A 72,089-nucleotide genomic window follows, 5' to 3' on the forward strand; every position below is an offset into this window, starting at 1 on the left:
GATATAAACTGAAAATAACTTACTCAATTGAATAGATATTAATGTTTATTTTATACCTATTAAGAGTTCCTTATCACACTTATAGCAGAGTAAGTTTCATGAACTACATACCTAGTAAGTGTTAAATAAATGCTAATGTGTCTTCTGTCAAAAACATGGGTAATCACTTAAGGGCCAGACTTCTGATCTTATTAATGCAATCTTATTAAATTTATTATAATCTGAGAGGATATAGCAATAAAACTCTATAACAGGTAAGTTCAAGAACCATTAGCATAATTCATATTTCCTAAAATTCCTAACCATGCTCATTTATACTGGGACAGGATGATATTAACCAGGAGGTTTCATTATACTTCCTTCTTGCTCTATGATTATTCTCAAACAAAAAGATAGAGCTCAAAACAAGTAGAATATGGGAATGTTCATCAACAAGGAAACTATTGAATAAAGCACAGTAGATAAGCAGCACTGAATACCATACAATAAAATAAAAATATAGCAACAGGAAACCTATAGATGAATCTGCAACTCATGCTTTTTCTGAAAACTACCCAAATACTGTGTTCAGTATGATATAATTTTTACTAAGCAGGAAAACAGGAGGGTATGGTAGGGGAGACACATGTAAATGAATTCTCATTACTAAAATGTTGTTGTACATTCATTATGCAGAGGTTCTAGGGATCTATTCTACCACTATAGCCCCCCAGGATATTAAATAGTCTTTTACATGTGTAAGTCTTTTCCTTTCTATCATCTGAAATGAATTCTGGTTTTTATATATATATATACTAATGAAAGAAAGAATACAAGTAGAAAAAGACACAGAGTTGATTCTTCAATAAATCATTCAAAACAATTTTTTATCAGAGAACTGATTTTGTAATAGACTTAATGTAATTAGAGTTTTAATGTAATTAGAGTTACTATGTAAGAGTGAACACCAGAATAGTGCTAATTATAGTGACCAGAGGATCACTATAAGTGGGTTCTCTGAGGTTCAGGAAGTTCTCTTGATTTATCTGGAGTGCTGTTTTAGTAACTCAGAGTTTCAAGGGGATAATGTATGTAAGACATTATGAATGCTACATCAGACTGATGGCCAGCACTGCATTGTAACAATCACTGAAAAACTCAGTGACTTAAAAAGAAACAATTAGTCATTTATTTTCAAGCTCACAGGTCTACTGGGAAAACTGCTTCAGCTGTAGGTCTCCAGGTTAGCTATATGAATTTACTGATCCATGTAAACTTTTTTCCAGGGGAATTGGGAAGGGAAGGGCCCAAGTTGAAGATGGAGAGTTATCTGATCGGTTTCTGTTGGTTGGTTGGTTGACTTTTTTTTGGCAACAGCAAAGGTATAAGAGGGCAACCAAAACTGTGCAGGATATTTTGTACTACATCTACTAATATTAGCAGAAGTGAATCACATGGCCAAGTACAAAGTCAGAGGAGGGAAGGTGAACTTGAATGTGGACTTACTTAACACTACTATAGAAAAGTTTAAAATGAGCATCAATAATTTAATCAACCACACAAATTTACCAAGGGGTTTAAATACCTTATATATTATGTTAGGTGTTTCCTCAGACCCGTGTTCATCTGGGATCTATTCTCTGCTCCCAGATTCTAAGGACTTTTTTATGTGCACTGGGTTCTTCTGCTTGTCTGCTGATCAACTTCCAGATGGTTCTGGCCAAAGTACTCCAATAGGAGACTGGAGGGCAGGGGAAATAAAGCTGGGGATAAGTCTTCCCTCCAAGGGTAATCAAATTCCTGAGCAGTAGCCTTATCTCTTGAGTGTAGTCCTCATCAACTGGCTGAGACTTCATTGTTGTATTACCTCTGGAGAGAGCAGTGGCTTCCCACTGTTGTCACTGAGTGTCTCTTTATTCTGGTTTATGTTCTTCATTCTAACAATTCACCTATTGTACATGGTCCTCTTACCAAATTCTTCCTCTCTACCATCTCAAGTGAATTTTGCTTTCTTCCATGACTCTTGCTCATATATATATATATATATATATATATATATATATATAATTTCAATATGTTTAGAATAGATATGTCCTTAGTGTCCTTATTATTGCAAATTCTATCTCAAAATGATTTCCTAAATTTTTCTAAAGACTAAGAGTCATATATGTTTGTTTTCTATTAATGCCATATTACGTCCTCTTTTATAACTTCTAGGATATAAGATAGGTAGTGGCTATTTGACTAAGACTCGGGTTCTATTCCAATTCTTCAATTAATACATGACATGCTTTTTTAAGTGAAGAAGGAAAGTTTTCTTCTTCAGCTACTTTTCATTCTGTGCATTAATTCTGCATTCAATTTCCTACATTCTAAATTGTCTTTTACTAGGAAACTAGCCACTGACTTTTTTTTTTAAATGCTGAATTTGTTCACCTGCCTTTATCTTTAAAAATTCAAAGTCTCTCATTTACCAAGTTAACCGCCATGTTTCCCAACATTTATAATTACAGCTGATGACAACTTCAATTTACCATATGACTAGTAACATTACAGGATTTACTTAGTGTCTTCTCTGCATTGTGTGAGTTGGTATAGACTTTACTCATCACTGAGATGTACAGCGTAATGCCCAGTCCCAGGTCAGAGTGACCGTGCCAGATTCATCTTTCATAGATCTTATTGTATTTTTAATTGTCCAGTATTACATGGCATCCTTGGGTCTCTTTTCTTGCCATGTTTCTGTTTGAAGGAAAAGTTTCCTAAAGGTACACTTACAAAATTTGCTTCTAAAAAAAAAATTTCTTATTTCCTATTTTAAACATCCATCTTTGCCACTTTTATGATTTAAAAGTAAAGGTTAGCTAGGTATATTCACCAAGGTTGAATGATAATCCTGGATATGTTGAAGGAAGCATGATGAAGATGGAAAACAAATTTTTAAAGATAATTAAATCAAGGCACAATTATATGGGATTCGAATGATGTGAAAATGGTCTGCAGTAAGCTATGGTGAGGAATAATTTCAAAGCCTTAGAAATAAAACAGCCTAATTTATGTAATAATGAGAATTGAGAAAAATATATTAGCACTAAACATATTTTGGAAGGTAGGGAGATTGAGAAAAATATATTAGCACTAAACATATTTTGGAAGGTAGGGAGAAATGAAAAGGGTAGTAGCATAAACTCTAATTACAAGGTGATCTTTATTTTCCTTGAAAGATTAAAAGTAAGTTGGAAAAGACTGTTCAATATTTAAACTTAATAAGGCTCAATTTGACTACTATTACACACATTCTATTCTGTGTACAATAGAATTAAGATCCAATATGTAATAAAAATGTTGCTTTCTTAGCTGGGCGCAGTGGCACATGCCTGTAATCCCAGTGGTTTAGGAGACTAAGGCTAGAGGATCTGGAGTTCAAAGCCAGCCTCAGCAACAGTGAAGCACTAAGAACTCAATGAGACCCTGTCTCTAAGTAAAAAAATAAAACAATACTCAAGTGCCCTGGAGTTCAATCCCAGTACCGTCCCCCACCAAAAAAAAAAAAAAATGTTGTTTTATTTGAAATGGTTGCCAACATGTATTGTAGTACAAGTAATATCACAGGCACCACAAAATAATCCAACAAAGCCACATTATTAATGTCCAGAACCACACTTATTAAAGAAATCCCCCAGAACATCTGCGTTCACAGTCACTGAAGAATAAATACTCCCTCATCTTTCATTTGGTGTTAGCAGAAGTTTACCCTCAGATATGTGGTTTTTGTTTTATAATTTGTTCTTTTTAGTTATACATGACAGTAGAATGTATTTGGGCAGAATATACATACATAGAGTATAACTTATTCTATTCAGGATGTCACTCTTGTGGTTGTACATGATGTGGAGTTACCCTGGTCATGTATCCAAATACGAGGATAGGAAAGTTATGACTGATTAATTCTACTGTCTTTCTTATTCTGCTCCCCCCTCCCTCCCTCCATTTCCCTTTGTCTAATCCAGTAGTTCTATTATTCCCCTCCCCAACCTCCCTTGTTTTGGGTTAGCATCCACAAATCAGAAACAACATTCAGCCATTGTTTTATTTTTTTTAACTTAGCATAATATTCTCCAGTTCTACCCATTTACCAGCAAATGTCATAATTTCGTTTTTCTTTACAGCTGAGTAATATTCCACTGTGAGAGAGAGAGTGTGTGTGTGTGTGTGTGTGTGTATAACATCACATTTTCTTAATTCATTCATTTGTTGAAGGACACCTAATTTGTTTCCATAGTTTGGTTATTGTGAGTTGAACTGCTATAAACATGGTTGTTGCTTTGTCACTGTAGTATGCTGTTTTTAAATCCTTTGGGAATAGACCTAGGAGAGGGCCAACTGGGTCAAATGGTGGTTCCATTCCAAGTGTTGGTTGGTCCGGTTCTTCCAGAGGATGTCTGAGAATCCTTTCCTTGCATTTTCCAGCTTCTAAAAGATTCCCATATCCCTTGGCTTGTGAGCGCCTTCCTGCAATGGCATCACGGTTGATCTGTGTTTCTGTGAGATTTCTTTCTCACATGTGTCAAGCACAATATGATTAATATCCCCTCTATACTCCACCACAATTCTCTTTACACATGCCATTATTTAAGCATGTCTTACACTGTATGGCGAATATTATTAAGTGTGTTTCTTCTGGAAAGAACTCTCAATTATCAGAGATGATGCTTAATTCCCTTCTGAAAAAGCTTAGCACAATGTCTAAGATGTAGTAGGTGATCTATAAATGTTTATTGGTTATATTAATTGAAGAACTAAAATTATGTTTCTGTACCAGAAATAAAAATATAGCTTTTTATAAAGGAAAGATAAATGCCATGATTGTTTCAAATTTTTAAAACTTGTCAAATGTTACACACAGATTTTGATACTTCTAGATGAATAAAATTTCTCCACAATCTAATGTATTTAAAATTAAATAAGTTGGCATCTTATTGCTGATGCCTACATTCATCTCACTTATAATTTTGATCTTAACCAAGAAAAATAGCATTTTAATATTCTTGTATTTCATTTTTAACCAAGATAGGAAAATTTTATTAGATCAGACATAAAGTTAATTACATTTATTCACCAGTGAAATATGATATGTTTCTGTGCAGTAGAGATTTAGACATTAATCTTTGATTGTTTTAGCCTAAGACTTTTTCTAAAAAACACATAAAGAAGATTAATTTATATGCACGTCATTGAGCATTTGTCTTAAAAATGTAACTTTTAATAGTATTTGAAAAAATAAAATATATCTGTGAATAAGTACTAGGATCTCCTGAAAATTAAAGAAATACATATAAATGGTTCTAGCAATCATTCTGGAACAATCCACCAAATGCAATACTTTCTTATTTTATTATAGTTGGGTAGTAGCATTTTCCTTTAGTTTACAGAATGTCTCCTTGGATCATTCATGTAAGGAAAACTAAGTTCCAAGTTGAATCCTCCTTGACATTTATTGTGAATTCTCAGCTCAAAGTTATAGACTGTGGGAGTTAGTGAAAGAAAAGAGCTTTGTCAAACTCTACTGCACTTTTATGAAGTCAGGAAAAAGTAGAAATTTACCTCCATCTTTTTGATCTTTTTCATATATTCATGTCAAAATGTCATACCTGCCAAACCAAGGAAACCTTGTCATTTCCTTGGAAATTCATTCAATTTGAAATTGAAGGAAAAAGCTTTGACATAATTTATTTTTTTTCAGTTCTGAAGTTCTCCTGGGGACAATTTTACCTAATCAAAATTAATCTTTATATTAGTTGGTCTCGGCAAGATTGATTGCCAATATGAAACAGATAGAAAACATCAAGACTCCTTTTTTTTGTCTGAATTAATCTTAATATGGGGCCACAATATGCAGCTGCCAGGAAAAATATTTTTTCAAATAAAAATACTTAAAATTTATACTATCATCTTGGTCAATTAAAAGAATCTTTTTTTTTATTGAAGTACTTTTTTTCCCATCTGAAAACACAGAGACCACCTATATTGTATAAACTCAGAAATACTTCCTACACCTCTTATTTATATGCCAAGAATTTCCTGAACCACAACATTAAAAAAAAAAGAACTAAAACCGAAAACTCATAAGCATCATAAAGCTGGCACATAGTTGATTTTCCAATTCAAACAAGGTATCATTTTCTTTCATTAAGCAAATCATCATCCATCGCCTACTCTGTCTTTAGCCCTATGCTTTATTTCAGAATTCAGAAAGTAGTAGATTCTTACTTTGTAGAACATGATATACTACTTTTAACAGTGATACCAAGTACAGTCTCCAAGTGAACCTGAATTTTTTTCAATGGACCCATAGTGGCCTACCTATAATTACCTTGAAAATGTGAAGACTAAAAATCAGTTTAATTGGTGAAATATATCTTGGGGAAGTAAATATTTACTTGCAAAGGATAACAAGAAAAAAAAGCAAATATAAGAACAGTTGAAGAAAAAGGTAAAGCTATGATTAGCACTAAATGTGGAAAGTATTATTTCTCCTTTTAAAATCCCCAGGAGTCTAGCAATTCTCAAGTAGCTAAAGGCATCCAGGTAATAGCATATTCACACTTAAATCAGCTCTCTCAGCATTCTTTCAAGTTGTGTGAGAGCAACTTGGAATAGAAATAGAACCAGAAACAGAGAAAAAGGATAAGAAGTACAGTTTATACCAGAGGAACTTATATTGGAAGAATACTGATAGAAAGATTAGAAAGTTTGCATTCTTGCTTAAATAATGGAACAGAGGGTCAAATATTAATTCATGACAAATAATTTTCATTCTGTGCAATTCATCAGGCACGATATTAGCCCCTGGAATTGTGACCATGAACAGAAATCAATACATCACTTTCTCATTCACCTCAGTGTTAGGAGAAGCTCGATCTTTGGTGGGGAAACAGTAAAAATAGAGAGATTTTAATTCACATGAATATATTCACCTTCCCATTAGCTGAGATCTGAAGAATAATTAGGAATGAACAAGGTAGGGGTGGGTTATGGGAAAGGGTAGTTACACTATGCAGAAAAGGAAGCTCATACACAGGTTCTGTGAATAAAGGTAACTTTAAAAAAGCTAAAGTAGGTATGAGCACAAAAAGTGGGTTAGAGAGTGATGTAGGATATAGCTCTCTGGCATCACTACCCAGGGGCTCCTAAGCCTTCAAAGGAAGACCTGTTCTATGTTCAAGAACAAAATTAAACTCATTCCTGTGTTTAATGAGGGGATAGGAAACAAGACCACATTTGCAATTTGAAAAGATCACTCAGACTCTAATAAGAGAGCTCAGAATGATTTTAGGGCACTCCACTAAGCAGCTAATTCATTACTATGGGAAAGAGACAGTGTAGCATAAAAGCAACCATGAAGAAAAAGAAAAGTGCAGATAATTCAAGGAATAATCACACAAGGAAAACTGGTAAAGCTTAGTGAGAAATAGGACAAGGTACATGAGCCACAGAGAAGAGTGTGACCAAATATACACATCAGTGCCATTGGCTGACACAGGAGACAATGAGAAAACAATAAGTCTGTGAACTCATGGTTGGACTTGATTTTTTCTTTGCAGTGCATTTGAGATATTCAAATAGAGATATCAAGTAGGCATCTGGATCAAAACAATACTTGTACCTAATAATATAGAAGAATTTAGGGTGAAAAGCCATTATTTCCAATTCCTTTTTTTGTTTTTTCCTTTTCCTAAGTATCCTCTTCTAAACATTTCAGGATTTTATTAATTCTGCTGTTTAATATATAATTCCAGATAATTAATATTTCTTTTTCTTGATTTATCTATTTTAGTTAATATCTAACTGCTATCATAATTAATATGAAAGACAACACCTCTCATCTCAGTGCTGATGTTTATATTTTTACTTTTACATACTCTTACTAAATACATATTGGCGATTAAGGAGGAACACTTTCATGGTTTAGTTATTTGTATTTATAACTCTGATGAAATTATTTGCTAAATTTAAGCTGTTACAATTAATTCTGTGTTTTTTGTCTAGTTTTCCTAAGTCACTCTTCTTACTGCCTTCTACAGTTTTCATATGAAAATAATGATTTTAGACAATCTAGAAAGATGGTGGAAGAGAGGAGTTTACTTTCCAAGCTGCGCCAATGGTGTGAGATCAGGAAAGCTGACAAACTGCTTCTCTTTGAGGTGGGTGAAAAGAGAAACCTTACTAGGACTTAATAACAGACTCTCAGAACAGCTTAGGGCCTCAGAAGTGTGGATAAAATTACAAAATTTAAAAAGGAAGAAAAAACTCACCACGGGTGCTGGCAGCCTCTGATGCAGATCCACAGCAGGCAAATCAAAGAGGAGGACTGAGAAAACCTGCATTTCAGGGGGCACCATGGAGTGTCTTAAAACAGAGACATCAGTTATGGAAGACATTGTTGAACTAATCCAGTGGGTAAGCTCACTATGTTCTCCTGTTGAAAAGCACTGCACATCTTCAAAGAGCCCACACAGAGCTAAGATAGCCATCTGCCATTACCTCCTGCAGAGCTACAATGGCCAGCAGGTGTAGGTATTGTAATTCAAGCTGGGTCTGATAACTTAACCTGGCAGAGGACCACCTCATGGCCTAGGGGGCGACTAAAAAAACAGGTGAAATTCAGGCATGCAGACTGTTGTACCCAGGAGAATTTGAAAGAAAAATGTTTATAATTTGAAACTAGAAGAGTTTATAGTTTGAGAGTTTTAAACACTCAGACCCAGGATATTTCTGGTATCTCCCACCCTTTTAGTCTAGCAGTTCACAGGACTAGCTGAGAAGGATCAGGAACTTAATGGGGGGGGGGGTGGAGGGAGTAAGGCAGTGAGTGAATGTGTGCTTCAGGACTGAGCCCAAGAAGTCTAGAAATACAGGAACCAAAGGTGGTGGTGGGGGGAATGACTGGCTCCTGGCCGCATGAGCAGAACCCAGGAGAGACTCCAGGGGTACAGACTCCCAGCATGGATTGGAAGCATCCAGGCTCTGCGTTGTGCTGATATGCGAAGTAAAAGATGATGTAAGTAGTGAAATCTGAGAGAAAAATCCAAGAAGTGAAAGATCACTTCAATAAGAAGATAGAAATCCTGAGGAAAAAACAATTGGAAATTCTCAAAATTAAGGAATCAGTAAATCAAATTCAAACTCAATGAACTCAAGTGGTCCAGTAGACTAGACTATTGGAGGATAAACTTTCAGGCAACAAAGACAAAACATATAAGCATGAAAATAAAGTTGATCACCATGGAGAAAAGATGTTAAGAGATCATGAACAGAACTTTCAAGAAATATGGGATAACATGAAAAGACCAAAGGTAAGATTTGTTAGGATAGATGAAGGTTCAGAAATACAAACCAAAGAAATACACAAATTTTTCAATGAAATAATATCAGAAAATTTCCCAAATCTTAATATTGAAATTGAAAATCAAAGAGAGAAGACTTACAAGACTCCAAATATACAAAATTACAACAGACCTACACCAAGGAATATTATTATGAAAATGCCCAACATGCAGAATAAAGATAAAATTTTAAAGGATTCTAGAGAAAAATTACCAGACACATTTAAAAGGAAACAAATCCAGATCTGAGCTGGTATTTCAACCCAGACCCTAAAAACTAGGAGGTCTTAGAATAATATGTACCAAGCTCTGAAAGAAAATGAATGCCAGGGGAATCCAACATGGCGGCCGGCAAGGAAGCAGCGATTCCAATGTCTCCACTTTAACGGGATCAGAAAGACCCATTCGATCAGCTGCAGCCTACCTACGGAGAAACTTCTAGCAAAATTCCCTTAAGAGGAGAGCTGCCGTGAACTGGTAGGTTTATTGGAAGTGACAGTTTGTCCCAGAGAAGTGGATCTTGGCCGGCCACGCGGGCACAGAGGTCTAGTCCCGCAGCCATCAGCCGCTCCTGCAAGCGGCTCTCCCGGGAGGCCCAGCTCTCGTTCTGCGAGGGGCCGCCCCACCCGCCCAGTTCTTAACCACGCAGCCACAGCTACCCGGCTCTACAAGCGATCCCGCGGCGGGTGCAGAAGTCAAGTCCTGCAGCCAGCAGCTGCTTTTGCAAGCGGCCGGCACCCGAGCTGCTTGGCCCGCCCCACCCGAACCGTCAGACGGCCCCGCCAACCGGGTTCTCACGGGAGGCCCGTGAGCAGCCGCCACACCCACCCTGCAAGCGGCTGCCACACCCGCCCGGCTATTAACCAAGCGGCCACAACTGCCCAGCTCTACAGGTGGCCCCCCTTGCGGGCGCAGAGGTCCAATCCCGCGGCCACCAACAGCTTCTGCAAGCGGCGTCAGCCCGGAGTGGAGTGGCTGCCCAAACCGGCAGACGCCCCTGCCATCCCAGCTCTCCCGGTTGGCCCTGCTCTCGCTCTGCGAACAGCCACACCACACGCCCGGATCTTAGCCACGCAGCCGCAGCTGCCCCGCTCTTCAGGCGGCCCCCGGCATGGCCATGCCCTCCGGGCTCTGCTAACAGCCCCGCCCACCTGGCGAACAATTGGGAAACTTCAAAATCTCTCCGTGGGCGTGACCATGAGGACCAAAGGACTCTCGACCCCCAACTCCCCCTACTGCCAGAGTCAGGCAGACCTGAGACCCACCAGCGGAACAGGCCTAGAGGCCTGCCAGCATGGGAGACACGTCACACCAACTGGAGTAGGAGCAGAGCAGAGCAGCCGCCAGCATCCGGATCAGGCCAAACGACCCGAGGGGGTGGTAGTCACGTTACCACAATTGGAGTGGGGGCAGAGCAGAGCCGCCACCCGCGCCCGCAGGGTGGGCAGACCTGTGAACGACTGGCAGAGCAGGCCTAGCGGCCCGCCAGCACGGTAGACAGATCACCCCAATTAGAGGAGGAGCACAGCCACTACCCACACTGCAAGGGAGATTTTTCAACTATACAAGAGCAATGTAAATAATTAGGGGGAAGATTTCAAAAACACAACAGTTTCACCAAGCAGAAAGAAACGCGAGCAGTATGAAAAGACAAGGAAAGAAAGGACCACAAGCAATGCAGGTCAACTCAACTTTAGAAGAGGTAATAGCTGCAACAGAGGGAATGTCAGAGAAAGAGTTAAGGATATACATGCTACAGATGATCTGGAGTCTCAAGGAAGACATGTGATAGCAAAATCAGACAATGAAAGATCAAATTGACAAGGAACTACATAAACAAATCCAGGAAGTAAAAGATCAATTTCACAGGGAGATAGAGGTAATAAAAAACAAACAAATAGAAATCCTAGAAATGCAGGAAGCAATAAACCAACTTAAAAACTCAATTGAGAATACTACCAGCAGAGTAGATCACTTAGAAGATAGAACATCAGACAATGAAGACAAAGTATTTCAACTTGAAAAGAACATAGACAACTCAGCAAGTCTGCTATGAAACCATGAACAGAACATCCAGGAATTATGGGATAACATTAAAAGACCAAACTTAAGAGTCATTGGGATACAGGAAGGCACAGAGCTCCAAACCAAAGGAATAAACAATCTATTCAGTGAAATAATACGAGAAAACTTCCCAGACTTGAAGAATGAGACAGAATCCCAAATCCTAGAAGCCTACAGGACGCCGAATGTGCGAAATCATAAGAGATCCACACCTAGACACATTATAATGAAGATGTCCAACATACATTATTAGGAGAGAATTTTGAAAGCTACAAGAGAAAGGAAGCAGATTACATTTAGGGGTAAACCAATCAGGATAACAGCTGATCTCTCAACACAGACTCTGAAAGCTAGAAGATCCTGGAATAACATATTTCAAACACTGAAAGAAAATGGGTTCCAACCAAGAATCGTGTATCCGGTGAAATTAAGCTTCAGGATGGAAGATGAAATTAAAACCTTCCACGATAAACAAAAGTTAAAAGAATTTGCAGCTAGAAAACCATCTCTTCAAAAAATCCTTGGCAAAACATTACAGGAAGAGGAAATGGAAAATAACATTGAAAACCAACAATGGGAGGTAGGACAGTAAAGGGGGGAAAGTAATCAAAGAGGAAAACAAACCAGGTTTAGTAACATTAATAAAAAAATATGGCTGGAAGAACAAACCATATCTCAATAATAACCCTAAATGTTAATGGCTTAAACTCACCAATTAAGAGACACGGGCTAGTAGAATGGATCACAAAACAAGACCCAACAATATGCTGCCTACAGGAGACGCATCTGATAGAAAAAGATATACATAGACTGAAAGTGAAAGGTTGGGAAAAATCATATCACTCATATGGACTGCGGAAACAAGCAGGAGTGTCCATACTCATATCTAATAAAATAGATTTCAAGCCAAAGTTAATCAAAAGGGATAAAGAAGGACACGTCATACTGCTCAAGGGAACCAACACCAACAAGACGTAACAATCATAAATATATATGCCCCAAATAACGGTGCAGCTATGTTCATCAAGCAAACTCTTCTCAAGTTCAAGAGTCTAATAGACCACCATACAATAATCATGGGAGACTTCAACACACCTCTCTCACCACTGGACAGATCTTCCAAACAAAAGTTAAATAAGGAAACTATAGAACTCAATAACACAATTAATAACCTAGACTTAATTGACATATAAAGACTATACCACCCAACATCAAGTAGTTACACTTTTTTCTCAGCAGCACATGGAACCTTCTCAAAAATAGACCATATATTATGTCACAGGGCAACTCTTAGACAATATAAAGGAGTAGAGATAATACCATGCATCTTATCTGATCATAATGGAATGAAACTGAAAATCAATGATAAAAGAAGGAAGGAAAAATCAAGCATCACTTGGAGAATGAACAATAGGTTACTGAATGATCAATGGGTTTTAGAAAACATCAAGGAGGAAATTAAAAACTTCTTAGAATTAAATGAAAACACAGACACAACATATCGGAATCTATGGGACACATTGAAAGCAGTTCTAAGAGGAAAATTCATTGCTTGGAGTTCATTCCTTAAAAAAAGAAAAAACCAACAAATAAACGATCTCATACTCCATCTCAAAATCCTAAGAAAAGAAGAGCAAAACAACAGCAAAAAAAGTAGAAGGCAAGAAATAATTAAAATCAGAGTTGAAATTAATGAAATCGAAACAAAAGAAACAATTGAAAAAATTGACAAAACTAAAAGTTGGTTCTTTGAAAAAATAAATAAAATCAACAGACCCTTAGCCATGCTAACGAAGAGAAGAAGAGAGAGAACCCAAATTACTAGCATACGGGATGAAAAAGGCAATATCACAACAGACACTTCAGAAATACAGAATATAATCAGAAATTATTTTGAATCCTTATACTCCAATAAAATAGAAGATAGTGAAGGCATAGATAAATTTCTTAAGTCTTATGATCTGCCCAGATTGAGTCAGGAGGATATAGACAACCTAAACAGACCAATAACAATAGAGGAAATAGAAGAAACCATCAAAAGACTACCAACTAAGAAAAGCCCAGGACTGGATGGGTATACAGCAGAGTTTTACAAAACCTTTAAAGAGGAACTAACACCAATACTTTTCAAACTATTTCAGGAAATAGAAAAAGAAGGAGAACTTCCAAATTCATTCTACGAGGCCAACATCACCCTGATGCCTAAATCAGACAAAGACACTTCAAAGAAAGAAAACTACAGACCAGTATCTCTAATGAACCTAGACGCAAAAATCCTCAATAAAATTCTGGCGAATCGGATTCAAAAACATATCAAAAAAATCATACACTATGATCAAGTAGGATTCATCCCTGGGATGCAAGGCTGGTTCAATATACGGAAATCAATAAATGTTATACACCACATCAATAGACTTAAAAATAAGAACCATATGATCATCTCGATAGATGCAGAAAAAGCATTCGACAAAGTACAGCATCCCTTTATGTTCAAAACTCTAGAAAAATTAGGGATAACAGGATCATACCTCAACATTGTAAAAGCAATCTACGATAAGCCACAGGCCAGCATCATTCTGAATGGAGAAAAATTGAAGGCATTCCCTCTAAGATCTGGTACAAGACAGGGATGCCCTCTCTCACCACTTCTGTTCAACATAGTCCTCAAAACACTGGCCAGAGCAATTAGACAGACGAAAGAAATTAAAGACATAAAATTAGGAAAAGAAGAACTTAAATTATCACTATTTGCAGATGACATAATTCTTTACCTAGCAGATCCAAAAGGGTCTACAAAGAAACTATTAGAGCTAATAAATGAATTCAGCAAAGTGGCAGGATATAAGATCAACACGCATAAATCAAATGCATTCCTGTATATCAGCGACAAATCCTCTGAAACGGAAATGAGGACAACTACTCCATTCACAATATCCCCCCAAAAAATAAAATACTTGGGAATCAACCTAACAAAAGAGGTGAAAGACTTATACAATGAAAACTACAGAACCCCAAAGAAAGATATAGAAGAAGACCTTAGAAGATGGAAAAATATACCCTGTTCATGGATAGGCCGAACTAACATCAAAATGGCGATATTACCAAAAGTTCTCTATAAGTTCAATGCAATGCCAATCAAAATCCCAACAGCATTTCTTGTAGAAATAGATAAAACAATCATGAAATTCATATGGAATAATAAAAGACCCAGAATAGCAAAAACAATGCTAAGCAGGAAGTGTGAATCAGGCGGTATAGCGATACCAGACTTCAAACTATACTACAGAGCAATAGTAACAAAAACAGCATGGTACTGGTACCAAAACAGGCGGGTGGACCAATGGTACAGAATAGAGGACACAGTAACCAATCCACAAAACTACAACTATCTTATATTCGATAAAGGGGCTAAAAGCATGCAATGGAGGAAGGATAGCATCTTCAACAAATGGTGCTGGGAAAACTGGAAATCCATTTGCATCAAAATGAATCTGAATCCCTATCTCTCGCCATGCACAAAAGTTAACTCAAAATGGATCAAGGAGCTTGATATCAAATCAGAGACACGGCGTCTGATAGAAGAAAAAGTTGGCTATGATCTACATACTGTGGGGTCGGGCTCCAAATTCCTCAATAGGATACCCATAGCGCAAGAGTTAACAACTAGAATTAACAAATGGGACTTACTCAAACTAAAAGTTTTTTCTCAGCAAAAGAAACAATAAGAGAGGTAAATAGGGAGCCTACGTCCTGGGAACAAATCTTTACTCCTCACACTTCAGATAGAGCCCTAATATCCAGAGTATACAAAGAACTCAAAAAATTAGACAAAAAGACAACAAATAACCCAATCAACAAATGGGCCAAGGACCTGAACAGACACTTCTCAGAGGAGGACATACAATCAATCAATAAGTACATGAAAAAATGCTCAACATCGCTAGCAATCAGAGAAATGCAAATCAAAACCACCCTAAGATACCATCTCACTCCAGTAAGATTGGCAGCCATTAGGAAGTCAAACAACAACAAGTGCTGGAGAGGATGTGGGGAAAAGGGTACACTGGTTCATTGTTGGTGGGACTGCAAATTGGTGCAGCCAATTTGGAAAGCAGTATGGAGATTTCTTGGAAAGCTGGGAATGGAACCACCATTTGACCCAGCTATTCCCCTTCTCGGTCTATTCCCTAAAGAGCTAATAAGAGCATGCTACAGGGACACTGCTACATCGATGTTCATAGCAGCACAATTCACGACAGCAAGATTGTGGAACCAACCTCGATGCCCTTCAATAGATGAATGGATTAAAAAAAATGTGGCATTTATACACAATGGAGTATTACTCTGCATTAAGAAACGACAAAATCATAGAATTTGGAGGGAAATGGATGGCATTAGAGCAGATTATGCTAAGTGAAGCTAGCCAATCCTTAAAAAACAAATGCCAAATGACTTCTTTGATATAAGGGGAGTAACTAAGGACAGAGTAGGGACGAAGAGCAGGAGAAGAAGATTAACATTAAATAGGGATGAGGGGGGAGGGAAAGGGAGAGAGAAGGGAAATTGCATGGAAAGGAAAGGTGATCCTCAGGGTTATACAAAATTACATACAAGAGGAAGTGATGGGTAAGGGAAGAATAATACAAGTGGAAGAAATGTTTTACAATAGAGGGGGTTGAGAGAGAAGAAGGGAGGGGAGGGAGGGGAGGGGGGATAGTAGAGGATAGGATAGAGAGCAGAATTCATCAGACACTAGAATGGCAATATGTAAATCAATGGAAATGTAATTGATGTAACTGATGTGATTCAGTAATCTGTATACGGGGTAAAAATGGGAGTTCATAACCCTTTTGAATCAAACTGTGAAATATGATATATCAAGAAAGATGTAATATTTTGAACAACCAACAATAAAAAAAAACACAAACGAAAATGAATGCCAACCATGAATACCATACCTGGAAAAATTAAGCTTCCAATTTGATGATGAAATAAAAGCCTTCCACAATAAACAAAAGTTAATGGAACTCATAACTAGAAGCATGCACTATAAAACATACTTAATAAATATTTCTTGAAGAAAAAATTGAAAACCAGCAAAAGTAGGAACTACACTAGAAGAATAGCCAATCAAAGGAGAAACTAATTCAAATTAAAAACCAGAAATAAATCCAAATAAAAGGGAATAAAAAATTCTCAGTAATAACATGAAATGTAAATGGCCTAAACTCATCAAGGAAAAGACATAGACTGGAGGATTGGATTAAAGAACAAGACCCAACAATATGTTGTCTCTAAGAAACTCACCTGGTAGGCAAAGATATCCACAGACTGAAGGTAAAAGGACAGGAAAAAAACCCATATCATTCACATGGATCATATAAACAAGCAGGAATTTCTATCCTCATACCAGATAAATTGGACTTTAAGCCAAAATTAATCAGAAGTGACAAAGAAGACATTACATATTGCTTAAAGGAATTGTACATCAACAAGACATAATAGACATAAATATTTAGGCCCCTAAAAATGGAGCATCTATGTACATCAGACAAATACTTTTCAATTTTGAGAATCAAACAGACCACAACACAATAACAGTGGGTGAGTTTAATGTGTCTCTTATCACTGTATAGATCATGCAAACAAAAATTAAACAAAGAAGGGATAGAACAAAAAATACAATTAAAGGTTTAGACTTAATGGAAATATACAGAATAATTCATTAATAACTGAGTATACTTTCTTCTCAGCAGCACATGGATCATTTTCTAAAATAGACCACAGCTTAGGTCACATTAAGTAGGAACTCCCAATTATTGGTGATTTAAACCAACAAAAATTCGTTTCTCCCTCTCTCACATTCATTGCTATTTGGTTGGGGCTGTCTTCCCATTGTTCTGACCCTTAGATCCAGGTTGATGGAGGAGACACCATCTGGAATGCTGGTTGTCTCCATAGCAGAGGGAAAGAGACTGTGGCAATTCACGTACAGCTCTTCAGGCTTTCAAATGGAAGTGTCACACATCATTTCTACTTATCTGCTACTAACCAAAGCAAAATACAAGTCCCACCTAACACAAAGGGAATTGGAAAGTATAATTCTAACATCAAACATGAAAGAGAACTGGAATCATTTGGTGGTCATCATTACGAAAAATGATGTCAGCTGGATCTTTATTACTTCCGTTTTGTAGATTAAAAACTTGAACTTGATATTTGAGAAATCTGGTAACTTTTTCAGTATCACAGGACATTCATGACGCAATGAACTGTGTTGCAAGACAGATTTTACAATGTATCTTACAGTAAATTTACATGGATAAAACTCAGTTGTCAAGGGAAAGCACAATGAAATTATTTTCACATGTGTTCTATTGTCTTCATTTCAAAAGGATTTTTTTTTCAGGAACCAGATAGTTTAACCTTGTATTGATATATCTCAAATAGTCTACCATCACATCTACAGGTCCTACTTATTGAATTGATTCAGTCTTTTTAAAGAAATGTAAGAATTTCCAGTGGAATAGGCTTTAAATTTGATATGTTTTTACTAGAGTTCTAAAAAAAACTATAAAACATGATATTGTTTGTCAAATATGACAGATACTTTTATAAATCTACATAAACATATTTACACATACTATCTTTTAATGTGTATTTATATATAAAACTGTTGAGTTCTATTCTAGCATCATGATTTTATGAAAGCATTTATTTTCAATTATTTTAGCATATAAGATAGCAATAAAACAAATAGAATTTGATGAAATTGAACAGCATTCAAAATATACTACCTACAGGTTAAATATAAATAACAGGAAATATCATAAATTAATCAGCAAATTTTTATATCCTCTGATTATTTATGTGTTCAATCTATTATCATTTTGCCAGAAGAGAAATCATTATAATAAAAAAACACATATCCAGGCAATCAGAATAAATAATAATCTAACCAAATATGGGTTAAATTTTAAAAATGTTAAATGCTTTGCCATTTTATTGTGAATGCAGAAAGAGAGAAAACATGTACAAAAAATGAAAATAATAGAAATAAGAATGAATATAAGAAAAATAAAAAACTTGTTTTTAAGAAGCTAAAATCTACACAGGGAGATACAATTAACTTGCATGAATGAACTAGATAATACTGAAGTGATAAATGTGTGGAAGGAATTTCAAAAGTCAAGAAGAGGAGTTCAGAGACTGAGGGGAGATGGATTGTGACAACCGTTTTTCTGTCTTGAGTCATAGCTGCCTGTATCATTTAGGACAAGTGGTTAAATCAGCACAGACTCTCAGTACAAAGAGTTTTATTACCTTCCTTTTGGTAGAAATAGAAAATCTTTACATTTCTAATTTAAGTGTCTTAGTCATTGTAAAATCACTTAAAATGAAAAATCTAAAAGCAAATGTTAGAAAAGATATAGTATATTTCAATATTAAAACTGCAAATGAAATATGTGATCAAAAACATGACTTCATGAACTGATTCTGAGAGTATAACCTGGTCCCCATGAACCTGAAATTCCTAGTGTGTGTAAATTCCCAAACAAAAGCTGAACATCTGACCCATGCAATGATAACAACTGATAACTGTGATACGAGGCATCAATTATTGAAATGGAAATTTTATGTCATTAATTATGAGCACAAATTTTGAAGAGATAATGTATTATACATAGACAATTGAGGATAATTATCCATCTGCTAGATCATAAAATCCCATCAAGCTTAATCTATGAACAGAGTATAATTTTGACTCAATAATAAGTTATTATAACCAATCATTCTACTCAATTTTAGAATTTTTTGTAGCACTTTATATAAGTGATCCAAATGGCATTAAAATTTCTAGTTACATGGAATTTGTTACCTTCAATGCACAACAAGAAAAATGTCTGAAACCAGAAATGGGATTTTTAAAAATACTCATAATCAGGAAATTCTATATTCCCACCAAGATAAGCATATATTGTTTCTTTTCTTATTATAAGGAATTTCAATAAAAATTAAGTAATATGCAAAATTAATGTATTGATATTAAAAAAAAACCTTCCCTGTAAAATTTGTTAACCCTTTTGTTTCTATTAGTGTTCCCCATACTCCATCATAAATTAATTCAATCTTACAACTTCAAACTTAAGCAATCAATTTCCCACCTAAAAGACTAAGTAGAAAACAATTCCTTATTTTTTTATCAGGAAACTCGAAGTTTCTTATAATTAATTTCAATCTTCAGAGGTTAATAGCCATGGATTTCTTTCCTTTCTTTATGATGCACTGATCCAGGATAGAATAGCACCTTTCTGTGTGGAAGCATGATGGGAAAAGGTCACAATCTCCAGTCAATGGCATCCCAGTGTTTCTTATATATTTGGCAATTACAGAGTTTAGTCTCAGCTTCCCTTTCCCCTTCAGAAGCTTTTCTTGACTAAGATCTCTCATTCTTCAGCTTTCATTTTGCTCAATATCTTTTGTACTTGTTTGTAATAGTATTAGTAAACATTGACAAAGCCTTTACAATGTGCTAGCAGAGTAATAACTGAATTACATGTGCTATTTCTCCTAAGTAGCTATGATTCCATTTTGCAGATAAAGGGAATGACAATAGAGGTTTAACAAATTTTTCCTACTTACCACTGTATTGAGCTTACAATTAAATGTGCTTGTGTATATGTGTCCCCACCTTATATGATTCACAAAAGATTGATTTTATTTGCATAAGGTATGAAAACTTACATGTCATTAAGTATTTTTATTTGCTCAAAACATAACAAGAATAAAGCCCTACTTCATTCAATGTTACCTTATATAGTTAAAATTATTAGAACCCATGAATTAATTATTTTTGTCATAATAGAGGAATCTAATATTTCCATTAAATCTAATCCATATGAGAATTTCATCTCTCTCTCTCTTATTTTTATTTTTTATTTTTTACTTTTGTAGCTGTCAACTTTGGTTTTTTTTAAGAACATTCCCTGGAGGAGGAGAGTGAATTTCATCTATGTGTCTAAAATAAATATTAGCAAACCCTGGGCTTCCCAGATCTGAGCCTAGTGTGCCCAAAGGAGCCAGCAGGCCCTATGGGCAGACTGAGAACAATTCAAGTTGTGTGGAGAGAAGGGTGGATCTGCCTATCACCATGGGTCTCTTTCATGTATTTTATATTTTGCGGGGATTTGGCTTTGTGAACAGGGAAGAAGGAGCTGAGTATAAAGGTCTAATTTTACTATGCACTCTTATAGAAGAATAATCATCAGGCCCAGGGTTGCAATTTATAAAAGAATAGAACATCCCATAATCTGAAAGTTTGTTCTCAAGAGACAGAGTCTTTTAAGAGAATCTGAGGAGCAACCAACAGATAATGACGAGGTTACAATTTGACAAGAAAGCAGGTTACCTCTGGGAAGCCAAGACTAAGGGCAGTCAGAGCTCCTCTAGGGAAAGGCTCCTAGGATCCACCCCTTATTCTGCAGAGGGAGAAAGGTGGTTCAATGACCCTGGTTTCAACCCTTCCCTGAAAAGATCTTGGTACTTAGTATCTGACAATTTCATAAGGTTCAAGACCACAATTAAATTATCTTTCAAAAAGCTAAGCAATAAAAGCTTTGTATCTTTTCAAGGAATTTTTTTTTTAAAATATAACTGTAGTCCTAGTGATAAAGAAAAATACAACAACAATAAAAATATACTTCCTCTTCCTTATCAGCAGTCAGGTCAAATTAACAACTAAATGATTTTATTATATCCACTGCCAGTCTTACATTGTTTTCACAGTTCACTTGGATGGAAAATGAACAATTAAAGTCTTTCCCAGAGTCATTTAAAGGAAAACCTGAAACACAATGTTAAACTAATTAGTCATATTTTAAGATGAGTATTTTAATGATGATCCTAAATGCCTTTGATTCTTTTTTGAGAGGTAAGTGGGTGTTAAATTATACTCAAAATTACTTCTCATAAAAGAAATATTTTATTAAAAATCTTTTAAAAGTTCAATATATTCTGATAATCAAATTCCATGAAAGAATAATCTGACAAAGAATGTTTTAACATTTCTAGTTGTGGAAAAAAAGAATTTTCAATTAAATGTTACCAGGCACAAAATCTAAACAAAATATTTGAGATATTTCTGGGGAGAATTTTTATTCATTTGAAAGAAAAATAATTTTCATATTTTATAAATTGAGTACAAAGGAAGATGGAGGGGAGTTTTTATATGAACTTTCAGGTGGCCAAAAGTAAATATGAAATTTTAAGACAAATCATCCCTGGTAACAGGATTTGGAGAAAAATAGAACATGTTTTCAAGCTAAATCTATTCACAATGATAATTATAAAACTTATATTGTAGTAGAATTCACAACTAATTGTTCTTTAATCATTTTTCTTCCTGAGCCTTTCTCTGTTGAACTAAAAAAAAATTAGCCTTAGTTTATAAGGACCACTTTCTGAAATAAATAGGTTTCTATTCAGTTAACAAAGTTCTCCTCTCCAGATTTTGCTTAGAAGTTTGGAGTTTAATGGAGCAAACACTGGCATTTCTCCAACAATAAATAAATGTGTCTTATAAAGTCCACTAGTAATGATCAGATTGTTACACCTTTTTTACCTCTTCCTCTAAAATTTATTTCTACTGAGCAGCAATATTTATTTTATGTTACAACTTGAGGTTTATGAGACAATTTAGACAGAATACCTCTTAATAAGTGGTTCACAGTATAGATGGGGGAAAATGTTTTAAAGAAAAAATGGATCTTTTCTCTGGTATTATTAACATGGAGACACAGAAGAGGAATATGCTATAGTGCCTTCACTATGTTACTGTTAGCTATTTGCACAAAAACTCTATAAGTAAATATTACATTTGATAATTAGATTTCACAATTGAGATTATTGATGATCTTAGAAGATTTAATTTAATCTGTTTAAAATTATAGTTTTAATTGAAAATTCTAACATGAACCAAGAAGATCCCATCTCAGTCATGAACCAGGCTATGTTTATCTTCCTTTGAAGACAAAAAGCATGAGATCAAATTCCTAAGCACTTGGCTTCCAAAGCAGAAGATAAGCATGCATCCCTCAGGGGCTCCAGTACAGAATTTTCCAAGACCTACTGATTATAATTTAACACCGTTGTTATTAAAATTCAGTGTAGGTTTAAATTATGGTGAGGTACTGTGATTGCAGTATACAAGGACTGTGACTTCAAGACACAGGACTTTGTAATCAGGCAAACTAGGGTTCAAAGATGAGTTTTTAATTCATTAATGATCTGGAGCAATTAACTTCCTTGTACATATTTCCTTGTTTGTATAACTGGAAAAATACTGACCATTCCACAGTGTCCTTTTTTGTGCTTGTTTAATGATATGTAAAACTCTTAGTACATGTTTGAATGATGTCTTAGTAAAGTTATTTTTGTTGTTATTATTGTTTTTGTTATAGCTACAAGTATTGTTGCTAAAACACTTTAATGCATGCAGTATTATTATATAGAGCAGTGTTGAATGTTAACCTGAATATAATCAAAAGTCAGTTCATTCTGCAAATTTGTGAAAGAGCAAAAGAGTTGAAGGAGTTGAGAATCCACTTCAGCATTAGAAAATTTTACTGTACTTTATTATATATTGTGATATATAATTCAAAAAGTGTTAACACAAAAGAAATCAGTTAAATTATAAGATTAAGTTAATTGCTTATGTTAGGCAAAATTAGGACTCAGAATGAAGTATGCTGGCAGAAGTCATAAGAAACCCAAAGAGTTGACTTAATTTATTAATCACTCTCTTATATATCTCTGATATATATACTATAAATGCCATAAACACACAGACTTGGGAAGCTTTAATGGTACTAGTACCTTTTGCTAAGATCACTATTTTCATTCTTTAAAAAAGCAGTCTCCTACATAATAGAAGTAGAAATAATTTCAGAAATACATTTATGTTTAGAAATACAAAAGCTGTGTACAATAATTTGATCCCTTTATTTGCACAAGAGTAAAAAGACCAGCAAGAGTTAGAAGAATTAGAGAGGAAATGGTTGGAAGTTGAATTCAATTAAATTTGACTCTGTATTTCATAATTCAATCCTTTTACCTCCATGATAGCTTTAGTAAGTTAAATGCTTTAGCCAAACTCTCATATACAGGAAAGACAAAAGTTTCCTCAAGTGCCTGGGTACAGATTCCAAAATAAGAAAGTAAAGGAGTCAATAAACAAATATGCAAGCTGGTGTACTGGAGTAAAAATAAGAATTAGATGCCATACTGTGAATAAAAACCATAGGAATGAAGAGACATCAAAGGTAACCAGATTGAAGATTCAAGTCAGAATTTGGAGGTTTTGGTCCTGGCAGAAGCTCCATTTTGTGTGTAATGCAGAGCCTGCATGTAAAATCATTGAGGTATGGAGGAAATAGAGATTCTTGGATTCCTCCTGGAACAACATGAAGTTAGAGCATCAAAGAGTTAATTAATACTGATATGGACAGTCTGTTGTTAGTGACAGAAAAGAAGGATGAAAGAAAATTCTGGACAAGGTACTCAGAACTGGTGAAACTGAAAGAATATATTAAATGTCAATGGATGGCCAAAATGTGAAAGGATAGTATTAAAAGTGAAAGACAGAGGAATAAAAAGAGAAGCCATTGGCCTGATGTAACACAATGATAATAATCAACAAGCAATACTCGAACTAAAGAGGTAGTTGACTTCCTTTTGCCCCACTGACAGAAGGAATGAGAAAAAAAATAGATGCTTCATAAGAGGGGCTAGGCTATGCAGGGAATATATTAAATTGAATAGTGTCCTCCAAAATTTCATGTCCACAAGGAACTTCTGGAAAATTAAAATGAAAGGAGGTTATTTTGGATTAGGGTAAGCCCCAAATCCAAAAACCGGTTTTATGAGAAAAGAAAAGGACACACAGAAACACAGAGAATGCCAAGTAAAGATGGAGGCAAAGACTGGAGTGAACATTGGCTAGAAAAGGAATGCTTAGGATTAGTTGGCCACAACTGATTTTCCTGTTCAGGCATTCCACTGATTTTTGTGACATATCAGTTGGAAAACACTGGTTTTTATTTTCAAAGATAGTGCTCTGATCGCAGAACATTAGAACATATTCTAGCCTACACCCTTTCTGAGGTGTGGCCAGCTCAGTGAAAATGTGCTGATGACATGAGAGAGTATGTTATTAATGACATATTCTTGGAACATTGCTGTATTTTAATCACATTTTGTCATTGCACAAGTGTGTTCATAAAAGTAACAATAGATTACTCATCATGGGAAATACTCAAAGCATAAACACTTGTGTATTATCTCTGATTTATATTGCTCCCAGATGTTCACACATAATAAAAGAAGGAGGGGAGAGGAATGACTCTCTGTTCAGAGTAAAATAAATAAAGCTTCTGATAGTGTTGGATAAATGAATGAGATCAGAATTATAATTTTAAAACTACATTCTTTGTTGATAAATAGTATCTCTAGATTAGATAGAACAAAAGGTATCTACACTGTATTTTCCAGTTTCCTTCTTAATATTTTGACTATATGAACAATTTTATGACATTTTTATGGAATGAATATTCACAAACATTGGACACTAAGTCAAGTTCATTCTTTATCTCTAAAACTAATATAACATGCTTTAATCCTTCCCTTCATTGTTCAAGAAGTAATTAGTGAGAAATTACCACATTCTGTGCACTGTTCTAAGCACAGAGGTTACCATTGCACACTAGCAAATGACATTATTGTCCTCAGAAATATGACATTAGGTGAAGTCAAGATGAAATGGGATGGCTAAGACAGAATGAAATTGAGTAAAAATTTATGTAATTATCAAATATACATACTACAGAACATCCCACAAAAGAGATTAAGAGTGCTCTTTTGGCAATGCCACAATGAGGAGGTGATACTGGAGATAAGATGTGAATTGTTTCAGAAATAAGAGAAATTATTTTAGAAAAATAAATGAGCTCTAAGAATGGTTTCCCAAACTAAGATTTAGGAAGCATGAACAAGACTTTGTGTCTTAGCTTGGGCTGCCATAATAAATTATGAAAGAATGGATGGCTTCATCAACAGAAATTCGTTTTCTCTCAGTTTGGGAGGCAGGAAATCTGAGATCTGGGTGCTGCCAGGATAGGGGTTTCATGAGGTCTCTTTCCTGGCTGGTAAACGCTGCTGCCTTCCTGTTCTGTGCTCACATAGCCTCTGCTCTCTCCTCCATTCTTGTAAGGTCACTAATCCTATCAGATCAGGACTCCACCCTTGTGGCCTCTTTTGACTCTATATCCAAAACACCCCATATCCATATACAGCTACATTGGTTATTAGGGTTTCACCAGATAAATGTGGGTGGAACACATGTCAATCCATAGCACCTGAGAAAAGAGTTCAATGTGTAGAGAGAGCATAAAGAAGGTCAAAATGGCAGAAATGAGAAGGTAAACATCAGGACAGAGGTAGGAGCCAAATAAAGTAGGGTCTCTAAGACAAAACTTAGGAGTGCAAATTTTATTTTAACAGGGAGTCGGAGAATAAAGAGTTTTAAGTAGGAGAGAATGCCTGACTCAATATATAGCTTAAAAGTGAGTTTGACTCAGGTTACAGATATAGCTCAGTGGTAGAGCACTCACCTAGCATGTGTGAGGCCCTGGAAAAAGAAAATTATTTTTAGTCTGCTGAGCATAAAGCAGAATGAAAATATAAGATCCTCTGTTCAAGAATTTCACAATGGTGACAACAAAGCACTAATTCAACTCGGGGGCCATTTTGTGTGAGACATCATGGTTATGAGAGTCTTAACCCTATTAGTGAATTAATCCCCTGATGGGGATTAACTGGGCTCTAACTGTAGACAGGGTGTGACTGGAGGAGGTGGGTCGCTGGGGGTGTGCCCTTGGAGTTTATATTTTGTCCTGGTGAGGAAAGCTCTCTCTCTGATTCCAGGTATGCTTCATGTCCTCAGCCACTTTCCTCCAACCCACACTTCGGCCATGATGTTCTGTCCCACACCTCAGGCCTCAAGGAATGGAATCAGCCATAGTCTCCCAAATGAACTTTTCCTCTACTGATTTTTCTCTTCAAACTAAAATAACCTTAGGAAAAAGGAGTACAATAAAACATTATGTCCCTGAAATGCTCCTCTCCATTCCCCAAAATCTAGATCAGTCAAGGGAACAATGAGAGCAAGTCTGGACTGGAATGCCTGGATAAATATTATCTCAAAGGACACTGGTTTTCTCTCATGTATGCTGGGAGTTAGGACAAGATAGTGTTATCTAGCACACCAAGAGCCTTGGGATGCTTGTCATACTAGAGGACGAAGCAAGCTAAACTAGGGATATCACTGCTTAGGTAGCCTCACTTATAAAATCCCTCTCCCTGAGGTAACTGGTGCCAAACTGAAGGTATCACGGGGAGAATAAGTGCCAGTCTTCCAACCAGCTACCAGGCAATCAGGCCTCATGAGGGATGGAAGTGATATTTTCTGACAAAGCACCATGAGTAAGGGATGAAGGAGCTATTTGTCAGCCTGTTGCCACTGGACTTTCTGAGGTAGCATCACAAAAGACAAAGCATTATGAGAAATAGAGATACTATATGTCCAGTCTGTCAGCACTGAGCCTTCCCCATAAGCATTTTTCAACAAACCTAATTTGATTCTGGGTACTGTCTTTGTTCTTTCATCAAACTGTCCTAATGGCCTAGCCCAGTTGAGCTATTGACAATACACATATCTATGAAGCCAGATCTGGAAATAGGAATACAGGCATAGAGACACACTTATCTGTCTCATTTTCCAAGGTGAAAAGTGATGGTGCCTTGGAATCGGTTGTGGCAGTGGGAGCTTGAGAAATGAAGAAATGCTTTAGGTGAGAGGAGTGGATATGGGAGACTGGGGAAAAGTAGGATCTTAGCTTAAGCAGCTGGATGAATGCCAGTGTCATGCTGTGAGCTGGAAAATTGAGAAACAGATTTGCTGAAGGTAAGGATCATGTGTTGTTATTTAGAATGCCAAGTTGGAAATCTCCACTGGATGCTTTAAAATATTAAAAGTATATACATTTTCCTGTCAGTTTTATAAATTTCTGTAACTTTGATTTGCAAACTGACTATTAAGTATATATGCAGTATATTTGCTCATACAACCTTCAAATAATCAATATAATTTCAAAATCATTGTGGACCAATATTTGTGTAAAATATAAAAACATTTAATTATCAGCAAAGCAAAATTTTGAAAAGTGGAAAAAGTCCCTTTTTAAATTCAAATTAGTTACACATGACAGTAGAATGCATTTTGATGCATCATACAAAAATGGGGTATAATTTCTCATTCTTCAGGTTATTTTTTACAATTATATAGAGTCAAAAATTATGTAATTGTTATGATAACCTTCTAGAAATATTTAAGTGACTGATTCCACTTTTGTACTTACCTCATTGCAAATTGAATCAGAGACTTCAAGAAGTACTATTTTTGACTACCTCCCATAGCTGTTCTTTCTATCTCCCCCTAATCCACAACTCTTGATGCTTTTCATTACTTTGTTCATACTAGAGGAGTGAGAATACTAGAGGATTGAGCATGCTCTAGGCCATACTAGAGCATCTGCGAGCTCTAGTATGACCTAGAAATTACTAGTAGCCTATGCGAGCCAAATGGCACTCTGGTAAGTGCCATCTGGCTCGCATAGGCTACTAGTAATTTTTAATTCAAGTTCAGTTATATTACTGATAAGAAGCAAGAATTAAACAATCAACCCTATGTGAGGAATAAGTAAAGAAGCTATCATGGCAGTTGAAGCTCAGCATTGATGATCTAGAAATAAAATAATAATAAACTATTTTCACATTGTCATCTGCAGTATTAATTGTACTAAAAGAGGATCTGCTAGGCACATTTGTGCACATCTGACATCCCAGCAACTTGGGAGGCTGAGCAGAGGCTGGCAAGTTATAGACCAGAGTGAGAAATTTAGTGAGGCCCTAAGTGACTTATTGAGCACCTGTGTCAAAAATAACTCACTTGAAACTAATGTTTGAAATATGATATGTCAAGAGCTTTGTAAGGTTTTGAACAACCAATAAAAAAAATTAAAAATAAAATAAAAAGGGCTGGAGAGGGAGCTCAATGTAAAATATCTCTGGATTCAAGCCCCAATACCAAACAATAAAAAAATAAAAAGTATCCACTTGGGGAGGGGGCAGAGCAAATTGAATCCTAACTGACCAATTTTGTAAGAAATATTTTTTCTGTGCAGTATTGAGAATCCTTGGAAAACTTAGAATGGAACCACCATTTGACCCAGCTATCGCACTCCTTGGTCTATATCCAAAGGACTTAAAAACAGCAATCTACAGGGACACAGTCACATTAATGTTCATAGCAGCACAATTCACAATAGCTAAACTATGGAACCAACCTAGATGCCCTTCAGTAGATGACTGGATAAAGAAAATGTGGTATATATAGACAATGGAATGTTATTCAGTATTAAAAGAGAATAAAATCATGGCATTTGCCGATGAATGGATGGAGTTGGAGAAGATAATGCTAAGTGAAGTTAGCCAATCCCCAAAAACCAAATGCTGAAAGATTTCTTTGATTTAAAGATGCTGATCCATAATATGCTGTGGTGGGGGGGGGGGATTAAGTGAACTCTATATAGGGCAAAGGTGGAAAGGGGAGGAAGGGGAAGGGAAGGGGAATAGGGATAGGGAAGACAGTGAAATGAGATGGTCATCATTACCCTGAGTACATGTACGAGGACATGAAGGATGTGACTTTACTTGTATACAACCAGAGATATAAAAAATTGTACTCTATATGTATGATATGAATTGTAATGCATTCTGTTATTATATATAACAAATTAAAATTAAAAATAATAATTTTTCTGTGATAAAATAGATATAAACATGAAAAACACCCATTATGAGGGAAATAGAGAGGAAAAAAATACTGACATTTAAAGAGTGCACATTTTTTAAGAGTTATGTTTATCTTATTCAAGCATTTGAGTTGCAAGGAATCAGAGTTTACTCAGCTAACAAAAAGGGATGCTTTTTTGAATACTTGGCAAGCAATGTTATACATATGAAGTGAGGTAAGGAATGATGAGACGTGGTTCTGGGAGTTGAAAAACAGAAACTAGGTCAGTGATTTGCTAATAAACATGCTTTGTAGCATTTTCTATAAATATTCCTGCCATAGCAGCCTTTAATTATCATCTCAATCATGGAGTTGGGACTGGAAACCCAGAAGCACACCATTACATTATATACCAGAAGTTCACCAATACATACAGTATTTCTACAATTTAGATACAATACACATAAATGATCTAAAGAATAGATAATTGTATAAAAGAGCAAAATAATTTGGGAATATGAGTTTGTAGTATATATTTGTTTCAATACAATGTATTTATATACTTTAATTTTTAGTAATGTGTGGTTTAATAGCCAACTTATAAAATAACTGAACATTTAATAATCAGCTCTTTTGAGTCAGTTCAAATGAGCTCTATTATACCACTAAACCAGGGTCCTTCTATTTCTTACTCCCTCCTCTTTTCTCTCCTCTTTCTCCATTTCTTTAGCATTACATTCCCTCTTCTCTTTTTCTCTCTCTCCTCCCACACCTTCCTTACCTACTGATGGTAATTAGTTTGCCATGGCTTTAAATTCAGATCAAACTCTACGTTAAGTTTCAACTTTAGAGTTCATAAGGCAAAAAATATAGCATAACCTAATGTTTTCTCCTAAAATTCCAAAGGAAAAATACAATTTATTCTTCACTCTGTAATCGATACTTGTATTCTAGATTGATCATTCCTGATCATAAGTGGGAGTATCATATAAATAAATAATGACCTGTCCTTTAATAAAGTTTTTCCCTTGGGGGGAAACTTGTACTGAAGTAAGATATGACTGTGGTAAAAGTTTCAAATATATCTGGACCTACCTTTGTTTTCCTGAGAAAAGTACAAATTTTCATGCAATAAAGCTAAGTAGATGACCACTCTCTTTAAAAAGTAAAAATTATTTATTTGAAATAAATAATTAATAATTTAACTTGAAGAAAACCACTGAAATATTTTTATTTCCATGACACATTGTCAAAAGAAAAAGGTTAATTATTTGTTTTAAAATTGTTTATACACAGTAGATAACACAAAGAAATTGATAATAACTAGCTGCTTGTTACCAAGAGAAAACTATTGCTGGTCAAATTGTAAATGTTTGTGTATCCTATAGGTGAATCATTATATCCTATTCACAGACCAGTGTTGAAGTATGAACTATGCATGTGAATAACAAAAAATATGTTGGCGATGGTCTTTTTCAGCCCTTGTACCACTGACATGACTTACTCCATGACTGAGAAACAGTAAAGACAATTGTTTCACATTTCAGCCTAAACTATCAACTAAAGGCAATGAATTTCACTTGGTCATAGTCTGATTCTCTAAGGCCAGACTGATCATGAAAAAATCCAAGTGGTTTTGAATATGAATTCACCACAGTAATATGACAGCAATTTCCTACGGAAGCATGTGGTCTTATGATTTTTTGATTATATAGTACTCTAGCAGATTTTAACTTTTTCAGCATAGAATGAAGAAAAACAATGAAGATGACCAAGATAATGAATTTTAAGTTATTTTTCTTATCTAATTGTGTGTTCAGTTTAACATGACAAATTTTCTATTCTTTAAGTTTAATATCTCTTCTAATCCGTAGGCTCTCTTTGTTAGAATCACAGGATGGTAGGCAGATGGGAGGAGGGCCTGATATGCATCCTGGGCTACCTTTGAAGGCCTACTTACTGAATCAGAATATTTATGGTTCCTTCTACCTCCCTCTCCTTCTCACTGTTGGAGAAGTGAATGTGATCTAAGCATGAATCACAGAAAGAAATAGTTTCTCCTCCCCAACCCTACCTCCTACCATCTAGTTCATGGTGTGTCTCCTGAACCCTGGTTTCTTTGAGAGTTTTCCTTTTCCAGAATGACTAGAAATGGAAATACTTATGCCCTTCAGTGGATATTCAAGACTGTGACATTAGGCTCTGGACTCATCACAACAATTATACTAGAACACAGTATACAACTGAATACATTCAGGTTACTCAGACTCACATTACCTTGAGATTTGGTCAGCGACCTCAACTCCAGATTGAGCTACCTAGAAAGTCAGGCCAAATGTATTGCATCTTTTGTCCATTTGGCATTTTGTAAGACCTCTCTGAAAGATCTCCATCACTATGTACAAATGAAAACAAACCACATTCTATAGGCACAGTGTTGTATTAATCCATTTAAAATCAAAGTTCTTTCTCAGTTTAACAAATGCAACAATGTCTGATGAGATTCATCTGAGACTCAACCACACGCAATTTACATAATCAAAAAGACAGAAAAATGGGGATTTTTCCATTTTCCCCATGAATAATAGACAGTACTTCCTTTACATTTCTGAAATTACAGAGACATTTTTAAAGTGATTTTTCTTCCTAAATAAAAGTCTATTTCAAAGGCAATTTACACCTCCACTTCTTGAGAGAAAACTTTGTATAACTTAGAAAGGAGAGTTTTTGCTGACTGCATTCCTCATTTAAAAAAAGAAACAAAGGTTAGTTACCATTTAAGAGCATGCACATATCTGTGCTATTTATAGAATTAAAGTATATATTCTTTAAATATATACTATTCATTCTTCTTATTTGTTTGTTTGACCAGCATTTTTTATGTAATTAAATGTTATTACTGAACTTTATTCTAACAATTACATAATTTGTTTTCATCATTCATTGTAGAAATATTTAATGAATTTTGACTATAATGGCTCATGATGCCCACTGCCTTCAGGGGAAATAATAAGAAAGGCATGTCCTCATCTTCAAAGATCGAGCAGTTGATATCTGTGCTCTTTGGGTAAGCTTTGATTTATAGAAAATAATGTAGGAGTAGCCCTTTAAGCCAATATTCAAAAAAACTAATTATAAATTTAATACAAAATTAGTGTTTTAGCTTTTAAATCATCCAACAAATACTTTCTTATCATTTATAAACCTAGTAAAAATGTTACAACTTCCAATATAAAATTAGAAATAAAAAATCAGTCACCAAATTAAAACTTTATATTGGGAACTCAAAACAAATCTGTTAGTGTCTCTATTGTGCAAATTTTTATTAAGCATTAATTATATTTAAAATATAAAATAAAATATACAGATTAAACCTACAAATAATATAAAATAACATTATTTCTAAGGATATGATTTAATTTACAATTTCCATATTTGTTATAAATATTGATTTCAAATATATGTAACACCATGTGAATAATTCTCATCCAAATTCATCAAAATTAGACTGTTTTCTGTTAGTGTGTAGATTTCATACAAATCATGAAAAATTCTCGACGCACCACAGGATTTATATTTTGTCTGACTCAATAGGAACAAGCAGAATCTAATGTTTGTTGGATAAATAAACCAAAAAACTGAAAAAAATTAAAAATGATCTTCATGTCCTAAGGTAAGCCATATCATCTAATATTTTTTGAGTCTTTATTCAAAAGTCTGAACTCCCACTAAAACTTTTACTGCTGCCCTTGACTTCTTCATTTGCATTTCTTTGGTTCTTTTTAACATTTGTGATTCTTATGTCTATAAAGATCCAGTATTGTACTTTTATAGAGTCCTTCATGTCATTTTTTTAAAATAATCTTTTGATTCTCTTTTCTCATTTGAGCATCTATAGTTTTGCTGTTTTTAATTTTTTCCCCCATATTTTCCCTGCTTGGTGGGATCACAACTTATATAGCTATTAAAATGATATCATGCTAAATTATTTTACTTCACATGACTTGGTTCTATAACATTTTTCTTGCTCATACCAGACAAGCAAGAAAACAGTCAATATCAGTAAAGGAAAATGTACTGTGATAAAGGAAGTTTGTCTTCTCCAAACAATATATATATTAGGAGCAGCTGCTCATCCTGACTTAATGGGGAAATACAGTGAGCTTAGTTTTATCTTAAGAGCAGGTATCATGTAGTCAGTAAACACACAGAATTACAATTCAAAAGTGAAAGTAGGGCTGTAGATAGTGGGAGCCAGCTGACTAGGGAATTAGAAAGGCTTTCCTGGAAGGATTGAAGTACCCTCTGGGGTAGGATACTGTGAATTTGAAGTGGCCTAGATAAATGCAAATGTCTCCAGCAGTATTTACCTTCCCTCATATTTCTATGGAGGTTGTGACCAGCTGAATTCATCCTTGGAAACATTATGCTATTCCATTACAATGACAGAACAGCCAGGTAACAGGTGAGATGCTGCTGTCAGGTACTGATGCATGAAATTAAGCTGATGAGGGAAAACAAAGAATACAGGATGTAACTATTGGGGGGAAACAAATCAAGGTTTTCTCATGGTTTTCATGAGATCAAAGAAAATTGTATGACAGAAGATAGGGGCAAATAGAAGGATAGGAGTTTGCTGCTAGAAACAAAGATGTCTGAACTCACTATAATAGGAATGGACTTCTGTGATGCCCGGTTTGACATTGATATATAGCTCTGGCAAAAGTAGATAACTAACATGGGTGCATATGGTTATTAGAGTAAGCCACATCAAATAACTGAGGGGCTAAGTTCGCCCAATATTGTTATACTAGATTTCAGTCATCCCAAATGACCATTAGCTACAAGCTCTTAATGGGTTTCCTATATTGTATTGATGTACAGATTTAGTATACTCAATATGAAAATGCAAATCCAAAATGCTCCAAAATATGATTGTTGACATGACTCCATAAGTAAAAAATTCCCCAATAGATTTTATTTCATGCACAAAATTATTAAATACATTGTATAAAATTACCTTCTGGGTAGTCATAAAAGTTGATTGTGAAGCATAAATGACTTGTTTTTAGACTGTGTCCCATTCCCAAAATATTTTATTATATATACACAAAATTTCTTTAGAAATAAGTGCTAGGTAAAAATGTAGTAACATTTTTAACATTCCAAATTTATCCAGTTTTTGAGTAGTAATTTTTGAGGACTCCTTCTTCATACATTGGGTTTTACAGTGTTAAATAATATTTGATAATACATTGGTAACTAAATACAACATTTTAATTTATACTTCTTTATTCATTAATAACATTTCCCATATCAAGTAGTTTGCTTGTTCAGGTTTTATACCTAATTGGTTTTTGAGGCTTAGTTTGTGATGGTGTGGGTGAGAAAGGGCATTCACAAAATACCATCAATACTTATTAATAATGCTTTACATATATTTTTGAAGTTGATTGGCCCTTACATTTTTATGATTTTAGCCTATAATTTTGATGGCACATGCACATAAGAGTACATAAACATACATGCATATATGTTTTTAATCTGGCATTAAGACATTTTCAGATCTCCTTTTTCTGAACTATTACATGATCATATGTACTACATTTTACTTCAATTCATTATAATGATTTTAATTAAAATGTTAAAATGTACAAATGTTATTATTTCTAATAAATGGTGGTTTTTATAGATTTTATTATGCTGCTTTTTAAAAAATATGACTAAAATCTCTGATTAATTCTGTATTGTGCTGATGCTCTTTGAGTAAATATCATTCTAGAAAAAATATTAGGATCACTTTCCTTAAGTGAAAAATATATGTATGTGTTAAATATTCACATATTGTTCTTATTTGAAATGGCATTAATTAATGGGGATTCAAGAGTATATGAGAATGCGATCTGTGGTCTTTTTTCTATTCTTGTTTTCCAGGAAGTCAATTGTTACAATAAGAAAAAGTAATCTTGAAGTTCTTTTCTCAATTGTTTGTAGAATCATCAGCCCGATTTTTGCAGTGACATTTACTTGATATTTTTTTCAATATTGTAATATTACCCAGATCTAAAAAACAACACCATACCTGAGTTGTTATATTTTTATTTTATTTTATTTTTTTCTGGTTTAAAATTGAAGACTTCCAGGGTGCTAAAACGATTCTTTACTTTTATGGAAGCACTCAATGAACAGGAAAATAGGTTCTTGGCAATGTATATAAATCCTGTTTATTGTTAATATCTTTTTCTAAATAAAAAAATTTAAGAAAGTAGTTATATAATCTCTAAAAACAGTAAAAGTGTATAGTCTGATAACTATGAACTAGCCTTTTTAAAATGGTTACTTATTTATTATTTTTATTTTTGCAATTCTGAGGATCAAATCCAGGGCTTCTCACATGCTACACAAGCCTATACTTCTAAGCTACACCCAACCTCTCAATTTACATGGTTAAAATGAAGTTAATCACATAGTTATTCAATTTTCATGAACAATCATTATGAAAGAAATGACTATTTTCTGCTCATATTTCAGTTAGCCTAGTTCACAAAAAAATGAGAGTAAACTTTCTAATACTTAGCATTTTATTTATAAGTAATTTGCTTAAAAATAATTTTTGCATATTTTACTTAATCTAAAATGTTTGATTCTTAGTAAAATAAGACTAAAAGTTTAAAAGTCTGAGTATTACTAAAATTATCATGAAGTTAATTGTTTCATATTAGTTAAATGAATTTCTATTACTAGGATTGTATGTTCTCTTCAAGGGCATGCTTAGGAATGATGTTATTTTTAGGACCAGTATATAGTTTAGATGAGGAAGATCATTTACTGGTTAACCTACAAATGAAGCATCAGTGCACATACCAGTAACATAGTTTATTCTGATTTAATCTATCCTAATCTACTTCATTAACTCTATTGTAATTTTCTTCCCAAAAGTATTTTTTCTTCAAAATTATGGATAACCTTAATACTTAATTTTTATTAAAAAAAAGTAAGGGTTTTTTTTTCTAAGAATTGTGTATCTCAAATGTAACTTTTCTCTGAAGTCTTCTAGGAAGGCTAAGTCTTATCATCCTTCATAACTCTTCTTATAATTGTCCTTCTGTTTCTGTGAAAGTTTACAAGACCCTCCTTAACCCTTCACTCTAGGACAGTATTTTATTTATTTTTATTGTGCCAATAACATTGTGAAGAAAAAATAATATTCTGTCAAATGAATGCATAGGTATGTGTATACACTTTTTCTTCCCTTTCTTCCTCTTCCATCTATTATTTTTAATATAAAATTTATTTCAATAGCATAAATGTTTTTACATCTTTATAGAAATAATATACTTTGTAAAATTATCTTCATGATCATCTTATATATTGACTTTCATACACTCCATTTCAAGACCTTATATACTCCCCTCAAACCCTCATCACCATATTCCCATACTCGTTTTCATCAAAACTGTCTATTTTAATTGAGAGAAAGAAGAAGAAGAAAAGCAACAGAAGAAAATTCCTGCCATTTCTGAGCAAAACAATTAAGAATCCTCTTTTATTTCAAAAGACATGATCATTCCAGGCTCCTGAGTAAGACCAACACCTTCACACATGCCGGAGATCCTATCCTTTGGACCTACTTGAGGATATAATTATAACAGTTCACTCCTCTCCAGAAACATCAGATTCTCTCTTTTTGGATTATTCTCATCATCACATGCACTGTTTAATTTCCTCCATCTTAAAAATATCCTTCTTTGGCCAGGTGCTGTGTAATTACAGGCACACCTATAATCCCAGTGGCTCAGGAGGTTGAGACTGGAGGATTAAGAAGATACACAGTCAATCAACAAATATATGAAAAAGTGTTCAACATCTCTAGCAATTAGAGAAATGTAAATCAAAACTACTCTAAGATTTCATTGCACTCCAGTCAGAATGGCAGTTGTTAAGAATATAAACAATAAGTGTTAGTGAGGATGTGGGGGAAAAGACACACTCATACCTTGCTAGTGAGACTGCAAATTGGTACAGCGAATATGGAAAGCACTATGTAGAATCCTTGGAAAACTTGGAATGGAACCACCATTTGACCCAACCATCCCACTCCTCGGTCTATACCCAGAGGACTTAAAAACAGCATTCCACAGGGACACAGTCACATCAATGTTTATAGCAGAACACTAGCTAAACTGTGGAATCAACCTAGATGTCCTTCAATAAGAATGGATTAAAAAAATGTGGTACATATTGACAATGGAATATTATTCAGCATTAAAAGAGAATAAAATTATGGCATTTTCAGGTAAATGGATGGAGTTGGAGAATACAATGCTAAGTGAAGTTAGCAAATCCCAAAAAAACAAATGCTGAATGTTTTCTCTGATTTAAGGATGCTGATTCATAATGTGGTTGGGGGGGCATGGGAAGATTAGATGAAATCTAGATAGGGCAAAGGGGAAGGAGGGGAAGAGAGAGGTTATGGGGGTAGGAAATATGGTGGAATGAGATGGACATCATTACCTTAAGTATCTGTATGAAGACATGAAGGATGTGACTCTACTTTGTGTACAATCAGAGATATGAAAAATTGTGCTATATATGTGTAATATGAATTGTAATGCATCTGCTGTTATATATAACAAGTTAAAATTTAAAAGAATTTAAAAAAAGAGTTCAGAGTCATCTTTAGCAACAGAGAGGAGCTAAAGAGACCCTGTCTATAAATAAAATACAAAATAGGGCTGGGGATGATCTGGCTCAGTGGTTCAGTGCCCCAGAATTAAATCCATTGTACCTAAACAAAAATATATGTATTCCTTTGACCCAGTTTATTTTACATTATCTTATTGTTCTATTCTTTTCATAGGCAAAATATTTCTCTCAAAAGGCAGCTATATTCCATGTATCCAAACTTTATATTGGTACGTACAGTTCTAACATGGCCCCAAGTTTCCCTGGCCCTCTGGCGTATACAACTTCCATAATCCCTGGAACTACAAATGGGATGGATTTGTTTCTATATTAATTAGGTTGTTATATGGCATAATTAATGTTAAAAATAGGTAGACAGTTCTGGTAAGCCAGAATACTTACATGAATTTTGTTTGTTTGTTTGTTTTTGGTACAAGAGATTGAACCCAGGGGCACTTAACCACTGAGCCACATCCCCACATCCCCAGCCTTCTTTATTTTTTATTTTGAGACAGATCTCTCTAAATTACTTAGGGACTTGCTAAATTGCTGAGGCTAGCTTTGAACTTGCAATCCTCCTGCCTCAGCCTCCTGAGCTGCTGGGATTATAGGCATGCACCACTACCCCAAACAAAAAGGAGATTCTTATCTTAACCTGCGGCTTTAAAGAAGGACAAGTCACATGGAAAGGAATGCAGGTAGCCTCAAGGAGTTAATCGAAGTTGTTAGCTGATAGCCAGCAAGGAAACAGGGACTTCAGCCCGAAACCATATGAAGTGAATCTTGCCACAACCCTGTGAGTTTAATAGAAGCTGCAGATTAAAACATGTACTGGCTGGTAGTCATGCCATGCCAGATATTTTATCTAGAGTACCATGAACTAATAAATAGATGTTGCTTTAATTCACTAAGTTTATGGTGATTTATTCCACAATAATAGAAAACCAATACCCTTCCCATTTTCCTTTGGACCATCCCAAATTATATTTAGAATCACCATTCCAACAAAAGATTATCAATGATCTTTCTATTGATCAATTCGATGCACAAATATTTAATACTATCTTTCTAGGACATCAGCAACATTTCTTCAAATTGACCCCTTCCTCCTTTTCCACTGAGATGGAAATACCATCCCATGGGATACCATCCACACAGCTTTCCTCTTACCTCATCTTGTCTCATTCTGGCTCCCTCACACTTTTCTAACTTTGTTTCTGAAACACCATTCCCTCTAGTCTTTCTTTGTCCTTGTTCTATTCTCTTCTACCCCCATAAGTGGTTAATTATCTGTTGGTATACTCCTTAGTAAATTACCTAAGAGGGTTGTGCTGAACTCATAACAGGGGTGGTTTGTTGATAAGGGAAGGTCCTGGCAACCTGGTCACAAGAGAGAGAGTAACATGATCTGGAACCAGCAGTTCCCTTAAGAGATTATAATTAACTGTGACTCAGGATGGTTCTGACATACCAGGCCCCATTTTCCTGAAGTTTTTCTGCTTGGATAATGTTCCATTGGTTATAAGTACTACCTCCCCCAAGAGATTATAATTATTTATGGGTTGGGGAAGGTTGGATATCCTAGTTCCCACTCTTTAGATGTTTGCTTGCCTGATAAATCTCTCTCTGGTCTGGTTTGTGACTCATAGATTTTTCTTTCTTTATTTTTTTTTTAAGAGAGTGAGAGAAAAAGAAGGAGAGAGAGAATTCTTTAATATTTATTTTTTAGTTTTCAGCAGACACAACATCTTTGTTTGTACGTGGTGCTGAGGATCGAACCCAGGCCGCACGCATGCCAGGCGAGCGCGCTACCGCTTGAGCCACATCCCCAGCCCCTCATGGATTTTTCTTAATGCATATGTCTATTATGTCTTCCCTGAAAGTTAGTGCCCTTTCTTGTCCTTCGCTCTACCCAACTGTTCATGGCTGACTAACCTACCTAACAAGAAAAGCTGAGATTCAAAGAGCTTTCTAAAGACTTCCTAAGACTAGGCAAAGGGAAAGGATATGTGGCTGTTGACCAAAACCATTTCCTTTTTTCCCACATTTCCCAAAAACCCCTGTGCTTCTCTATTCTCCTTTTGCTTTCTCAGAGAAGAGATGTCATGGGTGTTGCACAGAAGGCTCTGGAGAACACGTGATGTACATCTATTCCTGACTTCATCTTCAGCAGTAGCATGTTGGTAGCTCAAAATAGGCTATTATGGGAACATTCACATCATGAGACTAGGAACACGCTAAAAATCACTGTCCTTTGTGTGTGGAGAGCCAGCGGTCTGTGTTGCAAAGCATTTACAGAACACTCAACCCTACAAAATTCAACCCTCCAAATGCTTTCAATACTCTGCCAACCTCCAGTGTTATTCTTTGCTCCAAAGAATATTTTAATTCTTCTTCTTTTACCAGTCACTCTTTTATAGACTATTATCAGGTCTAGTGGCATAGCATATATTGTTTCTAATTCCATAATATTTGTTCAGCTGATAATTTTGCCATTTTACTATTTTTTTGGATTTCAATATGCATATTGAAAGATATGTTGCTTATCACACTTTCATGCCCTTCTTTATCCTGAAGTCCCTGCTGTGATTTCTGTTTGTGTATTAGAATCCTCTTTCAAATATTTGGTCAAAGGAATAGGACAGTTGAAAGAAGAATATACATGTATAATATATATCATATGTAAATAATTTTCTTTCCTATTAAAATCACACATAATGAAACAGATCCCCTTTGAAATTAAAAGCAACTTCCTGATAACTGCTTTCATTTCCTCACACTGGGGACAGACAAGAGAAAATTAAGGATGACGTATTCTCTCACACAGCCTAGCTAAATCTTCTTCCATTATTTCCTGCCTTTTGTTCCACTGTGCCTCCTCTTCTCTTATAAAAGGTTTAGGTGTCCCTGAGCCCCTGCAGATGCCAATTTGACACACACACAAAAGCTATTTTCTATATTCCTCAAACCTGGCTGTGAATGAACCTATTTTCTTGCCAACCTGACTCCCTAGTCTTTATGGACTGTTACAGGTGAGAAAGCCAAATGCCTCTGGTGTCCTTAAGATATAGCATGCCCATGGCTAATGATGATGATGACTAAATTAGTCAAAGGTTTACAATGTGTCAGGCATTGCTTATATCACTTTATATTAAAAGTTTAATTCTCATGATGAAATAGTTACTATCATTGTTTATTTTATTTTAAATAAACTGATACAGAGAGATGCTAAAGAATTTGTTCACGATGGTCCCTTGATACTTACCCCATGACAATAGAATTGAGAACTCTTTCTTGTTTATTTGGAATATTTTTAAGACATCTTTGTAGCAGACAAGACTATCACTTATTCTTTAATATTTCAATCCCTTTAGAAAAAAATATTACTTATATTCAGTTTCATGGCAAAAAAAAGACATAAATTGTGTTTCTTAGGTTGTCTAGTTAATGAGGTGACAAAAATGTTTACTATTCAATATGTGCTAAATGGTACTCTTGCTCCTCACTTAGTTATTTATTAAAGGAAATTAGCAATTTAAATACACTTAAAAATTAGTCTTTTCAAGTGTGTTACCTATAAGGTGTTTGATATAAAATTATTCTTATTAAACCCAACCTCACTCCATACAAAGATGGAAGGGTTAGCTCACATTTTATCATTAAACTCATCCTGTATTTTTTTCCCATTCAATTTTGGAACCATCTGAGGCATGGGGCTAATTATTAGAGACCAAAAGTACTTGATCCTGGCCACCCCGACCCATCCCCACACCACCCTGCCAGACTTGCCACCAAGAGCTGCACCTTAGTAAAAAACACAGAGATCAAAACTGAAATGGAGCATTCTCAACAAAGCAAAAGCATACTACCTAGGGATGTTCAAGACTTGCCTTGCTAAGCTTTGTAGAGATCTCAGTATTCCAAAAGGTGGTGGTAGTGGTAGTCCAGGAGAAGGCTGTGACATGGCCAAGACTGGTGATGCTGGAAATTTGGGGGGTTTGTGGGTTTCCCATATGTGGGGAAGTCAACACTATTGAGTAACCTAGCTGGGGTATATTCTGAAGTGGCAACCTATGAGTTCACTACTCTGACTACTGTACCTTATGTCATCAGATACAAAGGTGCCAAAATACAGCTTCTGTAACTCCCAGGTATCACTGAAGGTGCCAGGGAGGGAAAAGATAGAAGCCATCAGGACATTGCAATGGCCTGAACATGCAATTTGATCCTGATTGTTCTGGATGTCTTGAAACCCTTAGGACATAAAAAAGTAATTGAGGAATGAAGAATTGGAAGGCTTTAGTGTTCACTTGAATAATAAACCTCCCAACATTGGCTTTAAAAAGAATGACAAAGGAGGGAGGCATGAATCTCACAGCTACATTCCCTCAGAGTGAGCTGGGTGCTGAAACTGTGAAGAGCATACTGGGACTTTGCGTAGGGATGCCATAGCCAATGGCCTCCTTGATGTGATGGAATGAAACTGTGTTTTTATATCCCCTGTATTTATGTATTAAATATGATTGATCAGCTCTCCATTGAAGGATTGGGTAGCATCTATTAAGTGCCTCAGTGGGTAGCCATCTCTGCTCATCACTGCGGGAATTTTGGTGATGTGTTAGGAAAAAAGCTGCGACTATTTGAAACTAGTGAGAATTTACACCAAACCCAAAGGCCAGTTACCAGATTACACATGTCCAGAAGTACTGCCTTACTCCAGGATCACATGGAGGCTTTCTGCATGAAGAGTCACAAAAAATCTTATCAAAGAATTTAAAAATGCTGTGGTCTAAGGTCTCTCTCTGAAACACAATCTACAGAAAGTGAGTAAAGACCATACATTGGAGGGCAAGGATGTCATTCAAATTGTGAGGAAATGAAACCTTTTCCTTCTCATCTGCAGGGGTCAACCACAGCAGCTTTCTCCATGAGTGAGCACCCTACTTCGCCCCTTCTGTCTTTAGTAGACACTGGATCAGAATACAGGGGTGGGAGATGGAGACCCCCAAACTGCCTTACTTGGGTAGAAAGAAACAAAGGGGCTAGGGAGAGAGAGAGTTCCCAAGGCCACACCCTTCAGTGAACTACTTTCTTCAGCCATGCCACACAGGCCTACAGTTTTCACCACCTCCCTGCAAACTGTTCGAATTATCAATCCGTGCAAAGAAGTAACCCACTGATGAAGTCAGAATCTTCATGACCCAATCATTTTACCTCTGAACATTGCTGTATTGCCTAACACACTAGCTTTGGGGGAGACATTCCACATCTAAACCATAATGCAAGGTACATTTTCTTGCCTCAATAAGAAAAACAGATCTTATCCTTATCTAAATATTAGAAATTACTTTTTTTCTCCTGTCTTTCAAATAACAGAGCTATTATTCTACTTTAGTAATACATCATATTTCAACCTGCAAAATTTCAGTCACTACCTACCTACTCTTCTAATTCAAGTTACATTTTAATTCTGTAAAAACTGTCAATCCATCTATACTAATCATTCTAAAACAGAATTTACCATTTCACTCCTTCAGTTAGAAACATTCAGTGATTTTGTCTCCTAACAAATTAAACAAAGTTTCTCAGCCTTCTATTATAGAGTTATTATAATACTACTTAAACCTTTTTACTAAACTTATCTGCCACAGGCTCTAACTGAACCCAGTGCTCCAACGCATGAAGTAGCTTCTGATCTTTCCTTTTCCCCATGTTTCTTATAGATAACTTGCACACCCTAAGGCATCTTTAAATTCACTGTCAAGATGCCATTCTCCCAAAGGCAATCAATGGCTTCCTGATTTTAACAAGTATTCTCCCTTTTCATAACAATTTGCAATTCACTTTGATTAATAGCTCTGATTTTTTGTTACCTTTCTTTCTAGAGTAAACCCTGGAAACAAGGTCAGTGTCTTATCCTACACACAAGCTATACACACTGTCATGCATAATTTTAAGAAATATTAATTGAATGGCGATTGAAGTCTCCATTTGACTTAGAAGATGATTCAAATATAGGCTTTTAAGTTGATAAAAATTTGATTCACTATATTCATAACTTAGTCATTGAGTACATTTTTGTTTAATATTATTAATAACTTTTTGAGAACTATTAGAAGTTATAATTAAATATATCTTTAAAATCTAACATTCTAGAAATGAAGATGTGAAGAATATTTATTTAAAGTCTGTGATTTGGGGTCACACTTTGATTTAAAAACTTACTACAAAGATACGATAATTAAAACAGTGAACATACAACAGTAAAAAACACAGAGAAGCACCCTTTGTACATGGAGGTTACATTCTAGTGAGGAATACAACTAGTAAGTCAATAAGCAAACTAGACAATTTCAGAATTTAATAAGTTCTACAAAAGACATGAATGAAGTACAAATTAGAAAACTACATACTATGAGATAAATTAAAAGAGCAAAAATGCATACCTGTGTTCAGGGAGTCTATTTTAATTAGCAGTGCTTATTTTTTTCAGAATCATTAGTACATGTTAATTAAAAAATAATTTTATTTCTCCCTAATACTTGTGTGATATATAGCTACAAAAAGTAGTTGTGCTTACATGTTGGTAAAAATGTACTAGCCAAATTGCAACAGCATGAAATGAACTTTTAGTCTGCTATTCAGATGAGAGGTTACAAAATTTAAAAAAAAATAGATCTCCATGCAATTATAGTGTACGAGTCTTGACTACACAGTGAAATATCAGACTGAAGGCCATTCATAAAATAGTCTGGAAGATCATATAACTCATTATACTTGCACATCGTTAGTGAAAACTTGGCAACATGCTGTATACTTTTTAATGTAGAGGAATAAAGATTACGGGGGAGTAGATGATTCAAGAGATCATTAGTGAACATTTCCAAGCTGAGTCAAGTTTCAACTCCAGTTCTTTGGGGAACAAATATTATTACAAGACAGCAATTGTTTTGCAATGATGTAATAAAGTGTTCTTAATTCAGCTGTGAATAAATCATAATCCATATTTAAAAACCAACTGTTAAGCTTAACTGAACTTTATTTGAAGCCCTAAATATTGTAACAGATTAACATTTATAGATAAGGGACACTATTTCACTCAACAAAACCAATGAACACTGGAACTCACAATCCAGATCTGAATTCCAATGCACTGATCATCTCATTCCAAGGAGTATATTCTCGGGGAAAACATATCAGTTTGAAAGTCTTTGTAAAACATAAAAATTTACTTTTATTTGTGTCATTTGTCACAGGAAAATGCATAAATAAACAACTCTAAATTCATGGTCACACAATGTATTGTTATGATATTGAGATAAACACAAACCAGGCTTTAGACTTCTATGTGTATAGTTCTAGTCATTTTTGGAGTTATTCTAAACTATAACATATATAATATGTAGATATATAAATACATACCCACATGTATTTCATATAATCTTCAAGCCCTTCTCATCTCTTGCTTACCATTATCTTCTAAAATGTGACAAGAAATAAATTTCTTCACCTATTTCTAATCAATTTGAAAACTATTCTTTTTTGTTTTTAATGAGGTGTTATTCTCAGTAATATTAAGTAAGGACTCTTCCTTATTGCTACTCTGTGCTTTTCTGCTCTCCATGTTTCTCAAACTTGTCCTTTAATGTAAGGTAAGCAGGCACTGAACTGAGAGGTGATTTTCAAGAGACGTCATCTTTAGTGATGAGGACATTTAAAAGTAAAGTACATTTAAGAAATTCTCATCACTAAACTTCACACATAGCTAATGTCTTTAGGGTACCCAGGGATATAATTTTTAAAGATATTAGGATGGTTTTTCTAGGTTTATTGCCTTTGGTTCACTGTTACCACTTATGTCCTGGATGCGACTCACCACAACAAGAGTTTCTGAAGCTTAATTAGAGTAGTTTACAATCAAGAACTGAAGAAGGGAGAGATTTCTGATGAGAATAGAGGCAAGTGTGAAGAAAGTATGTCATATGCACATAGCAGCTGGTGATGATCTTTGGACAAAGAAATGGGGAAGAGATGATAAATCTGACATTAAAAGAATCAGTTCTGGAGACTGGAGTGGCTACTCACTCACTCTAGCTTAAAAGCTAACAAAAGTTCTGTTGCTGACAACCTCATGGTGAATGATTACCCAATTTGCCCTATTGGCAGCCTAACATCCATACCTCATAATGAGTCTATCGTTCCAGCTGGATTTAAATCCTTATATTCTCTCTCCACACACCTTGCCAATGATCACTCCCAGGCCAAATGCATATTTACATCAAAGGTGCCTTATTTCTCTACTCCACTAATTTTGCTTTTATTCCTCTTCCTTTGGTATGAAAATCATATCTTCACAACCTTATATCAACAGCCTCACTGATCTCTTCCTTTCCTTAATTCAAAGGATAGAGAGGGTTTATCTTAAAACACACACTGATTTGTTATGCTACCATTTTTTTTGATGCAAAACTTTTTCATTTCCTTTCTATCATCTCTATTACAAATTTCTCCCATTTCTTCCCCAAAACTGCATTTCCAGTTTTTTCAACTTCTATCATTTTTTTTTCTCCCTTTGTCAGGGATCCGTTCATCTCATGCCTGAATGATCACAAGACCTAACTAGCAGAGCTCCCTAGTCCTAAAATAAAAAGAACTACTATTTGCTGAAAGTCACGTGTCAGAATCTGGAACATCCCATTAAATCCCCATAACAAGCCTGTTATCCCTCTTTTATGGATGAACAAGGTGGATGAATTTCTTCCAATTACAAAATGAAGGAATTAGAGTTTAACCAAAAGTCCAAACTGTAAATATGTGTTCTTTACACTACGCACAATTTCCCTTTTAAAGCATCTTTAACATCATTTCAGTTTGCAGAAAATCTTACTTTTCTTATATTACAGGGAATACTGAAAAGTAAGACAAAAAACCAAATTAACCATTGTGATAATTCCCCTTAGAACAACAATGTAATTTAAAATTTGAGTTAATGAACATTTTTTTGTTTGAAAAAATAAAGAACCACAGATAGACAATGGTGAAACAAGGGAATGCTTGCTTGTTTGCTCTGCTTAACACAAGGGGCAAACACTTTGCATTTCTGTAAGACACCAGGGATAGGAGGAGGTGAGTGATCTGAAACAGAGGGACAGATAGGGGAAACTTTGTGAGATAGTGATGGTCCCAAGACAAGTCCTATGTAGGGAAATCTCCAGCATGAAACTTCTCAAGGCAAGCAATAGCCCATGGATCTCTACAAAATGGTAGGTATTATATTGACTTTAAAGTTATTTCTTGCTTGTTTCATAATTCTATCATTTACTCCCTTGTATTGAATAAAAATCATTACAAATGACAGATTGCCTTGAATTAGAGGTGACTTGTGGAAACCTTTATAACCAGAAATTCTAGGACTAAGAGGACCTTCAAATCCATAGAGAAGCTAGGAGACAATAGGAAATCCTGGCACCTGCTGAGCTGACTGCTGCTTTTCCCCAAATATAACTATAAAAGGTGCCCCTGGAGAAGGAGGTATTATGATTAGACCTTTAATTGAAAAAAAAAGGCATTCTGAAAATCTGGATGAATGGAGTTTATCCAATTAAAATATTAGTATACCAAAATTCCTTTCATGCTAAAGAATCTATAATAACTTTCTTCAAATTCAATTTTTTGGGTTCATTTTAATCTTTATGTAATCTATTTTATACTCTATTATATATCCATTCCTATTTTAATCAATCGTCTACTGTCTTTCATACACATATTCACATATTGATAAACTATGTAGCTGCCAGGGTAGAGTACCCTAGACAAATTCATACACACCTCCAGCCTCTGTGCTCATTCTGTCTCATAAATCCAGTTCTATAAACTGTTTTGTTCATGATGTGCCTATTTTTAACTTTCCTTCATTCATGGATTTTTTTCATTTTTTTCTGAATGATTTCTTTATTCTTTAAACATTTAATTTCTTTATTATTGACCTGGTCCTACATTATTAAATTATCCTTTATTTGATAAACAGGATTCCTATTGGCTCCCAAGTTATAAATTATGGAGGATTTACACCTTATGTTTCTACATCTCTAACAGTAACACAGAATATTACCTGGTATGATAGGTTGAAGTGGCCCCAAGATGGTGGAATTACTCTCTGGAAACTGTGAATGTTACCTTGGATGAAAAAAAAATGGCTTTTCTTGTAATTAAGTTATGAATTTTGAGATAGAGAGAATATCCAGGATTCTCTGAGTGGGCTGTAATTATAATCTGAAGTGTCTTTAAAAGAGATAGGTAAATTGATTGCAGTGAAGGGAAAGCAATGTGACCACAGTAGCAGAAAATGGAGTGATGTAGTCAGGAAACAAGAATCATGGATGGGTTTGTAAGACAAAGAGGAAAGGAACAGATTTTGCACCAGAGCTTCCAGAAGAAACTGGACTTTCTGACACTTTGATCTCAATCCTGAAGTCTAATTTTGGCAAGAGAAGCACCCAAACAACAGGAGAACAAGTCTGTGTTATTTTAAGCCTCCAAATTCGTGATAATTCATTACAATGGCAAGAACAAACAAATACCGCAGAGTATTTATAGTAGTTATTTAATAATTGCTTAACTGACCTTTCGACTTTTGGCAGTGGTAGAGACTTTTGGCAAGCACTCTTCTACCACTCTAGAAATAAGAGTCAATTCTTCATCGTATGCACCTTTTACTTGAAATGAAGGAGTATAATCTATCTAGTTAAAACACAATATATAATATAATTTATATTATTATTTTTCCTAGATTATCTTCTTACTTTTAACCTAGTTCTATTCGTCAGGCAATAATCTCAATTTATGATACATTTATTACCAAAAGCCAATGCTTCATATTATGTATAATAACAAAAGGAAATAATAGCCTACCCTTTGCTGTTCTTACAATTTATTCCTTACTCTTTAGTGTTTACTTTTCCTTCTAATTTTGTATTTTTGTACGACTCAGCATGAGACTTTTGTACCTATAAAAATTGTTTTCTTAGAATGATAGATTTAATTTATATTTTAGAAGATATATATCCTATCTTTCCTGAAAATTAAAACAGTATAAATCTGAGTGAATGTTTTCTAAGGGCATAAAGAGATAAATGACACAATCCAAATAAAATATTTTAGGAGAAACACATTTTAGACGTCACTTTGTTATCTTGATAGTCATATATGGGCCCCATATAGAAAGAAAATTTATAAAGTGACAGGTTATTTTACTACTTTGGTAACTGTAGACCTCACTGTACTATATTGATAAAAAATGAAGAAGAGGTCTATAATCTGTTTTACTCAGATTCTGTTATGAGCTGAACTTGTCACCTAAAATTTATATGTTGAAGCACTAATCCCTAAAACGTCAGAATGCAACTGTATTTGGAGGAAGGGTCTTTAAAAAAAAATAATCCAGTTAAATGAAAACCATTAAGGTAGGCCCTCATCCCACAAGACTGGTGTGCTTATAAAGATATCAAGACACAGACAACAAGCGTTTGTATGCACAGAGATAGCAGGAGAGTAGCCAAAGAGAAAGGTCTTACAGTAAAACAACCCTGTTGCCACCTTGATCTTGGACATCCACCACCAGAATTGTGAGAAAAATCTATTTCTGATATTTAAACAACCCATTCTGTGTTACTTGGTTATGGCAGCCTTAGCAAACTAATACACAAATCTTAAGATATATCTTGTGACAATTCAGAAAAGATATGTGTCACCTAAATATATGTAGTCTGTTCTTGAGTTTCTAGGAATTCATATTCTATGTGACCAAGATAACAGCAGATTATAACTGCTAATTATTAAAACTGCAACTAGTGCTTCACATGCTTATATGCATGTATTAAAGAAAAATCACAACTGCACACCCAAACAGGGAAAAGCCTTATTCAACTTTAGACAATCCTAAAATATTAGTGCTACAAAAAATTGTCAGAATATGACTACATGGCAGTATTTCAAAAGATACACAAGAACATGTTCAGTTATGTATGGGAGAGAAAATTAACATGAGAAGTGACCTTCTCTCACTGGGGATTACTGTAAGTTCACTAAACTCCACCCACCCACCCACCACCACCAAGTACAGACTTTACTCACATGATTTAATGATGTCATGTGGAACAATTGACTTAAGATAAAATTATCCAGGTGGTCCTGACCTAATCATGCAAGCTCTTTCAAAGCAGAGTTTTCTCTGGCTGGTTGTAGAATTGGAAAGGAATGAAACAGAAATAAAATATACTGTACCCTTACTGGCTGGAAGATGGGAAGTGTGGAAAGGACATCACAGGAGTTATGAGGAATTCTCCAGGGGAAAAAAAGCAGAGATTCTCAGTACTATGTAAGAAACTGGATTCTGCCAACTATCTGAATCAACTGTGAGTAGATTCTCTCCCAGTTCATCCTGATGAGAGCTCAGACCTGATGATACCTTGATTTCAGCCCTCAGCAAAGAATGTATATATTTATGTATATATATAAATATATATATTTATATTTATATATATAAACTTTTGGCATAGAAAAGTATGAACTAATACATGAATATTGTTTTAAACTGATAAATTTGTGGCAATTCATTAAATAAATTTTTTTAAAACACACAAAAATCAGTAAGATACTATAGTAGCACATTTGGGCTACTACAGATTCAAAATGAATTCCAAGATTTTAAAAAATGGTGAATGTTCTTACCTGTCTGTTGAGGGCCACAACCAAGTCAAGATGGTGCCTGGCTGTTTGCCAGGAGGAGCAGTTTGTGAGCCAACACCACCAAGTCCATTAAGATGATGGAGATTCCTTATTGGCTGATTGCTGTATCTAGATGATGTTAATTGAAACAAACTGTGTATAATCGGTTGGGTATATATACCTCTGCTGTCCTGCAATAAAGCAGCTCCCACCATTTCAATCTTCACAAGTTGCTTGTCACCTCCTGGTTACTTTGCCCAGCCAGACTACGGCACCTGTCCAGTGTCTTTTAATTTTTAATAGTTTTAAAATATCCCTTAAAATATTATATTACTCTATAGTAGCATAATTTTGAGAACTATTATATGATCATATTATATTTTTATGCGTATAGGAAAATTGATTACTCTTCAATACCAACTTACCAAGAAACTACTCTCTAAATCACTCCTGTTAGTAAGCAAACTTGATCATTGCTATTTAATAAGTGGATACACATGAATAAAAAATATATGACCACTGTTATTGCTTGTATCTGGAGTCTTCCTGCAAAAGCTCATATGTTAGACAACAGCAATGTTCACAGATGAAATTAGATAACGAGGGCTATGATCCCATAAATAGATTAATTTATTTGATGGATCAATAATCTGAATGGACTAGTAGGTGTGTTCAGTAGTTGGGGCATGGTGGGAGAAAGGAGATCACTAGAGTCATGACCATGGAGACTATATCTGTTCCTGACCTTTGTCTCTCTCTCATTCTCTGCTTTTTGGACACATGAACTGAGCAGATTTCCTCTGCCACACCCTTCTGCCGTATGTCTGCCTTATCTCAGGCTCAGAGCAATGCAGCTGGCTGGTCATAGACTGAACCTTTGAAACTGTGAGCCCCCAAATAAACTTTTCCTCCTCTATAATTTATGTATGAAAGAATATTAATATACATGCAATGCTAATATATTTGCAACAATAAGCAGAGGAAAAAAACCCACTTTACAACTAACTGGAATGAATACAAAAGGGAAAATAGATTTGTTGGGTTTTTTTAAAGTGGGTCACTTGTGGAAAAGATGAGGAAACAACCATGCTGAACAAAGAAATTTTGTAAAATGTTTAATATCCATATGGCAATTTGTTTCATCTGCTTTGAAAGGTAGAGATATGCAAAGACCAGTAGCCCAATAATCACAAAAGCCATATTTGCACTTGAAAGCAAGTCATTTCTTTGCAATTTCTAGCCTACCTAAATTTTTGTGATAGTATTAAGGATAGATTTTGGAAAGGCAATTGAAAAACAGGTCCTAAAATATGCATAGTTGTAACCAAAATCCACTTTTAAGTAGCAATTGCAGGGATAAAACATTGACACTATGAAGAGAGAAAGCAATATGCAGCAAGTGTATTATTAATATGTATTAACTTTGGTTCCATAATGAGAGAAGATATTAACCATGTAATGAAAGATAGTAAATATAATTGTCAACAATACAAGGTGAAGACAAAGCAAAATGAAGAAAGATGATCAAAATGGGCTAAGAGCTTCACCAGGAAAGAAAGATGAAAAGTGATCACCAATGCACCTAAAATTGTTTATAATATTCCTAACTTGCCATTTTTCTAGATTACATATGGCTAATTTCATACTCTAGGTTTTATCTCAGTTCATCTTTAAGTGTAGTACCCAAGATAGATAATTAGCTATATGGTCTTGGCCAAAAGATTTTTCCTGTGTATGCCTCAGTTTCCTCATCTAGAAACATTACAGAGTTTATAATGAGAGAAGCTGGATCTCAGGGTGTGGTGAGGGTTTGATGAGCTAATACCTGTAAAGCACGTAGAACAGAATCTGGCATGACATGATCATTGCATAGTGTGTGCTGTTAGAGGCAAAAAAAAAATCCTTTGATTAATATATGAATGTATTTGCAAATACATTAACCACTGTTTTAATTATTTTTTAGGTGCTAGGCACATATCAAACACTAGAGTTGAAACAGTGCCAGACAGTCCATGTCTTCAAGGAGCTTACAGTCAAGAGTGATTTAGACAAGTAAAAAGAAATGCTAATGTCATGTGAGAAGTGCAGGGGTGCATATAAAATGTGAATGATGATAATATCTTCTTCAAAGATTGGCATGAAGTTTCAATATGATAATTTCCAAAAGATTTTATCACAGTACTTGGCATAAAGTAAGGACTTAATAAAAATGAGCTCTTATTCTGTGTTAAATTCTTCTCTGTTGATTTTTGTGCTCGTTTTTCCCACTAGCTTATAAGTTCCTCCAGAAAACTAATCTCATCTTCAATCAACATTCAACATTTTGACAATATATGCCTGATGACCTCTAAAGTGCAAAAGAAGAGGAGGAGGAGAAGGAGAAGGAAGAAACAGAGAAGAAGAACGAACGAAGAAGGAAGGCAGGGTCCTTGCTCTAGAAAGACAGGTTTGTATATTTTTGTATTATAACCCAGGGTAGTAAATATAATTGTAGTGATAAAGTCAAGTTGTGGAAAGGTAGAAAATGAAGCAACTTGTTTCAAAGGCTGTATCACCTTAATATAAGTCTTAAATTGAAGTCAGGATTTTTCCAGGCTGACCAAAGGTATTAACCACGTAATGAAAGGATCTGACCAATCTGAAAGTTCCAGGGAAGATTCTTTAGGGAAAATCTGAGAAGGCAAGAGAGACAAATAATGATGAGAGATAGCTATATAGTGGACGGCAAAAATGATGGCGATTGGGGCACCAGGCTTTGGATAACTTGTGCTCCAAGGCAAGGAGTTTAGATTATATACAGAGAACATCAAGGAGCATTGAAGCAATGTGCTTGGCATTGCAGGATGGAATCCCCCCTTTACCGAAGCACTGTGGATTGTAATTCTTATTGTAAAGCTCTGTTTTTCTGATTGAAGGGTCACAGGCTCAAGGATATGCAGACTGACATTTGGATCTGATTTCAATCTCTGGTAGTATACTTAAGAAATACTATGTACTCTATAAACATTTATGGAGTTAAATTAAAAGCATGGGCTTAGCACAAAACTCTTTATTACTGACCTTACTATTGTAATAAAACCATATTGAGTAGAACAGTCCCTTGAATATATTCAAACCTATGTTCTCTTAAAAGTTGCCTCTAATCCCACAACTTGATTTTTTCCTAACTAGGAAAGTGCCTGTCAAACCTTTTACTCATTGGCATGTGATCTTGAAAAGATGGGAGCACACTTTCTTCTGTAGTCAACAATCACCTCCCAACAGAACTCTTCCTTAATTTAGTGTCAATGGTTAAAAATATATTATCTATTTCTGTTTATTTTTATTTCATGAAAGAGGACCATTAAGCATACAATCTTTGAAGCTTTAAGAGTCAGAGTGTATATTCATAACCTTCTTTTTGCATTCTAAAAGCTGATAGTAGAATTGGTTCTGAATTAGTTGATCATTAAACTAAGAGACTAAGAATCTGGAAAGGATTCTGAGTTTCAAAGTAGATTTCTTCTTTCCCTCACAACTAACCTAAGACTCTCCCCTAAAATATTTTCTCAAACATCTAATAAATGAGTTATGTCTCATATGATCACACTGTATTTTTAAGCTATTATTTAGCCAATATGTTTCTGAATTTTGTAATGGGTATACTGTGGCATACAGTAATTAAATTATGATTAAGTCAATTTAGATGAGTATCTCCTAGTGTTTGCATTTAATTTTGAAAGCAATAACAGTATTAGTCATACTAATAATTTTAAGCACACCAAATTACCTAATGAGTTGTCCCTGTTAACATATGAACACTGAAAACTATAATTTAGTAAAATTCAATCATAGCAAAATACATAAATCAAGTCATGATCTCATAGTCTCTCCAAACATAGATTCTTATTTTATACTATATTTGCTTTTTTTCCCCCTAAAATGTCATATGCTTCAGGTATCATTACACAGTCCTTCTACTTTCTATGACCTAATTACCATAGACTAAATTCAACACCCAGCACATTAAACTCACTTATGTACATAGAGGAGTTAGTCAGGGAGAAGCAAAGTTCCTTCCACTTTCTATTTATTTAGAGAGTATTTCATTGTCTATTTCCTAAACTATTAGGTTTTCATCCTTCTGTCATTGTCCACAAAGAGTCCAGAAATGCAGCATACCTCTGTTACATATAGCTCATCCTCAACTGGGGAGTTTATAATTACCACAGGAAAGTCCCACCTTTCCCACTCAGCCACCATAATTTAAAAACATTCTAAAATAATATAGGCAATCTAGGTATTCATGCAGCTCATTGTTTTTTTTAAATACACTGGCATTTAAGAATTGGAATCCCCTAGTAACAAAATGTTCTTGTCATTAATTTTATCCTCTGATTTTCCAATACAATTGTATCTTTCTTGTTTGTTTGTTTTGGTACTGGAGATTGATCCCAAAACCTCAACCACTAAGCCACATCCCCAGCCCTTTTTTATATTCTATTATTTAGAGACAGGATCTCCTGAGTCGCTTAGGGTCTTCCTAAGTTGCTGAAGCTGGCTTTGAACTCACGATCCTCCTGCCTCAGCCTCCTAAGCTGCTGGGATTATAGGCATGCACCACCGCTCCCGGGTCAAATCTGATCTTGTCCAGGTAGAGCTAGCTCTGTTGTCATGATTTATTTTCACCAGCCCAAAACAAAATTAAATAAAGGCAAACATTGTCTCTATTTTTCTGTTATTGACTGGGGTGAGGGGAAAGCTATTATGTGCTGTGATTTATAGTTCATGTCATCAAGTGGTCAGTTCTGTAAACCAAAAGTATAAAAATAAATGCACTCTATGCTTACATGAGGAAAAATGAGAATTTTTTTAACTCTTAAAGAAATAGAAGTTTATCTTATTTCAGATTCTCCAAATGATAATAGACTGATGTCCAATAATTTGTCTCCTTAAGGCTCCTTTCATGGCTTTTATAGAAAAAAAATATATCATTTCTTTGAGCTTAAGGATTTTTTTCAGTTTCTGTTCAGTCATTCCCCTGATGACCCTACTGAAAATTGTGCTGTGTGAGTAGAGAGATCTTTGGCAGATTTCTAGTCATTGGTATTTTGATGCACACAAGTGAGAAATGACAGTTTTGTATTTAATTATTCTGTACATGATGGCAGCTTGACTTTCAGTGAGGCTTTCTAAAATGATAAAACCAACAATCCGTGAAACTGAAAAAAATTAATTAACTTACACAGAATATTACATAAAGAACGTCTTTTTTCTAATCAAAATGATGTTAAAGATAAAATGAATAGTTTCTGAGGATTGAAATTATCCTAACAGAACCTCTCATTTCATTAATCGGGATATGTAGCATGTATTTGCAACAAATTATATCATTTTTAATGTTGCATTTATCAACTTTGTTTTTAAACCTCTCGAATATGGAACACCGGCCTTTTTAGTGATCCAACAGGAAAAAATAAAGATACTTTGAATTTATTACAAACTCCCCCCCTTTTTTTTCTTTTAGCTTAAAACAGAACAGTACAACCAGGAGACATGAAGAGCCCAGCAATATGTTCTTGTAACATCATCCTCAAAAGCTCTCACACAGAAGTGGGCCAGACGTCAGGACATGACCAACGGCTCAGAAATTGCTGGCAAAAATGCTTTGCTCTGAGTTTTGACAAAAATCTGGCCCTAGAGGAAATGATGTAGGCTGTTATATTACCAGAGAAATATGTGTTCTGATACTCCAATTCCCATCCAGGTCCCACTGTGGGGAGAGAGAAGAGGAAGCAGAAGGCCAAACTGGGACATAGCCGCAGAGCTGATTGACAATAATGGCCCACTTTCCCTCATAAAAGAAGAATTACTCACTCCCTTCCTGTTCTGCAGTCAGTGTGGAGTTCTGTAACATGTTTTTACTATCCTTTATTCTGCAGAGAGAGGATGCCTTTAATCTTTTAAAATACCCATCTTTTAAATTTTGTTGTATGGTCTTAGGAAGTAAGGCATAGATAGCTATATTTCAATCAGGCAAATGATGCCTGTTAATTTTTCTCACTCGCTTCGTTCATTTTCTTAAATCCTGGGCAAACTCCCCAAAAGCAAATGTCAACAGCTTATAACATTTTTTTTCTTCTTCAACAATTTTCCAATACTAAAATCCTCAATAACCTGTTACAGATTTTTTTTTCCCAAAAAAAAAAAATAAATAAAGCACGGCATCTGTAAGAGTCAGCCAAAATTTAACATTTTATAGAAATTTAGGTTCCTATTTTTGTTGTATTTTAAAAGTCATTATAAAGGATTCATAATTAGGTTTTGTAACAATAACTGAAGTTTCCCCCAAATTTTCTAGAAAACCTAAAATCTCACAGACATTTATCCCTTGTAGGAAAGGAAATAAAAGATGCAGAGGAGGGAAAGGTAAAGAACGAGAAGTGATATTAGACTATTGTACAGATTATAAAAAGCTGGAATATTTTCAAACTCTTGCTTGTTCTTCATAGATTTATATACAGCACACAGAGGTTTGAAGAGCCGGAATTAGAAGTTTAAGAGAGAAAAGAATTGATACAAGGTAACTGTCCATGAGGAATTTCTTCAGATCTAAATAAGGGACATATTTTTATTTCTCGGGGCTTTTATATTTCTTCTGGTCCAACATTTATGCCAAGCTAGACTTTTGGAAAGACAGGGAGATAGGAGAGCTATTTTTCTTCCTTAACTTCTGGCTCCCCAGAGAGAGGGAATTTAACTTGAGTTGTTCAAGGGCAGGCACTGGGGAGAGCATCCTAGAATCATTGGAAGATGTTCCACACTACAGGTTTTTGTGGTCCTGGCATGGGCAGATTCCTCTGTGGTCTCATCAGGAGTGAATGAATATTCTAGGAAAGTTTGTGATCAACCACAACTGCTGACCTAGTATCTCTATAGAGGTTTCAACACTGGGGCCATCCATAGTCTCTCTTATTTTACTCTTCCTTTTGGCAGAGTAATGGGCTGTACCTTATTTTAAGAGGCTGGGGGTTGCTAGAATAAGATCAGATGATACATATTTAGTTAGTTTAGGTTTGACTCATATGAGCAGTTTTCATGTAAAGAAATACAAACTTCTGGGGGTTAGTTAAGGGATTAACACATCTCTTTCTTCTATGCCAGAATTTGGAACCAACAAAGAAACAGGAAGGAGTCAGATATGGAAATTGGAGATCTATTACAGGTAAAAGCTAGACTTGATTGAGTACGTTTGTGAAAGTATGTGGCTAAGTGGGCTTACTAGCACTCCTGTCTCAGACACTAAACCCAGAACTTGGAATGCAACCCTACTGCAAGGAGAGGTAAAGATCTACAGAGAAAATGCAGGTAGGCAGATTTTTTTTCTTTGCACTGTATATAAGGTATGGAGAGGAAGAAAATATAATAATATGTGACATACATAGTACTAATTATTTTAAAAAATAATTATTACCACGCAAACACATACACACACATACACATACATATGCATGCACACACTAAAATCTCCAAAGTATCCCATGAGGTAGGAATATCCCTATTCCTATTTCACAAATGAAGAAAAAGAGGCACAGAGCCTTTAAATAAGGTCCCAAGCACAGCTGGTAGACAGTAGAGCCAGGAAAAATGCAGAAAGGTTTCTGCTTCAACATTCATTGTGCTACAGAAAAGATAATACCGTTATGCTAAAAGTCAATTAAGATTATTGCTATTTAGTTGAAAAGTTCCAGGAATTTGGGTTTTCCTTATTGCCCAGATCATATCAATAATGTTGAAAAGATGCATGAAAGTTGGCATAGGCTTACTACCAAGGGAGACAGATGGTGCTGTTAATGTACATTTCACCTTTGATATATCCCTTCAAAACCTAAAAATTAAAGAAAGAATCCATATAAATTTGGACTTACTCACTTTTCATTAAATTATGAATACATTAATATTTTCCAGTGAGACCTAAGACCATAATATATTCTATGAAAACAAAGCATGGGGTGAGTTGGGGTATTTTTGTCAAGAAATTTGGGGAACTAGTGGATACTCCTTTCACCTCTTAGACAGTCTCAGTGCCTGTACCTCAAATGTTAAAGGTTCCATAATCTCCTGCAGTGGAGCTCAATGTTGTTTAACTCATCAATTCCAAAACTCCTTTGGGCGCAGAACATTTTGTTGTCTTTATAGTTGTTATTTCTTAGAAAAACCTATTGGAGTTCTGCATAATATCTACTTACTCAGTGAAACATTCCATAGAAAATTTTGTGCTTTGAATCTAATTCTATGTGTTTACACTTCACCTTACCCTTTAAAAAAGACATCTCATAATTCACATTTTTTTCACACTTAACAGGGACACTTGCCCTGAAATCATCATGTGCTTTATGAATCATAGCTTGTCATAGTTTAACTGGCAGCACCTTCCTTTCCCAGTGGTACAAAAATTAATGGCGTATTATAAAACTATGGTGTCTTAGATTTGATGAACCTCCATAGAAGGACAGGACATGGAATAGACATTCTGTTTTGTTTTGTTTTTCTTATTCATATATGTCCAACACAATATTGCAAATCAAGGGGATCTCTATCATCTAGTTAACACCTAGTATACAATAACCACAGCAAGTTCTACTAAAAGTAAAACAAGGAAAGAAGATAGGCTTGTGACATTTCTTCCATTTTACAAAGAATTAGAATCTCATAGGTTTCCTCAGAGAAATGGAAACACATGTGGTCTCTGGAACTGGGCAGGGTTTCCATGGTAAATGGTTTCTTTCTAGCCTGGCTTCTTTAAGGAAAGTTATTTGGCATTTCCTTAAACAATGTCACTTCCCAATTTCTAGGCAGTAGTAATTCTCTGCTGCTAGAGCCAAGATAGAATAGCTATGCATTATAAATGCTTCTTTGTTTCTTGTTCACTTCCTCTGTATATTTTAGTCCCGATTAAATACATTTGTGTAATGTGTTTTAATTCAGAGATTCAATTTAATTTGGAAGTCTTCAAATTATGTTGAAAAGGCAAGAAAATAACATCGCAATTTTCCTGTTTCCTGTTAGCTGGATGGCTGAGTGGTTCACTACTAATTTGATACCTTAGCAAAATAGGGTGACTACTAATAAGCACTTTCTGTTGTCAAACAGCTGCTATCTGCTACTAGTGGCAGATTTTTTTTTTACTTTGCACTATTAGCAAATTTTTGTCAATATCAAGTTATCTTATATCTCTGAAGATGTAGTATTTAATCATTATTCTGCTATATTAGATAATCTGATTTAAAAATTGGGTACAGAACAAAAAATCAATTTCATTCTTTTGGGGAAAAAAAACAAGTGATATAAAAGTTTATTTGTTAACATTCTTTCTGCAAAGTATTTCCAAGATCCTCAAGAAAGTGAATCAAGATTTTCAGATTTAGTAGGTGACCTGGAGATCTATAGGGTGACCCCCTCTTCACCCATCTTCTCCTCATTGTTATTCTTCACTTTTCCAGATTAGAGACTCTAAACTCTTCAGGTTCTTGCTAGAATAACAATTCAATCCTCTTATTAAAGTTAATCATCCTGTCTCACAGACTAGGAACTAAATCTTTCACTTTACTGCCCATATTTATATAGTTTTGTCCAAGCAGATAGTTTTAAAAAGAGAAATTATGACTCATGTGAATCCATAAACATCGTTTCAAAAATGTATTTGTTTTTCTTTTCTCTTTAAAAAAATTGTGATGGTTGGAAGTAAAGTGGTTAAAAGTATTTTTTTTCATATGCTTTTCTTAAACATGAATTCCAATAATACTTTCTTAATTATATAGGGTGATAGTTAAAAGCAGTTATGTAGATTTCTATCAAGTTTCCAGAAATGAGCTACCTCCACTTGAGAATACTTGTGTTTGAGAAATTAACATAAAGCAAAGAAATCATGGAAGAGTTTATATTTTGTCCTCCTAGGAGAGTACTTGGATGACTAAAAATCAGAATCCCGACCAACCTAGATTACTGCAGAAGTGTATTACAGTGCCTCAGTGAATAATGGATAATAGTGAAAAAAGATTGGGTCCTAGAACCTATTTAGGACAATTTGCAAAAATTTGAAGGGCATCTAGGAGATGAAGGAAAAGAGTCAAATATTGTTCTGAATCATTGTTGTTCCAGACTCAAGTGCTAGCTCTTATGGCTTGGATCTGGAACGTCCCCCAAAGACTCAGGTTTTAAAGGCTTTGTCCCCAGTGCATGATCAGAAGTGGGATTTTTTTGCAGAATGATTAGATCATGAGAGCTCTGAACTCATCAGTAGGTCAACACGTTGGACTATTGAAAGGTATTAGAAATTGCAGGAGATGTAGCCTAATTGAAGGAAGTGAGTTCTTGGGGATGTGCATGTGCATGAGAATTATGTCTTGTATCTGATCCCTTCTTTCTTTCTGATCCTCAGGCTTCCATAAGGTAAGTGGCTTTGCTCTACCACATCCTTACACCATGATGTTCTGCCTCACAGCAGGACCAGAAACATGTGCAAGCCACACATGGACTGAAACCATGAGCTAAAATCAATCTTTTCTCTTCTAAGTTGATAATCCCAGGTTTCTTGTCCCAACCAAGAAAAGCCTCTGGCCCCATGAAAACTATATTCCAAGTTAATGAGAGAAAATCAGAAGAACTTCCAATCCAGAACTTTCATCATTCAGTCTTCGTATATTATGCCCAGGACAGAATTTCAGTGGAGACCACACAATAACTAAGCCTTATATTTTATTTTAAATTCTAACTTTATTTCTTCTCACTTGTCTTTTATAATATACCCAATTCAATGCAACCCTCTTCTTTAGCAACTTCTCTCTAGTAGCCCTAACTATACTCCCAGGACCTATTTAAATATCACCTCAATTTGAAGCACCTTACAGCCAGTCTAGGCACCTTTTGTCCATTTCTCCTCTGTGCTTCCTCAGACTATATTCGTATTTCTAGTGTGTAATTGATAGTGAATTGTACCTTTCAGTTTACATGAGCTCACATAGCAACTTCCACTCAGTAGACTCTTGACAAATATGTATTAAATGATTGCATAAATATGTATGAATAAATTAATAAATGGTGTAATGAAGAAGTCTCTTTTTTTCTGCTAGGCTGTACATTTTGCATGGTTTCAGAATCATTCTTTGAGCATATGAAGCTAGCTCTCTGACTTATAGGCATTTCCTGAATTAGAGTAGCCTTGCTCAGTACTGGCATGTTGACCACACCGTCCCATTTTATTCATTATCTCATTCTATTATGTTCCAGTTTTGATTATATCTCCTGGTCACATGATGAAGGAAATAACTATGTGCAGATTACTGTGAACAATCTTTGAAGTGTTTATCTCTACCAAAGATTGTTTAGTCCTTGAAAACCTGGTACCCTGTTGCTCATAATTATACTGATTTTCTGCTCATGCTTCTAATAGAAATCTTCAAAAGCATCCTAGTCTATTTTTTTAGTCTGTCATGTTAACTTATAATTTTTTAGAGTATGTTCCTGAAGAATAGAATGTATGGACTCTGGATATTCATAAGAGTATTATATATACACTTGTAAGAGATGCATGTTCTAAAGGATTAAAACTTTTAAAACTATATTTCTGAGGATTTATCTACATTTTTCATTCAAGAGAAATAAAAATATTTTCTGACATTTATTAGAGTTTAAATAATACTGTGTATTCTCACTCCCAGATGGCTTAGTCTTTCAGAAAATATTGTTAGACATTCTATTTATATTTTAAGTCTATTTTTTTCTTGTCTCCCAAGAAATATATCATGGAAAACTATATATACATATATAATTTTTTTTCTTTCTTTTTTAGTTGTTTGGGTCAAGGCAGATAACTTTCTAACAATGATCGCCATCTAGTGGTATAAATAGAAAAATACCAAGGATGAATTTTCCATTAGAAAAAGTATTACTATAAATTACTTCTTTTCCTGTACTATGTATTTTAAATGTATGTGTATATGTGTTAATGGACACACATATTTAGGAAGTAAAATTCCACTTCTCATAACAACAATATATTTCTCTATTTTTATAAAAGTAACTGTAATGATATTTAAATACTATTTACTAAATTTCAGACTTCCTATTCTCTTACTTATTTTTAATTTATTACCACTCTTATACATTTGTATAGCATACAAATCAACAGTAAAGATAACAGAGCAAAATTGATGAACATTATTATTCAATCCACAGAGACTTCATTTTTTTTTCTAAATTGGGCCAATTGAACTAATATTTAAAAATTTCCTTCTAGATTAGGTCCAGAAAAGTATACTAAATCCTGTGACCTGCCTTTCTGTTCTTACAAGTCTAATTTCAAATCCATGACACAGAATATCAGAATTAGGCAAATTAATAAGACTATGAGATATAAGAAACACAAACATCCGCTATTCTCTCAATGTTCATTACAACAAACATAAAATGATGTATTCTCTGTACATATTTTTTTTCTAGAACTATGGACTGAACCCAGTGCTGCTCCACTACTGAGCTAGATTCCCCAGTTCTTTCTATTTTTTCTGAGACAGGATCTCACTAAGTTGCTGAGGTGGCCTTGAACTTGTGATCCTTCTGCCTCAGCCTCCCAATTCTCTGGGATTGCAGGTGTGCAGATATTGTATATTTTTATCTGAAAATATGTTGTAGGTTGAATCCCACATTTCCATGTGCAAACAGAAATTAAAAAAAATAGTTTTAGATGTTTTGTGCCCATGTGGGTGTGTAAAAAGATGTAGACATAACAAATTGAAGTATATATCTCAATGTATACGACCAACAAATGTACCACTTTGGGTTAGTATGTCTTGCTTAGTAATTTATTATCCCAAAATTTAGTAATTTCAAGTAATAGTCATATTATTACATCTCATGGTTTTGTGAGTGTGGATTTGAGCAACTTGTCTTCTGTTGGATGTGGCAGAGACTATGGAACCTCAGTGAAATGTTGGAGAAAAGTATTTCAGTTTCATATAAGGAAGAAGAGTTTTCTGATGACTGAGCCTGTACATTACGGTCATAGGCTGCTCTGAGAGACAGTGAACTGTTAGGGTACACATAGATGCCATAACTACTACGGATGTGATATCTACATTTTGTGAAAGTTTCGACAAGGTGGACCTCAAGGTTTCAATAGTACATCCTATGGAAAGAGATCTGCCTTTTCCTCCATGGTAATATTGGTAAACTATGAGCATCTGTAGGAAAGAAGAGTTATTTAGGGTAGAATTTTGTAATTTATAAAATAACAAAGCATGCACCTGCTTCCCATGTTGCCTGCATGATGTCACACAACAGCTAGCTAACTCACTGAATGCGTTAATGATTAAAACCCATTTCTAGGTAAGAAATACAAAAATAGCCATGTTTCTTATCTATGCATATTAAAATCACTGTAGGGAATTTCAAAACAGTGATTCTCGAGATATATCTTCAGAGATTCTTAATTACTAAGTCTGGAGGGGGTCTGGGCATTGGTGATTTTAATGTCCACTTGGAGTTGGGGAGCAACAGCTACAGCAGCAGGGTGATACTTTACCTCTCTGGGCTCACTGAGGGGAACCCGTGCAGCCAAGGCAGTTCCCCGGGAAAGTCTAGGAGAACTGATTGTTGTAACTTGAAAATAACATGTATCAAGAAGCAGTAGAAAATTATAATAGGCCTTTTTTCTTTATGCCAATAACTTAATCTTCCGAGGACTTCATATATTCTTTTTACATTGCTTTTGCAGAACAATTAAAACTGAAAAACTGCAGTTACAAAACACATTTGTCCACTTACAAAGGAAGTCCTCTCAGGACAGATGTGTTTCTCTTATTAAATCCAGACAGACCATGTTCTAATTGAGGATAGAAAATGTATCGGCATTATTTTGAGGATTACATCCTGGTTTATACAGTAAAACTTCAATAATTTTCAAATTAATCACCATATGAAATAGAAACTATAGATAACATATTTTAGAGCCAGGTAATAACAGGACACATTATGCAGGCTCTTTGGAAAGAAACAGGGACAGATGAATAGCAACTTTTCTAGAAATATGTCTATACTCTGTATAGACTGTAATAAATGTTTTTAACTAAAGCAACATTTTTTATATCTATCAGAAAAGTTAGCTCTTAGATATTTTTGAACCATTAGTTTTTGTTGAAATTATAAAATGGAACAAATAGTCTCAAAAGTTCAGTGAGATCAAAGCTATTATTTCTAATATATTTTCAATTAGGCTCCCCATGTGTTATTCAATATGAAATTCTTTCAGATACAAGTGAAGGGTAAAATTCAATTTGTCATTTAAAACTAGTCAGCTGAAAATTTTGAATCTCTCAGGAACCATGTCACATCTCAATTTCTGGGCTTGTTTGGGAGTAAAGATGAGAGGGAGCCTACTGTGAATGCTGATGTAAAAGCTAGAATCACTCTTCATTTTCGTTTTAGGGTCATAAATTTCTAGCTGTACCACTGGAGTGAGTCATTAGTTCCAAGCATCGGAGCAATATTCAACCAAAATATCTCTGTGTTCATTCATGGTAAGTCATCACAGTGTGACATTCTAGCACTTAATAACAGGGATCTTCATAAAGCATGTTGGGCAGTCTTGGAAATTTTCTTATATCTTCAATTAGGAATTATTTTGTACTGTGATCCATAAGAAATTGCTAGACTACTGTGCCAAATTCATCTGAAGATCACTGCACATGACAAATTACTCAATAGTGTTACTTTCTAATTCTGGGAAGAAACTTTATATTAAATCACCTAAAGTTAGTTTTATTTTTGTGAGTTGCTTTTTTTTTTCCCCGTTTAATGTGTTTTATTAACTAAAGAGATTTTATGTTTGTCCTTCACTTAAGTGGTATCATAATATAAAAAGAAAACTGGTATATCAGGTGAAATATGACTGGAAGTCAACAATATATTAATATATACAGTTTTAAAATTTTCTAAACAAAATACACTTAGCATTGAGGTACCTCCTTGAGGGTAGATATTTCAACCATATTCATCACTGGATTCTTAGCACTTAGCAAAGAGCCAAAAATAAAGTGGGCAATTAAAAACATTTTTAATTAATTAATTAATCAATGAAAGTCCCATTCTAACAAGCACAAGTTGCAGTTTGGCGGGGAGTTATTGTTAGTGCAAAATTAATTCTTGATACATACAATTTTTCTGGATGCAAGTATGATTGTCAACATAAAAATTCATTTTTATAATATTATGAGATTTTTATTTTTCTATTCCTATGAAATACCCTTCTAAAATCATGAGCCGATTTTTCTCCTCTAAGTTGTTGTCAGGTCTTTTGGTCACAACAACAGAAAAGCTGACTAAAACAATCTTCACCCATTTTAATCTTATTTATTTAAGAACAAATCAATAAAAAGCACATATCAGATCCATAACAAATCATGAAGTCAACATGATACTGGTCTTTTTCAGATAAGCCACAATCTTTCTGGTCAGTTCTTACCTGGGACAAATAAAAAAACAAGATCTTAATTCTGAAAATGGAGTCAGGTCTTAATGTTTCATGTCTCTGGCAGTTTGAAAATCTTGTTCAGGAAAATTTACTTGTCCTTCTCTCTTGTGTTTTCTATCATGACATTCTTTGGGTTTTTCTCTATTTCTCTGTGGTGTTTGCTAAGAGAACAGAATGAGTTAAGTGGGTTAGGTTTTATGCCTTAAGCTTCATTTCATCTTTATGACAGTCTCAGGAAGAGGAGATAGAAAACTTCAATTAAGTAACATAGTCAACATTTATTCAGTTAATTTTCAAAGTTGAAATTTGAAAACGGTTTGTCTTGACTCCAAATATCTATCCCAAGCTGCCTTTCTATTGGCAAATGATATTTTGGGGGTTAGCGAAAACTCCTTTTCATTCTCTAACTAAGGAATTCTTAATTTGGGTAATCTAGTAATATTAGAAAAGTAAAACACTACCACTTATTTTAAAAGTAGAGTATTTGAGCCCTAGGAAGTACAAATATGCTTAAGAATGAAGGAACTGACCTTAGTAGTTTCATTATTTTGCACCAGGATCTGCTCTGAACAAGGCCAATCCGTGATACCAAATGGGAAACTGGCTTTGGGTCTGAGAGTCCAAAACTAACACACTATAGTTGTCTTTAGTCTTCTATTTGGTTGAATATAATTATTAGTAAGGTTTTGTTTTTCTTTTTGCTTCCATTTCTTCTCCCTCTGAGTTCTGGTACTTTTTAAATGTCATTCACTGAACATTAAAAATTAAAATCACCTTCACCCAAATCCCTTGTTATAGAAAAATATATCTGTTTTCTATTTAAATAGTTATGAAATGGAATAACAAATTGGTTTATGTGAGTAGAGCTGGTCAAGAGAGTACTACTGGATCTAGTGAAAATATGGAGAACTGATCATTGTTTGAGAATTAGGAGAGAAGAGAGGCTACTGGTGAACAAAGACTTATCCCAGTGACAGGTACAGTAAGGCCCAAACTTTGAGAACATTGTACCTTTTGTCTGCAGCAACATATAGCTGGGATACCCCGTAGAGGCATTCAGCTACTGGCTACTGTTCGCCTACCTTAAAATCAGTCCCCAAATATATCACAATATTATTATCCCAGATCCAACAGTACAGCATACACCTTGATTTTGGAAACAACATGAAACACTTCAGCACTTATAATCAGGTTTATTGTGAATTGATCTTGGCTCTTTACGGCTTTTGCTTCCCTGTAAAAATTCTGCACTGATGAAATTAAAAACAAAGGTAACCCAAGAGTGCCATCTAGTGGACATATCAACTATGACCACATCAGGTTGTTCATTTCCCTGAGACTTTTCTTAAAATAAAACAAGGAAAAATAAATTGGAGGAAGTACACTGTCCAGAAAAAGGAAAGTCCTAGATAATATCTAGCAATTAAAGGAAGAAGTTGAAATCTAGAGACAGAGGTAGGAGGCAATGTTAATCATTGTTTCCTCTCAAAAGATAAGGAACTCCCCAACAGAGGTGCAGTGAAGGGAGAGGCGGAGGAGGCTGGAATATTCCAGAACAGCTGTCCACACTGTCATTGATGTGGGGTGAGAAGGAACATTATTAATCTGTGCTCAGATTCCAGATTGGAAGGGAGCTCTCATTGGTAAAACTGCTGTGAGATACAGAATGTACCAGGAGTTAAAAATTTAAAACTGCAGCTTTTCCTCAAAAGGATTTGATAGTGGTGTACACATGACTGCAGTAAAGAGAATTTTAAAATGGCTGCTGTGGAATGTGCAGGAGTAAGGAGGACCTGATGAGAGTTTGGGCATCCAAAGAATGCCCTGGGGTAGGAGGGAAGGGGACACTGAAACAAAGATGTTTCGAGTTCCCTTTACTGTCCTGCATGGGGCAGGAGTTTGGCATCCCCCTGATGTACAACTCCCAAGTTGGAGATTTATTACATAACACTTGTATTTTCTAGAGTTTTGTGTATTGAAAAGGAAAAGTGAGGCTTTTGCTAAACTCTGTAGTTACCTCAACTGGATCCAGACAGGTGAAAAAAGAGGCTGTCTGTTGCTACTCTATAAATGGACCTCTTAAAGAAGTAGAGCCCTAATTTTAGTGCATCTAAATTACACCATAAGGTACTTACTAAAAATGTGGTTTCCCAGGCCTCATCAGCTGTGATTTGAGGGTCTATCCGGGGTAGAACTCAGAGATTTGCATTTTAAAAAGCACTCTCATTCCAATGCAGGTGGTGTGGAACTACAATTTGAAGAAGACTGTCTGATGAATGAAGGGTAAATCCACTGAAATGTGCTGCCTCCAGAAAAGCAATACTGGAAAGTGATACTGAGTAGAAAGTGAGAAAGTAGAGAATTTTATGCTGCTGTTACCTGGCTGTTCTAAAAGACATTAAGAAAATAGGAGGACCAACTCATTTCAGTTTGCCTGGGATTTTCCTGATTTTAGCACCCAGGAGATCCTTTCAATCACAAGCAAATCAGGAACAACTGCTCACCCCACTGAAGAATCCTTGAAAGAGTTGTGCACAGCTATAGCTATAAAAGAAAGTTCAGCAAGGAATCAGAGAAACTCCTGAGGTGATGTAGACAGAACATGAGCTGCTGGTGAATCACATTGAGAGTACGGTTGGGCGGTTGGGTGCAGTGGTGCCTGTAATCCCAGTGGCTTGGGAGGCTGAGATAGGAGGATAATGAGTTCAAAGCCAGGGGGAAAAAAAATGAGGTGCTAAGTAACTCAGTGAGACCCTGTCCCTAAATAAAATACAAAATAGGGCTGGGGATGTGGCTCAGTGGTCAAATGCTTCTGAGTTCCATCTCCAGTACCAACAACAACAAAAAGAATATCAACTCGAAGGGTGAAGGCAACTGGAGACCCACATTTGCTGACAGTGGGGAAGAGCTGGTTTTCAAAGCACTCAATGATTGACATCATCACAGAGTAGTGAATGGTCTGCTGGACTAGAAAAATAAAACTCTTTTTATCTTTTTAAGATTTAACATTCACTTGTTTTCCAATAGGTAAATCCACAAACAAAAACAAGGGAGGAGATGAAAAAATGAATTTGGTACGACTCATTCCAAGAGAGCCATATTGATTTTTGGAATGAAGTGAGACTAAATTTTTGTAGAATCTTTTGAAGTTTCCAATCCCTTCAACCAGTCATTCATTTGCATCCCATAGACACAGACGGTAGTTTTTCAGTATAACTTTTCCAGAATGAAAGAAAATAAAGATATCTTATTGGTGAGTTTTTAGATGCCCATGGTCCATTCTATAGATCTTGATGTTTCAACCTAACACTAAAAGTGTCAGTAAAGGATGTGATAGAAGAAAACAGGCTTCTATAGGAATAGGGATGGCTGACTCTAAGAACAGAAAATACAGCATTAAATGTTGTAAAATATCTGTTGTAGATTATATTCATTTGGAGATATGTGTATTTGATACAGTGGATCGATTTCTTTGACAGAAATCAGGATTCCTTCCTAGAACTGAAAGCCAGGGAATTATTCAGCTGGATCTCCTTTCAGAAGAGCAAAGCTTTCTTGAATGAAGGATTCAAGGGTAATGAGGACCCAATGATGTTGAACAGGTGCAGTTGAAACAACTAATTGCCCATGCAAATGTATGAGCATCTCCTCTTCCTGGACATAGAGCCAGCCATTTCCCTGCTTGCCCTCTACTTCAATGTAACCCACATGATTGAGTTCCGTCCCACAAAAAAGAAGCAAAAAATGATCTGTGCTATGAGCAGGAGTGTCCATCTACACATTCTGCCACACATTCTTTTCTATGCACAGTTCTCTTTAAGCCAACTGGGATGGTGGTGCACAGAATACCCTTGGCAACATTTGTTAAAAACAAAACATCTGCCTATCTGGAAGCCTGGATGACAGTAAGCAGGGCAAACTGTCCAATTAATTTTTCACCCAGTCTATGTGAGAAAGAAAAATTCCACCGGGCAAAAGTTTATCTGTTTGGAGATGTATTGTTAAAGAAGTTGGACGGATTTTTACTAATTTAAACAAAACCCCAGGACAGGTTGTATTGTGGAGGTATTGCTTCTAAGGCTTAGTATAATAGAAGAAATGGAGGCAGTGAGCATACCTGAGGCCAGGTGGTGCCCTGTACTACGAGCTCAGATCATCTCAATGTGGAAAGCAGAAATACTTTCTCTATGGGAGTCCATTTCCCAGCAGAGAATATTCTTAAATGTAAAGGGACTTTGTAGCAGACAAGCAAGATTTCTTTTTAATTATTTCTGCTAAAGATAGTAAAAACTGTAGTTTCATAGTAAAAAAAAAAAATGAATCACAGACAAGAAGGAATGCAACACACTGCTACTTAACATTTCTTTCACTTCCCCAAATTAAAATTCTGATCAAACCTAAGTTTTCAGTCATAAGTGGTCTAACAGGCTTGTGAATGTTGTCTCCATATTTGAAAAAGTCCAAATGTCTGCTAAGGACTCATAAAGTGGAGAGTGGGTCACATGTGCCAACAGCTTAAGAAAAGGAAACCCCTTAAGTGAGGGAAGTGTTGCTAATAAGTGGAAAGGTTACATTTTATTGAGTATACACATTTATGGTCACAGTTTTAAGTTTCTTTTCAGGCAGCATTGCCAAGATGAAAGTTTATAATTAAATCCCCATTTTACAAAGATGTCAGTTAGTTTATTCAGTGGTTTTATGATTTAATTAATGACTAAGACAACTTATTTTAAGCATGAGTAGTTTTAATAGTAAAGGATAGCTTAGATTACTAACTTGATGGTCCAGAGGGACTGTTCCCTTGTGAAAGGGCAATTCACTGGAAGACTTCCTTATGTTCAAACCTGCTCTCGCTTCATGCAGTGTATTTTATGACTCAGTCATGTGGTTTCCACTCCACTATCTTAAAGCAGCTGCTTCCTAACCTCTGCCCCTCCAACTTATACACGTTTTCTGTCTTATGAATTTAGTTATGTTTGCGATGAAGCCCATAGAAAAAGGCACAACTACACATGAGTTCACAAAGTTGTGCTCCAGTGAATACCTCTTCACATGAGTCCATGAAAAAACAAACCTAAACTAACAAGAACGCACCAGGGTTTGGGGGATAAATGCTCTGCAGCACACATAAAAAGCTTTGTTACACTGAGCTCTGGCCTCCAGCAGCCTCTTATATATATATTTGTTTTCATGGAGGAAATACCTTTTCCTACCACTATAGAAAGTAAAAACGAAAGATTAAAAAAGAAATAATGGATCTGACTTATAATAATTTAGAGTAGCAGAAAAGAAGAGAATCAAAATCATCCAATATATTTTTATTTCCTAATATTTGGTCAAAACCAAACACTCTTAAAAGATCAAAATATTACCAGACAGAGCCTATATTGGATGTACAAATATTGGATAAAAACTCTTAAAAATAGAATTCTGCTAATTAGTAGAGTACCATTCACTCATACACATATACACCCATGTATAGTTGTGTGTTACTTAATGATAGGGGTGGATGCATTCTAAGAAATGAGAAGTTAGACGATTTGGTCATTGAGCAAACACAGTGTGCTTACACAAACCTAGAGGGTAAAGCCTATTATGCACATCAGCTAGATTTTAATCTTATGGGACCACCCTCATATATACCATCTGTTGTTGACTTAAACATCATTATCATTATGCAGCTCATGACTGTGCATGCGTGTGTGCGCGCATGTGCAGGGGAATAGAAAGAGAGAGAGAATACATACTTTACTTCTATGGCTTGAGATGGCTAGGAGTGTGGAAAATATACAAATATGAGACCAACTTTTATAAAAATTGTATGAAAGTTGGA

General features: G+C 35.1%; 1 pseudogene; it reads left to right on the forward strand.

Annotated features, from left to right (window-relative positions):
* Positions 1-7,378: 7,378 nt before the first annotated feature.
* Positions 7,379-42,902, forward strand: LOC101960091 (developmentally-regulated GTP-binding protein 1-like; annotated as a pseudogene).
* The last annotated feature ends 29,187 nt before the right edge of the window (positions 42,903-72,089 follow it).

This window comes from Ictidomys tridecemlineatus, chromosome 6, assembly GCF_052094955.1.
Source record: "Ictidomys tridecemlineatus isolate mIctTri1 chromosome 6, mIctTri1.hap1, whole genome shotgun sequence".
NCBI classification, from domain to species: Eukaryota; Metazoa; Chordata; class Mammalia; order Rodentia; family Sciuridae; genus Ictidomys; species Ictidomys tridecemlineatus.